The sequence below is a fragment of the Carcharhinus amblyrhynchos genome, unplaced genomic scaffold (genome assembly GCF_965287045.1).
Source record: "Carcharhinus amblyrhynchos unplaced genomic scaffold, sCarAmb.v2.hapA scaffold_40, whole genome shotgun sequence".
Lineage (NCBI taxonomy): Eukaryota > Metazoa > Chordata > Chondrichthyes > Carcharhiniformes > Carcharhinidae > Carcharhinus > Carcharhinus amblyrhynchos.
Window position 1 is genome coordinate 121,055 of NW_027649781.1, and position 57,427 is coordinate 178,481.

Below are 57,427 nucleotides of genomic sequence, written 5' to 3' on the forward strand. Positions count from 1 at the left end.
GTTTGTGTGATAGACTGGGCTTCGTTCATGACTTTTGTAGTTTCTTGTGGCCTTGGGCAGAGCAGGAGTCATACTAAGCTGTGATACAAGCAGAAAGAATGCTGTCTGTGGTACACCTGTAAAAGTTGGTGAGAGTTGTAGTGGACATATCAAATTTTCTTTGTCTTCTGAGAAAGGCTTTGGTGGGCTTTCTTAACTATAGTGTCTGCATGGGGGGACCAGGACAGGTTGTTGGTGACCTGGATGTCTAAAAACTTGAAGCTCACGACCATTTCTACTTCATCCCTGTTGATGTAGACAGGACCACTTCCTGATATAGACAGGACCACTTCCTGACAGTTGATGACTATCGCCTTCGTTTTGCTGACATTGAGGGAGAGATTATTGTCATCACACCAGTTCATCAGGTTCTCTATCTCCTTCCTGTCTGATCATTGTTTGAGATCTGACCCACTACAGCGGTGTCATCAGCAAACTTGAAAGTCGAGTTGGAGGGGAATTTAGCCACACAGTTATAGGTGTATAAGGAGCATAGTAGGGGGCTGAGAACACAGCCTTGTGCTGCACCGGTGTTGAGGATGATCGTGGAGGAGGTGTTGTTGCCTAACCTTACTGATTGTGGTCTTTGGGTTAGGAAGTTCAGGATCTGGTCGCAGAGGGAGGATCCGAGGCCCAGGCCAAGGAGTTTGGAGATGGGTTTCATGGGAATAATAGTGTTGAAGGTTGAGCTGTAGTCAATAAATAGGAGTCAGACATAGGTGACCTTGTTATCTAGGTGTTCCAGGGCTGAGTGCAAGGTCAGGGAAATGGTGTCTTTTGTGGACCTGTTGCAGCAATAGGTGAACTGTAGTGAATCCAAGCAATCTGGGGGGCTGGAGTTGATTTGTGACTTGATTGGCCTTTGGACATAGGGGGATAGATGGTGGCATCATGAACATGTTCACGTTCATGTCTCTATCAACCAGGATACATCCTTTCCATGCCCCTGGGTGTGTTTGATGGGGACAGTGTAGAGGGAGCTTTACCCTGTATCTAACCCCGTGCTGTACCTGTCCTGGGAGTGTTTGATGGGGACACTGTAGAGGGACCTTTACTTTGTATCTAACCCCGTGCTGTACCTGTCCTGCGAGTGTTTGATGGGGATAGTGTAGAGGGACCTTTACTCTGTATCTAACCCCGTGCTGTACCTGTCCTGGGAGTGTTTGATGGGGACAGTGTAGAGGGAGCTTTACTCTGTATCTAACCTCGTGCTGTACCTGTCCTGCGAGTGTTTGATGGGGATAGTGTAGAGGGACCTTTACTCTGTATCTAACCCCGTGCTGTACCTGTCCTGGGAGTGTTTGATGGGGACAGTGTAGAGGGAGCTTTACTCTGTATCTAACCCCGGGCTGCACCTGTCCTGGGAGTGTTTGATGGGGACAGTGTAGAGGGATCTTTACTCTGTATCTAACCCCGTGCTGTACCTGTCCTGGGAGTGTTTGATGGGGACAGTGTAGAGGGAGCTTTACTCTGTATCTAACCCCGGGCTGTACCTGTCCTGGGAGTGTTTGATGGGGACAGTGTAGAGGGATCTTTACTCTGTATCTAACCCCGTGCTGTACCTGTCCTGGGAGTGTTTGATGGGGACAGTGTAGAGGGAGCTTTACTCTGTATCTAACCCTGTGTTGTACCTGACCTGGGAGTGTTTGATGGGGGACAGTGTAGAGGGAGCTTTACTCTGTATCTAACCCCGTGCTGTACCTGTCCTGAGAGTTTTTGATGGGCACAGTGTAGAGGGAGCTTTACTCTGTATCTAACCCCATGCTGTACCTGTCCTGGGAGTGTTTGATGGGGACAGTGTAGAGGGAGCTTTACTCTGTATCTAATCCCATGCTGTACCTGTCCTGGGAGTGTTTGATGGGGACAGTGTAGAGGGAGCTTTACTCTGTATCTAACCCCGTGCTGTACCTGTCCTGAGAGTTTTTGATGGGCACAGTGTAGAGGGAGCTTTACTCTGTATCTAACCCCATGCTGTACCTGTCCTGGGAGTGTTTGATGGGGACAGTGTAGAGGGAGCTTTACTCTGTATCTAATCCCATGCTGTACCTGTCCTGGGAGTGTTTGATGGGGACAGTGTAGAGGGAGCTTTACTCTGTATCTAACCCCGTGCTGTACCTGTCCTGGGAGTGTTTGATGGGGACAGTGTAGAGGGAGCTTTACTCTGTATCTAACCCCGTGCTGTACCTGTCCTGGGAGTGTTTGATGGGGACAGTATAGAGGGAGCTTTACTCTGTATCTAACTCCATGCTGTACCTGTCCTGGGAGTGTTTGATGGGACAGTGTAGAGGGAGCTTTACTCTGTATCTAATCCCCGTGCTGTACCTGTCCTGGGAGTGTTTGATGGGGACAGTGTAGAGGGAGCTTTTACTCCATATCTGAAGAACATTTTACCCAGTCCCTCCCCTCTACCCTATCCCTGTATCCCTGTGCACTTACCACAGCTAATCCACCTTTGGACACTGAGGGACAGTTTAGCACGGCCAATTAATCTAACCCTTTGGACGGTGGGAGAAAACCGGAGAACCTGGAGGAAACCCACTCAGATCCGGGGGAGAAGAGGAGACTTTGCACAGACAGTGACCTGAGCTGGGAATTGAATCTGTCTCCCTGGTGCTGTGAGGCAGCATGTAAGCCTACCTGTGACACTAATAAATGAACTTAAACTTAACTAGTAATCGCAAAATCCACAAAAGAAAATGTCATATTAAAAAAAATGCATTGCTTGTACAAGCTGTTGACTTAACACTGTATTGGGTGAGTAATTGTCCTCCTTTATGCAATAACTTTGGACTGCGTGAAGGCGGTGATGTTGCTTTAAATCCAAGTCAACAAGAAGACCGGTGCTTTAAGGGTTAACCGTCTGAGTGCCCCACCCACCTTCGCTCATTGTTGCCCTCTGGTGGTGCCGCACAGCAGTGACCAAGGGGGACAATCGCTCTGCACACTGGGGGAAAATAAAGGCTGGGGGATTCGGATCGTGCCTTCGGTCTCATGTTTCACTGCTACACCACAAAGCACATCACACGCGATCCGTTCCTCTGAGACGCGCCCGCTGACAGACAGGCCGCTGGGTTGGGCAGGCAGAGAGCAGAGAATGCTCGCTCTTATCTCGAGTCTGCAAGTTGTGGGTTCCAGTCTCGCCCCCTGAGACTTGACCACATTATCCAGGCTGATACTCGGGTGCTGCACTGTTCTGGCGGGAGTGGGGGAGGGGGCGGGGCAGGGGGGGGGTGGGGGGAGGTAGGGAAGGGGTGCAGTGCTGCCCTTCGATTTAAACAGAGAACCCCCTTCTCGTTGCTCCCCCCCGCATCCCCCCGCTCCCCTCAGGAAGCTATTAGCGATCGCCTGACAGGAGGGAGGGGGAGGGGTGAGGAGGGGAGAGGAGGGGGGGAGGGGAGAGGAGAGGGGGGGTGGGGAGGGAGGGAGGGAAAGAAGGGAGAGGGAGGGGGTTGGGTTTGACCCCCCCCCCCCGGACTCCTGGTCAATGTTCATTCATCCCACAGCCAACAATCACTCAAAAAAAAAACTGGTTTGTCGTCTTTCTCTTTGTGGAATCTTGCTGTGCACAAATGGGATGCGACATCACGCTACAGTGACGACATTTCCAAGTATTCCTTCGGCTGTAAGCCTCGAATCTGTGGCACGTGGCACATGCCACAGTCCCAGACGACACAGTGGCACAGTGGGTTAGCACTGCTGCCTCACAGTGCCAGGGACCCGGGTTCGATTCCCGGCTCGGGTCGCTGTCTGTGTGGAGTCTGCACATTCTCCCCGTGTCTGCGTGGGTTTCCTCCAGGTGCTCTGGTTTCCTCCACCAGTCCAAAGATGTGCGGGTTTGGTTGGATTGACCATGCTAAGTTGCCCCTTAGTGTCAGGCGGATTAGCAGGGGAAATGCATGGGGTTGTGGGGAATAGGGACTGGGTGGGACTGTGGTCAGTGCAGGCTTGATGGGCTGAATGGCCTCCTTCTGCACTGTAGGGATTCTATTTCACAAAAGCAATGTAAATTTGTTCTTTTACTCATTGTTTTAAGCTACGGGCCCGTGTGTGGGGTGGTCTTGGGTTGAAGAGGCTCCCAGAGCCAGTCGAAACCTTGGAATACTGCAGTGAGTAACTCCTGGAATTCCCTCCCTGATGGCATTGTGGGTGAACCCACAGCACGTGGACTGCAGCGATTCAGGAAGGCGGCTCACCACCACCTTCTCGAGGGCAACTTGGGATGGGCAATAAATTCTGGCCCAGCCCTTGATGCCCCTGTCCCACAAATGGATTTTAAAAATACTGTTCCCAGTTAGCTCTCCCCCTCAAAGCCTATGGTCACCTGAGACTGTGGTGACCTTATCCTTACCAGGAGCTTGACGCAGTGAGAAGAGAGGACACGGATACGTGGACGGCACAAGATGGAGTGTGACTCGGAAGGGAGTTTGCACGTGTTGCTGATACCAAACTGTTGTCTTTTCCAGTACATGATCCTGCGGGGTCGGAGGTCAAGGCCGGAAGGTTTGCGGCAAGAGAGGTGCCGATTGGACCTTTCACCTTGCCCTCCTCCGCAGGCCCCCAGCATCACTGATGTCAGTTTTCAGCCGATTTGATTCACTCCATGTGACACCAAGAAATGGCTGGAGGCCCATAAATGTGCGGGTTAGATGGATTGGCCATGCTAAATTGTCCCTTAGTGCCAGGGGGAAATGAGCTAGGGTAAATGCATGGGGCTATGGAGATAGGGCTTGGATGGGTTGGGGTCAGTGCAGACATGATGGGCCAAATGGCCTCCTTCTGCACTATAGGGTTCTATGGATTCTAACTGCAAATGCTACGGACCGTGACAATATTTTGGCAACAGTTTTGAAGACTTGTGCCCCAGCACTTGCCGCTCCCTGAGCCAAGTTATTCCAGTACAGCTACAACACTGGCATTTATTCGTTCCACAGAAAGTAAGACCAATCAAATGGGCCAATTACCACCCCCCCCCATCAGTCAGTCGACTCTCAATCATCTGTGACGTTGATGCAGGCACCAGCAATGCGAGCAAACACACGCAAACTGCTCACGGGCACTCAGTCTGGGTTCCTCCAGTGCCCCTCAGCTCCTGATCTCATTGCAGCCTTGGTTCAAACATGGGCGAAAGAGGTCAACTGCAGCGGCGAGGTGGGAGTGACAGCCCCTGACATCGTCTGAGCGAGTGTGGCGTCAAGGAGCCCCGGCGAAACGGGAACCAATGAGAAACAGCGGGAAAACCCTCAGTGGACTGAAGTCATAGCTGGCACTGAGGAAGATGGTTGTTGGAGAAACAATCGTCTCAGCTCCAGGACATCACTGATGGAGTTCCTCAGGGTAGTGTCCTAGGCCCAACCAACCTCAGCTGCTTCAACAATGACCTCCCCTCCGGTCAGAGGTGGAGATGTTCGCCGACGATACAAAGAAAAGGATACACATTGTTCCCTTTTCTTTGCTTGTTTCTGTTTTATTTCTTTCAATCAGCACATCTTCTTGAGGCACACTTCCTTCTCTCGCTCCATCTCCATTCACTCCCACCCTCGAGGACTATCTCTTCTGCCTTCCCACCCAATTGCAGGCCTTCTCTTTATCCTTGTCTCACCCACCTCTTGGTCAAAACCCCCACTTCCCCAGCTCCCAGCTCTGAAATGTTAACTCAGTTTCTCCCTCCGCCCGACCTGCTGAGTTTATCCAGTGTTTTCTCATTCCTCAGCTATACAAAGCTGTACCCACAAGGAGCAAGACCTGAACAACATCCAGGCTTGGGCTGACACGTGGCAAATAACTTTTGTGCCACTCAAGTGCCAGGCAATGACCATTTCCGATGAGAGGGGGATCTAACCAACGCCCTTTGACATTCAAAGACACCACTTTGTTGAATCCTCCACTTATCAACATCTTTCTGGGTTATCATTGACCAGCAGCTGAACCGGACTAGCACGGTGGCACAGTGGTTAGCACTGCTGCCTCACAGCGCCAGGGACCCAAGTTCGATTCCCAGCTTGGGTCACTGCCAGGGCAGAGTCTGCACGTTCTCCCCATGTCGGCGTGGGTTTCCTCCGGGCGCTCCGGTTTCCTCTCGCAGTCCAAAAGATGCGCTGGTCAGGTGTGTTGGACATGCTAAATTCTCCCTCAGTGTGCCCGGACAGATGCTGGAGTGTGGCAACTAGGAGATTTTCACAGTAATTTCATTGCAGTGTTAACGTAAGCCTACTAAACTAAACGAATAATACTGCGGCAACCAGAGCAGGTAGAAAGTTAGGAATCCTGCAGTGAGTAACTCACCTCCTGACTCCCCAAAGTCTGTCCACTGTCTACAGGGTGAGGAGTGTGATGGAATATTCCCCGCTTACCTGGATGGGTGCGGTTCCAGCAACACTCGAGAAGCTCGACACCATCCAGGATAAAGCGGCCCCACTTGATTCACACCCCTACATCATCCAGAACTTCAATATCCTTTCCCCACACCACTGATGCACGGAGGAAGTAGTTGGGGAGGGGCGGTGGATGCGGGGTTACGGGCTTAGGGCCTGGGTAAGATGCCCAGTTGCAGACTCAATGGGCCAAATGGCCTCGTTCGGCACTGTAGAAATTCTATGATTCGAAGGAGTAATCGTGGTTGGCCTGTTCTCTTTGTAACCCAAAGCAGCTGCGGCGAGTTTGCAAAAACTTAATGGCCCACAGCGCTCAGATCAAAAGATTGACGAAAAGCCCTGCATTGGTTAGTAATTCCTCACTTAGATGGGGCGTGAGCTCTCACATTTATTTCATTGCTTTACAGATGCTAAAACACACAGGCAGGCTTGGTCACAGTTACACAGCAAGGGGAAGAGTTTCCACTTCAGAGGCTGGCAAACCATGAGACCATAAGACATAGGAGCAGAATTTGGCCGCTTGACCCATTCAGTCTGCTCCTTCATTCAATCATACGACCCCCGACTTCAGATTAATCGAATGCGTTGTTGAATCTTACCCATCAATCAGGATGTTCCAGCATCTTAGAATAATTCTTTCCAAACTTGTGCTACAAGAATAGACCACAATCTATTACCCTAGAATTGTAGAGGGAGCTTTACTCTGTATCTAACCCCATGCTGTACCTGTCCTGGGAGTGTTTGATGGGGATGGTGTAGAGGGAGCTTTACTCTGTATCTAACCCCGTGCTGTACCTGTCCTGGGAGTGTTTGATGGGAACAGTGTAGAGGGAGCTTTACTCTGTATCTAACCCCGTGCTGTACCTGTCCTGGGAGTGTTTGATGGGACAGTGTAGAGGGAGCTTTACTCTGTATCTAACCCCGTGCTGTACCTGTCCTCGGAGTGTTTGATGGGAACAGTGTAGAGAGAGCTTTACTCTGTATCTAACCCCGTGCTGTACCTGTCCTGGGAGTGTTTGATGGGGACAGTGTAGAGGGAGCTTTACTCTGTATCTAACCCCGTGCTGTACCTGTCCTGGGAGTGTTTGATGGGACAGTGTAGAGGGAGCTTTACTCTGTATCTAACCCCATGCTGTACCTGTCCTGGGAGTGTTTGATGGGACAGTGTAGAGGGAGCTTTACTCTGTATCTAACCCCGTGCTGTACCTGTCCTGGGAGTGTTTGATGGGACAGTGTAGAGGGAGCTTTACTCTGTATCTAACCCCGTGCTGTACCTGTCCTGGGAGTGTTTGATGGGGACAGTGTAGAGGGAGCTTTACTCTGTATCTAACCCCGTGCTGTACCTGTCCTGGGAGTGTTTGATGGGAAAGTGTAGAGGGAGCTTTACTCTGTATCTAACCCCGTGCTGTACCTGTCCTGGGAGTGTTTGATGGGACAGTGTAGAGGGAGCTTTACTCTGTATCTAACCCCGTGCTGTACCTGTCCTCGGAGTGTTTGATGGGGACAGTGTAGAGGGAGCTTTACTCTGTATCTAACCCCGTGCTGTACCTGTCCTGGGAGTGTTTGATGGGGACAGTGTAGACGGAGCTTTACTCTGTATCTAACCCTGTGCTGTACCTGTCCTGGGAGTGTTTGATGGGGACAGTGTAGACGGAGCTTTACTCTGTATCTAACCCTGTGCTGTACCTGTCCTGGGAGTGTTTGATGGGGACAGTGTAGAGGGAGCTTTACTCTGTATCTAACCCTGTGCTGTACCTGTCCTCGGAGTGTTTGATGCGGACAGTGTAGAGGGAGCTTTACTCTGTATCTAACCCCGTGCTGTACCTGTCCTGGGAGTGTTTGATGGGACAGTGTAGAGGGAGCTTTACTCTGTATCTAACCCCGTGCTGTACCTGTCCTCGGAGTGTTTGATGGGGACAGTGTAGAGGGAGCTTTACTCTGTATCTAACCCCGTGCTGTACCTGTCCTGGGAGTGTTTGATGGGGACAGTGTAGAGGGAGCTTTACTCTGTATCTAACCCTGTGCTGTACCTGTCCTGGGAGTGTTTGATGGGGACAGTGTAGAGGGAGCTTTACTCTGTATCTAACCCCGTGCTGTACCTGTCCTGGGAGTGTTTGATGGGGACAGTGTAGAGGGAGCTTTACTCTGTATCTAACCCCGTGCTGTACCTGTCCTGGGAGTGTTTGATGGGGACAGTGTAGAGGGAGCTTTACTCTGTATCTAACCCCGTGCTGTACCTGTCCTGGGAGTGTTTGATGGGGACAGTGTAGAGGGAGCTTTACTCTGTATCTAACCCCGTGTTGTACCTGTCCTGGGAGTGTTTGATGGGGACAGTGTAGAGGGAGCTTTACTCTGTATCTAACCCCGTGCTGTACCTGTCCTCGGAGTGTTTGATGCGGACAGTGTAGAGGGAGCTTTACTCTGTATCTAACCCCGTGCTGTACCTGTCCTGGGAGTGTTTGATGGGACAGTGTAGAGGGAGCTTTACTCTGTATCTAACCCCGTGCTGTACCTGTCCTGGGAGTGTTTGATGGGGACAGTGTAGAGGGAGCTTTACTCTGTATCTAACCCCGTGCTGTACCTGTCCTGGGAGTGTTTGATGGGGACAGTGTAGACGGAGCTTTACTCTGTATCTAACCCTGTGCTGTACCTGTCCTGGGAGTGTTTGATGGGGACAGTGTAGAGGGAGCTTTACTCTGTATCTAACCCTGTGCTGTACCTGTCCACGGAGTGTTTGATGCGGACAGTGTAGAGGGAGCTTTACTCTGTATCTAACCCCGTGCTGTACCTGTCCTGGGAGTGTTTGATGGGACAGTGTAGAGGGAGCTTTACTCTGTATCTAACCCCGTGCTGTACCTGTCCTCGGAGTGTTTGATGGGGACAGTGTAGAGGGAGCTTTACTCTGTATCTAACCCCGTGCTGTACCTGTCCTGGGAGTGTTTGATGGGGACAGTGTAGAGGGAGCTTTACTCTGTATCTAACCCGGTGCTGTACCTGTCCTGGGAGTGTTTGATGGGGACAGTGTAGAGGGAGCTTTACTCTGTATCTAACCCCGTGCTGTACCTGTCCTGGGAGTGTTTGATGGGGACAGTGTAGAGGGAGCTTTACTCTGTATCTAACCCCGTGTTGTACCTGTCCTGGGAGTGTTGGGGACAGTGTAGAGGGAGCTTTACTCTGTATCTAACCCCGTGCTGTACCTGTCCTGGGAGTGTTTGATGGGACAGTGTAGAGGGAGCTTTACTCTGTATCTAACCCCGTGCTGTACCTGTCCTGGGAGTGTTGGGGACAGTGTAGAGGGAGCTTTACTCTGTATCTAACCCCGTGCTGTACCTGTCCTGGGAGTGTTTGATGGGGACAGTGTAGAGGGAGCTTTACTCTGTATCTAACCCCATGCTTTACCTGTCCTGGGAGTGTTGGGGACACTGTAGAGGGAGCTTTACTCGGCCTGATATTTGCATGATGCGGGAGTCAGATGATAAAATGGAGGGCAGTGGGAGTGAAGAGACAATCGTGGTTTGCTGCCTTTGTGTCACTGGCCATCTGAAACGTAGTCATAGCGAAAGCAGGAAGTGCCGAGGCTAAAAATATTAGCAGTGGCTGAGTACAGAGGCTCACACAGCAGACTGAGGTCACATAGAGAAGGGAGCAATGGCCGAGAGTCTTAACCAGGGTCTGACCTGCAGCATCTGTGCCCAGGTCTACACCCAACCCGTCACCCTGGACTGCGGGCATAACTTCTGCAAGGCCTGCGTCCTGGAGCGCTGGGGCCAAGAGGCGACCACCGTTTCCTGCCCCCAGTGCGGCCAGGAGTTTCCCAGGAGGGAGCTGATGACCAACCAGCTGCTGGTGACCATCGTGGCCAGCCTGAGGCAGCTGAGCCTGGGGCTGGGCCCCGCCGCCAGCGTCAACGGCCTGAGGTGCCCGCTCCACTGCCAGCCGGCCGAGCTCTTCTGCTCCAAGGACCTCAAGCTAGTGTGTCCCTCCTGCCTGCCGTCGGGCCAGGGGGACAACCCCACCTTGATGCCCGTGGACGAGGCCTACGCATTCTGCAAGGTAGGGGCTGACACAGAGCTGGCATTTCCGTGGGCATTTCCTCTCACTGCTTTCCTTGGGACGGGGTGGAAATGGCTTTTGGGCGGCAGTGGGGGTGGTGAAGAGGTCCGGGGGGTGGTTTCAAGCTTCCCTTCCTGACGACGAGATGAGTGGATCGACCCTCCTACTGCATCCCGAGGGAATCGTGAGGGAATTCTCTTCAGGGACTTAGTGGTTCACAAGCGGAACTTGCTACCACAGAGGGTGGGTAAGGTGGTTAGCACTGATCGTAGAATGATAGGATCCCTACAGTGCAGACGGAAGCCATTCAGCCCATCGAGCCTGCACCGACCACTATCCCACCCAAACCCCATCCCCGTAACTCCATGTGTTTACCCTGCTAATCCTGCTGACACGAAGGGTAAATTTAACACGCCTAATCCACCTAACCCCTGCACACCCGGAGCTACTGCCTCACAGTACCTGGGACTCCGGTTCAATTCCAGCCTCGGGTCACTGTCTGTGCAGAGTTAGTACCTTCTCCCCGTGTCTGTGTGGGTTTCCTCCGGGTGCTCCGGTTTCCTCCCACAGTCCAAAGATGTGCAGGTTAGCTGGATTGGCCGTGCTAAATTGTCCCTTAATATCTGGGGGATTAGCGGGGTAAGTACATGGGGTTACGGGGATAGGACCAGGTGGGATTGTGGTAGGTACAGACTTGATGGGTCGAATGGCCTTCTGTAGGGATTCTCTCCTTTGGCCATTAAGAGGTAATTTAGCATGGTAAATCTACCTAACCCGCACATCTTTTGGAGTGCGGGAGGAAACCGGAGCACCCCGAGGAAACCCATGCAAACCTGGGGAGAATGTGCAGACTCCACACAGACAGTGACCCAGGCCAGGAATTGAACGCAGGTCCCTGGTGCTGTGAGGCTGCCGTGCTAACCCACTGTGCCACCGTGCTGATGTGTTTAAGAGGAACCTTGTTCAGCAGGTGAGGGAGAGGGTGATAGAAGGTGATTTTGATCGGGTTGGGAATGGTCGCAGTCTCGTGTGAATTAAAGTTTTAAATTTATTTGTTAGTGTCACAAGTAGGCTTGCATTAACACTGCAATGAATTTACTGTGCAAATCCCCTAGTCACCACAGTCAGGTGCCTGTTCGGTTACACAGAGGGACAATTTAACACGGGCAATGCACCCTAACCAGCACGTCTTTCGGACTGTGGGAGGAAACCGGAGCACCTGGAGGAAACCCACCCAGACACGGGGAGAATGTGCAGCCTCCACACAGACAGTGACCCGAGGCAGGAACCGATCCCGGGTCCCTGGCGCTGTGAGGCAGTCGTGCCACTGTGCCGCCCAATTAGCACCGCTGGCATGGATTAATTGTGCCAAATGGCCTACGGGTGAGCTGTGCGCTCGATATAACTACGCCACATTTGGCCTCTAATTTAAATAAAAATGTGAGGGCACGGTTTGTCACAGGCTGCTGCTCTGCGAACTTCACTTACTGCACCTCCCTTTTCTCACTATCAGTTGCCCCTTTTATATTCGAGGTGGAAGTCATACTAGTGCCCACAGGCACAAGAAGGCAGGCGAGCTGGTGAGCTGGTCCAGCTCTGGTTACAGGGTGTCAGCAGTTTAGCTGAGAGGGTCTCGCTGAGTAAGATGCTCGACGATTCAAGTCCTGATATGGAGACCGGAGCACATGGTCTGGCATGGCAGTGTCTGAGGGGGAGCTGCACTGTCAGAGGTGCTGTGTTCCAAACGAAACAAAGGCGCTCCTGGAGTGAGTGTAAAAGATCTATGCGATGTGGGTGGCACGGTGGTTAACACTGCTTCGCAGTGCCAGGAACCAGCCTCGGTCTCTCTCGGGAGTTTGCATGTTCTCTCCGTGTCTGCGTGGGTTTCCTCTGGGTGCTCTGGTTTCTTCCCACAGTCCAGAGATATGCAGGCTAGGTGGATTGGTCATGCTAAATTGCCCCTTCGTGTCCAAAGATGTGCAGGTTAGGTGGATTGACCATGCTAAATTGCCCCTTAGTGTCCAAAGCTATGTCAGTTAGGTGGATTGGCCATGCTAAATTGCCCCTTAGTGTCCAAAGATGTGTCGGTTAGGTAGATTGACCATGCTAAATTACCCGTTAGTGTCCAAAGATGTGCAGGTTAGGTAGATTGGTCATGGTAAATTACCCGTTAGTGTCCAAAGATGTGCAGATTAGGTGGATTGGCCATGCTAACTTGCCCTTTAGAGTCCAAAGATGTGTAGGTTAGATGGATTGGCCATGCTAAATTACCCCTTAGTGTCCAAAGATGTGTAGGTTAGATGGATTGGCCATGCTAAATTGCCCTTTAGAGTCCAAAGATGTGTAGGTTAGATGGATTGGCCATGCTAAATTGCCCTTTAGAGTCCAAAGATATGTTGGTTAGGTGGATTGGCCATGCTAAATTACCCGTTAGTGTCCAAAGATGTGTCGGTAGGTGGATTGGCCATGGTAATTACTCGTTAGTGCCCAAAGATGTGTAGGTTAGATGGATTGGCCGTGCTAAATTCCCCGTTAGTGTCCAAAGATGTGTCGGTTAGGTGGATTGGCCATGCTAAATTACCCATTAGTGTCCAAAGATGTGTAGGTTAGATAGATTGGCCATGCTAAATTACCCATTAGTGTCCAAAGATGTGCAGGTTAGGTGGATTGGCCATGCTAAATTGCCCTTTAGTATCCAAAGATGTGTAGGTCAGTTGGATTGGCCATGCTAAATTGCCCCTTAATGTCCAAAGATGTGCAGGTACGATTCTCCGAGTGGGTTACGCCAGTAGTCCCAGTGTTAAAACCAAATCGCACAGTGAGGATTTGTGGTGATTACAAATTGACCGTGAACAGGGCTGCCCACATAGACAGATATCCTATCCCTAGGATTGAAGAGCTTTACTCAAAGCTGTCAGGAGGCCTCAAGTACATGAAATTGGACTGAAGTCATGCGTATCAACAGCTTGCGCTGGAAAAAGACTTGAGGAAATTTGTCGTAATTAATATACACAAGAGCGTATTCCAATACTTGAGGCCAACCTTTGGCCACCCATCGGCAGGCACCATGGAAAGTCTTTCTACAAGGGGTCTCAAGAGTTGTCGTGTATCTTGTCCTAATAGTAGGGACAACACCCAAGGAGCATAGGACCAATTTGGAGAAAGTCCTCAAAAGATTTAAGGAAGCTGACATTGGAAAGATAAAAAAAATTACTTTTCATTCCAATGAGATTACATATTTTAGATTCATTTGATTTGATTTATTATTGTCACATGCACAGTGAGAAGTATTGTTTCTCGCGTGCTATACAGGCAAAGCATACCATTCATAGAGAAGGAAAGCGGAGGGTGTGAAGAGTCTACAGAAGGATCTAGATAGGCTGGGCGAATGGGCCAGGAACTGGCAAATGGAATTTAATGTTGGCAAGTGCGAGGTGGTCCACTTTGGTAGGAATAATGGTAGGAAGGATTATTACTTACGTGGCGAAAAACTGCAGCAGGCGATGGTGCAGAGGGACCTCGGGGTCCTTGTGCATGAGTCGCAAAAACCCAGCTTGCAGGTGCAGCAGGTGGTCAGGAAGGCTAATGGGATGCTGGCCTTCATAGCGAGGGGCATTGAATATAAAAGTAGGGAGGTCTTGCTGCGGCTATATAGGGCATTGGTGAGGCCGCAGCTGGAGTACTGTGTGCAGTTTTGGGCGCCGTACTTACGCAAGGATATTTTGGCCTTGGAGGGAGTGCAGAGGAGGTTTACTAGGCTGATGCCGGAGTTAAAGGAGAGGCTGAATAAACTAGGCTTGTACTCGTTAGAGTTTAGAAGAATGAGGGGAGACCTCATTGAGACGTATAAGATGATGAATGGGATGGATAGGATAGAGGTGGAGAGACTCTTCCCGCTCAGAAAGGACAGTAGGACTAGGGGGCACAGCCTCAAGATAAAGGGGGGGCGGTTTAGAACGGAGTTGAGGAGGAACTTCTTCACTCAAAGGGTGGTGAATCTCTGGAATTCTCTGCCCGTTGAAGTGGTGGAGGCTGCCTCGCTAAATATTTTTAAGACGCGGGTTGATGGGTTTTTGATAAGCGAGGGGATTAAGGGTTATGGGGAGAGGGCGGGAATGTGGAACTGAGCCACGACAGATCAGCCATGATCTTACTGAATGGTGGGGCAGGCTTGAAGGGCTAGATGGCCTACCCCTGCTCCTATTTCTTATGAAAGGAGCGGGTGCAGAATGTAGTGTTACAGTCTTAGCTAGGGTGTAGAGAAAGATCAACTTAATGCAAGGCAGGTCCTTTCAAAAGTCTGACAGCAGCAGGGAAGAAGCTGTCCTTCTTCCCTGACCTCAGACTTTTGTATCTTTCTCCCGATGGAAGAAGGTGGAAGAGAGAATGTCTGGGGTGCGTGGAGTCCTTAATTATGCTGGCTGCTTTTCCAAAGCAGTAGGAAGAATAGGCGGAGTCAATAGGAAACTGGTTTGCGTGATAAGAACATAAGAAATAGGAGCAGGTGTAGGCCATCTAACCCTTCGAGTCTGCCCCACCATTCAATTAGATCATGGCTGATCTGAAATGGATCAGTTTCACTTTCCCGCTCTCTCCCCATAACCTTTAATTTCCTTATCTATCTGATAGACAAGGGAATTAATGGCAATCAATGGATTGGGCTATGTTCACATTCCCTTGTAGCTTCTTGCAGTTTCAGAGTTGATGTAAAAGGATTGCACACACTGGAAGGACTGTAAAGACAATAACAGAGGTGCCTGAACTGAAGAATGTATCAGCGTTCAAGTACTTCATCGGGATGGTCAACTGCTGTGGCCACTTTTTGCCTGACCTCTCCACCATTTTGGCATCTTTACGTTGACTTCTCAAACACATCAATGTTGACAATGGGAAGATTCTCAGAGAAAAGCCTTTGGCCAAGTGAAACAGGACCTGCAATCATGGAAAGCACAGAATCCCAACAGTGCAGAAGGAGCCCATTCAGCCCACCGAGTCTGCATCGACAATAATTCCACTCGGGCCCTATCCCCGCAACCCCACATACTTACCCCGCTAATCCCTCTAACCTACACATCCCGGGACACTAAGGGGCAATGTAGCATGGCCAATGTGCCTAGCCTGCACGTCTTTCAGACTGTGGGTGGAAACCGGGGCACCCGGAGGAAACCCACGCAGAAACGGGGAGATCGTGCAGACTCCAAGCAGACTGTGGCCCAAGTCGGGAATCGAACCCCGGTCCCTGGCACTGTGGGGCAGCAGTGCTAACCACTGTGCCACCGTGCCGTCCTAGCCTTACTTGTCCATTTCAAACTAGGCAGGCAGATAATAGTGAGGTGATGCATCGCTGCATGGCCGTACTTTCCAATAAGATGCAAGATGGCATGGAGCGACCTGTCGCTTTTGCTTCCAAGATCTTGTCTGGTTGTTGAAAGGAAATGTTAATGGATCGATAGAGAGTTTGGCAGTCATATTTGCTGTAAAGAAATTCCACCAATGTGTTTTTAGTCGCCAGTCCACCATCACGTTGGACCACAGTTACTGGGGCTGTTCCTCAACGATAAACCAGTCCCGCCAATTGGATCAGCCAGAGTACAAAGATAGGCCTTAATTGTAGTCACTTAGTTACAACTCAAACTAGAATTGCAGATCTCAATTGCCGATGCTTTAAGTCAACTTCCACTTGCAAAGATGGCATCATTGCCTCCCGTTCCACAGGAGATAGTCCTTGCTTTGAACTTTCTCAACACGCAGCCCATCTTGTGGGTCTACTGCAAGACGTGGAGCCAGTTTTGTCGCAGGTTAAAAGAATGGTTTGAACAAGTCGGACCCCACTCGCAGCGCCAGGATGAAATTAGCTGTGAAGACGGGGTCCTTTATTGTAGGAGAGGAGTGATGGTACCACCCCACCCCCCCACCCCCTCGAGGTGGCAGCCATTTCTCCAGGAATTGCACAGGCGTGCATCCTGGGTAGACCGAGATGGAGATGTTGGACACGAGCTGCATTTGGTGGCCAGAAACTGATATTGAAATTGAGCGTGGACAACCATTGTGAATATTGCCAAAGGCAGCAGAACTTTCTGCCCGCATCTAAACTAACCCCCTGGGAGAGACCCGGCCACTCTCGGGCAAGGCCCCACATTGACATTGACGCTCTATGATGGGAGTGGTGTGTTTAGCTGTAGTGGATGCCCCACTCGAAGTAACATGACGCTCTGAGCATATGTCCAATTACCTTGTTAGCCACCGTAGACGAGTTCCATAGAATCGTCCACCGTTGGAATCTATCAGCCCACCAACACTGCTGTAAACCCTGGTACCTCCAGCCTGGAGAACCTAGTCACGGAGTTGAGGCACCCTGTAATGTCTGAAACTCCCCGGATCGATTGACTTGGTGAACATTGTCAAATTTCCCGCCCTTTCTGGGAATTCTGTTTTGACTGTGCATATTTATGCTTAAGAGCTATTAACTGTAAGGGACCTTAAGATGGGGAGGGAGGGGAATGTGATAGTGTGGCCCCTTTAAGGAGCGAGTGTTCACATGTCACTGACCCTCTTGGGGCCTATCAGAATGGAACATATAAATATTAACCTATTGGATGTTAGGGTATGGATCATATTTTTGATTTGATTTATTATTGTCACGTATTGGGATGCAGCAAAAAGCGCGCTACGTAGATAAGCATACCGTTCATAAAGAAGGAAAGGAGAAAGCGCAGAATGTAGTGTTACAGTCATAGCTAGGGTGTAAAGAAAGATCAACTTAGTGCGAGATAGGTCCATTCAAAAGCCTGATGGCAGCAGGGGAGAAGTTGTTCTTGAGTTGGTTGGTACGTGACCTCAGGCTTTTACATCTTTTTCCTGATGGAAGGAGGTGGAAGTGAGAATGTCCAGGGTGCATGGGGTCCTTAATTATACTTTGCCGAGGCAGCGGGAAGTGTAGACAGAGTTAACAGATGTGAGGTTGGTTTGTATGATGGACTGGGCTTCACTCACGACCCTTTGTAGTTTCTTCATAGAATCCTACAGTACAGAACAAGGCCCTTCGGCCCATCGAGTCTGCACCGAACACAATCCCACCCAGGCCTACCCCCATATCCCTACATATTATGCCCATTAATCCCTCTAACCTACGCATCCCTGGGCACTAAGGGGCAATTTCTTAGCCTGGCCAATCAACCTAACCCGCACATCTTTGGACTGTGGGAGGAAACCGGAGTACCCGGAGGAAACCCACGCAGACACGAGGAGAGCATGCAATCTCCACACAGACAGTGACTTGAGCTGGGAATCGAACTCAGGTCCCTGGAGCTGTGAAGCAGCAGTGCTAACCACTGTGCTACCGTGCTGCCCGGTTCTTGCAGTCTTGGTCAGAGCAGGAGCTGCGATACATTTGGAAAGGATGCTTTCTATGGTACATCTGTAAATGTTAGGTGGATCCTGCAGTGTGAAACCAGGGCCCAGTGGGACTACACCTGTATCTGTACTGAGCTGTTCTATACATAGATGGAAATATCGATCAATAAGTCACCGTTGCGATGGAACTTTTCCTGATCTAATTAGCTCACGTTACAATAATTTTGATTCATTTTAATTCTGTACAGTGGGAGTGAATGGGAAGGCAGCAGTGCTAACCACTGTGCCACTGTGCTGCCCCTGTAATGGGGGTGAATGGGAAGTGGGTTGGATCATTTTGATATCATTGAAGTGAAATGAATGACAATGACCATTTTAATTCTCTGGAATGGACGGCACGGTGGCACAGTGGGTAGCACTGCTGCCTCACAGCGCCAGGGATCCGGGTTCAATTCCCAGCCTTGGGTCACTGTCTGTGTGGAGACTGCACGTTCTCCCCGTGTCTGCGTGGGTTTCCTCCCAGAGTCCAAATATGTGCAGGTTAGATGGCTTGGCTATGCTAAATTGCCCTTTAATGTCCAAAGATGTGTGGGTTAAGGGGATTGACCACGTTAGATTGCCCCTTAGTGTCCAAAGATGTGCAGGTTAGGGGTATTAGCAGGGTAAATATGTGAGGTTATGGGAATAGGCGGTGGGTGGGCCTGGATAGGATGGTCTGTCTGAGAGTCAGTGCAGACTCGATGGGCTAAATGGCCTCCTTCTGTCCCGTAGGGATTCTGCGATTCTGTTCTTTGATTCTAGAAAGGCACTGTACGCAGCAGTAGATTTTCTTTCTGTGCCTGTGCAGGAAATGGGCCAAAGCGAACCATTGGATTAGTGTTGTCTTTATCTCCCATCTCATCTCAGAAAGCTGATGAAGGTTGGCTGGTTGCTGTGAGTGCGAGAATGGAAGTTCCTCATATCCTCAGATAGTGAACAGAGTGAGTCAATATTCGCTTCCTCTTCTGGTGTCTTGCAGCCCAGTTAAAGGATATTTCCAGGGTGTGAGCAGAAATGCCTCCTTCTAGCAACAAGCACCTTACCTCATTCAAGGCGGCCATTTGGCCCATCATGCCTATACCAGCTCTTTGAACAAGCTGTCTAATTTTAACCTTTTAAGCGTGAGGAAGGTTTTGGCTGGAATTCTCCGGCCGAAGTTAGAAGCAGGAGTAGGCCCTTCGAGCCTGCTCTGCCATTCGTTTTGATCGTGGGCTGATCATCAAATTCAATATCGTGATGCCCCCTTCCCCCCATATCCCTTGATCTCGTCAACCCCAAGAGCTATAACTAATTTCCTCTTTAGAATCACACACCATTTTGGCCTCAACTGCTTCCTGTGGTGTTGAATCCCACACATTCACCGCTCTCTGGGTGAAGAAATTTCTCCTTGCCTCAGCCCTAAAAGGTTTACCGCTTATCCTCAAACTATGACCCCTAATTCTGGACTCCCTGGCCATTAGAAACATTCTTTCTGAATCTACCCTGCCTAACCCTGTTAGAATTTTATAAGTTTCTACGAGATCCCCTCTCACTCTTCTGAACTCCAGTGAATATAATCCTCACCGTCTCTCCACATATGACAGACCTGCCATCCCAGGAATCAGCCTGGTAAACCCCCACTGAACTCCCTCTCTAAAAGGAACATCATTCCTCAGATGAGGGCACCATACTCCAGGTGTGGCCTCGCCAACACCCTATACAATTGCAGTAAAACACCCCTATTCCTAATACTCAAATCCTCTCGCCATGAAGGCCAACATACCTTCTTTCCTGCCTGCTGTACCTGCACACTTACTTTCAGTGTCTGATGCGCAAGGACATCAAGGTCTCACTGACTATCCACTTCCCTCAATTTATACCCCGCTAGCGATAATGGAGGATCTGGTGTACAGCCAAATCTCCGCTCACTGCGGCGGGACTGGAGAACTCCCACTGCGGGCGAGTCCGGAAAATCCCAGCCCTTTGTCTTTTTAAGGATTTGAAAATAAATCTCTGGGACGTTGCTGGGGCGAATTTGGGAGAAAGACCAAAAGAGCCAGAGGCAACATGAGGAAGAATTTTTAATTGCACATTGAGTTGTCACACTCCGGAAGGTTCCGTCTCTGACTTTCAAAAGGCAATTGGACAAATACTTGGGGGAAAGAAAAACGCAAATTCATAGAGAGATGTGGTCGGCAGGGTAGGGGAGGGGCTAGTTTTTTGAAAGCTAGCATAAGTATGATGGACTGAATGGCCTTCTGCAAGTGTACAGGTCATTGGTGAGGTCACGCCTGGAGTACTGTGCGCAGTTTTGGTCTCCTTGTCTGAGGAAGGATGTTCTTCCTGTAAAGGGATCACTGCAAAGGTTTACCAGGCCAATTCCTGGGATGGCAGGTCTGTCATATGAGGAGAGATTAAGTCGGTTAGGGTTATAGTCATAGGAATTTTGAAGAGTGAGAGGGGATTTCATAGAAGCTTATTAAATTCTAACAGGGTTAGACGGATAGATTCAGAAAGGATGCTCCTGATGGTGGGAGAGCACAGAATTATTCATTGATTCATTAGTGTCACAAGTACACTTACATTAACACTGCAATGAAGTTACTGGGAAAATGCCCTAGCCGCCACACTCTGGTGCCTGTTCGGGTACACTGAAGGAAAATTTAGTATGGCCAATGCACCTAACCCAACCCTTTCAGACAGTAGGAGGAAACCGGAGCACCCAGGGGAAACCCACACAGACACGAGGAGAACTAACAAACTCCACTCAGGGGGTCATAGTTTGAGGAGAAGAGGGTAAACTTTTTAGGACTGAGGTGAGGAGAAATTTCTTCACCCAGAGGGTGATGAGTGTATGGAATTCACCATCAAGGAAAGTAGTTGAGGCCAAAATGTTATGTGATCTCAAGAAGAAATTAAATATAGCTCTTGGGGCTAAAGGGATCAAAGGATATGCGGCGGGGTGGGGGGGGGGGGCGGAGGTGGAGGTGAGAAGGGGGGAGCAGGATTTGATGATCAGCCATGAGCAAAATGAGTGTTGGAGCAGGTTCAAAGGGCCAAATGACCTCCTCCTGCTTCTGGTTTCTATGTTTCTATGTGTTACACTATGATTGGATTATGATTTTATCAAAGTAGCGTGTTACTTTGACACTTTCCACTTCTACCAATGAATTTCTTTTAAAACTCACACACACACACACACACAAATACACTCACACGCACACACGCTCACACACATACACTCACACGCACACACACATTCACACACACAAATACACTCACACGCACACACACACACACACAAATACACTCACACGCACACACACACACACACACACACAAATACACTCACACGCACACACACATTCACACACACAAATACACTCACACGCACACACGCTCACACACACACACACAAATACACTCACACGCACACACGCTCACACACATACACTCACACGCACACACACATTCACACACACAAATACACTCACACGCACACACACACACACACAAATACACTCACACGCACACACACACACACACACACACAAATACACTCACACGCACACACACATTCACACACACAAATACACTCACACGCACACACGCTCACACACACACACACAAATACACTCACACGCACACACGCTCACACACATACACTCACACGCACACACACATTCACACACACAAATACACTCACGCGCACACACACACACGCACACACACACACACACACACACAAATACACTCACACGCACACACACACACACACACACACACAAATGCACTCACACGCACACACACATTCACACACACAAATACACTCACACGCACACACACACACACAAATACAAATACACTCACACGCACACACACACACACACACAAATACACTCACACGCACACACACATTCACACACACAAATACACTCACACGCACACACACACACACACACACACACAAATACACTCACACGCACACACACACACACACACACAAATACACTCACACGCACACACACATTCACATACAAAAATACACTCACACGCACACACATTCACACACACAAATACACTCACACGCACACACACATTCACACACACAAATACACTCACACGCACACACACACACACACACACAAATACACTCACACGCACACACACATTCACATACAAAAATACACTCACACGCACACACATTCACACACACAAATACACTCACACGCACACACACATTCACACACACAAATACACTCACACACACACACACACACACACAAATACAAATACACTCACACGCACACACACACACACACAAATACACTCACACGCACACACACATTCACATACAAAAATACACTCACACGCACACACACATTCACACACACAAATACACTCACACGCACACACACACACACACACACACACAAATACACTCACACGCACACACACACACACAAATACACTCACACGCACACAGGCTCACACACATATGCGCACATACATACATATATAAAAATACATTGGAGTCTGCAGCTCAGCCACACTCAGATGTCATCTCTGTTCTCATTAGGTTAAAGTCAGTGAGCTGCAGGATGTGACAGTCTGTGGCTGCACGCGACGAGTGCAGAGACCTGAAGATCTTCCAGCAGCAGAGACCGCTCTGTGACACTGAGGCAGGCAACTATTTCTGTTCCCTCCCAGTGTCCCGGCCCTGGTCGAATAGCTGGGACTTAAATAGATTGCCTGATATGCCCCACCGTTAAGAGGATGCTTTTGGATCACTCTCGCTCATCATTCACAATGAGAGCACAGCCAAATATACCCACTCACATTCACCAAAATACAACCAACTAAGATAAAAAATAAACCCCAGCCAGTGCAGCGATCGTGTCTTGCACGTCTCATCTGGTTAAATGCTGCATCTCCACATATAGAGGCTGCTGGTCTGTGGGTGAGAGTATTTGATGGGGACGGTGTAGACGGAGCTTTACTCTGTATCTAACCCCGTGCTGTACCTGTGCTGGGAGTGTTTGATGGGGACAGTGCAGAGGGAGCTTTACTCTGTATCTAACCCCATGCTGTACCTGTCCTGGGGGTGTTTGATGGGGACAGTGTAGAGGGAGCTTTACTCTGTATCTAAACCGTGCTGTACCTGTCCTGGGAGTGTTTGATGGGGACAGTGTAGAGGGAGCTTTACTCTGTATCTAACCCCGTGCTGTACCTGTCCTGGGAGTGTTTGATGGGGACAGTGTAGAGGGAGCTTTACTCTGTATCTAACCCCATGCTGTACCTGTCCTGGGGGTGTTTGATGGGGACAGTGTAGAGGGAGCTTTACTCTGTATCTAAACCGTGCTGTACCTGTCCTGGGAGTGTTTGATGGGGACAGTGTAGAGGGAGCTTTACTCTGTATCTAACCCCGTGCTGTACCTGTCCTGGGGGTGTTTGATGGGGACAGTGTAGAGGGAGCTTTACTTTGTATCTAACCCCGTGCTGTACCTGTCCTGGGAGTGTTTGATGGGGACAGTGTAGAGGGAGCTTTACTCTGTATCTAACCCCGTGCTGTACCTGCCCTGGGAGTTTTTGATGGGGACAGTGTAGAGGGAGCTTTACTCTGTATCTAACCCCGTGCTGTACCTGTGCTGGGAGTGTTTGATGGGGACAGTGCAGAGGGAGCTTTACTCTGTATCTAACCCCATGCTGTACCTGTCCTGGGGGTGTTTGATGGGGACAGTGTAGAGGGAGCTTTACTCTGTATCTAACCCCGTGCTGTACCTGTCCTGGGAGTGTTTGATGGGGACAGTGCAGAGGGAGCTTTACTCTGTATCTAACTCTGTGCTGTACCTGTCCTGGGAGTGTTTGATGGGGACAGTGTACAGGGAGTTTTACTCTGTATCTAACCCCGTGCTGTACCTGTGCTGGGAGTGTTTGATGGGAACAGTGTAGAAGAAGCTTTACCCTGTATCTAACCCTGTGCTGTCCCTGTGTTGAGTATAGGGCTAACGGGAGGACTTTGAATAGTGTGGAGGAGCAGAGGGATCTAGGTGTATGTGTACATAGATCCCTGAAAGTTGGGAATCAAGTAGATAAGGTTGTTAAGAAGGCATACGGTGTCTTGGCGTTTATTGGTAGGGGGATTGAATTTAGGAGTCGCAGCGTCATGTTGCAAATGTACACAACTCTGGTGCAGCCGCACTTGGAGTACTGTGTGCAGTTCTGGTCCCCACATTACAGGAAGGATGTAGAGGCTTTGGAGAGGGTGCAGAGGAGGTTTACCAGGATGTTGCCTGGTATGGAGGGGAGGTCCTATGAGGAGAGACTGAGAGATTTGGGGTTGTTTTCGCTGGAAAGAAGGCGGCTAAGAGGGGACCTTATTGAAACATATAAGATGATTAGAGGTTTAGACAGGGTGGATAGTGATAGCCTTTTTCCTAGGATGGAGAAAGCTAGCACGAGGGGGCACGGCTTTAAATTAAGGGGGGGTAGATATAGGACTGATGTCAGGGGTAGGTTCTTTACCCAGAGGGTGGTGAGGGACTGGAATGCCCTGCCGGCTGCAGTTGTAAATGCGCCTAGTTTGGGGGCGTTTAAGAGATCTGTGGATAGGTTTATGGACGAAATGGGATTGGTTTAGATTAGTGGGTTAGTGTTGTTTTTTTAAAAGCTGGTCGGCGCAACATCGTGGGCCAAAGGGCCTGTTCTGTGCTGTAATGTTCTATGTTCTATGTTCTATGTTCTATGTCCTGGGAGTGTTTGATGGGGACAGTGTAGAGGGGGCTTTACTCTGTATCTAACTCCGTGCTGTACCTGTCCTGGGAGTGTTTGATGGGGACAGTGTAGAGGGAGCTTTACTCTGTATCTAACTCCGTGCTGTACCTGTCCTGGGAGTGTTTGATGGGGACAGTGTAGAGGAAGCTTTACTCTGTATCCAACCCTGTGCTGTACCTGTCCTGGGAATGTTTGATGGGGACAGTGTAGAGGGAGCTTTACTGTGTATGTAATTCATAGAATCATAGAATCCATACAATGCAGAAGGAGACCATTTGGCCCATCTAGTCTTCACTAACTCGCTGACAGAGCCCATGCCCCATCCTTTCCCCACAACCCCACACGTATAATTGCACTGACCTACACATCTTGGACTGGAACTAAGGGGCAATTTAGTGTCGCCAATCCATGTGACCAGCACGCTTTTCAGACTGTGGGAGGAAACCCAGAGGAAACCCACACAGACACAGGGAGAGAGTCTGTGAGCTGACTCCACACAGACAGTGAGCTGAGACTGGAACTGATCCTGGGTCCCTGGCACTGTGAAGCAGCAGCGCTAGCCACTGTGCCACTGTCTCATGGATTCAGGAATGTAATATATAGGAAAGAAATGGAGCTGAACAGAATGAAAGGTTGGAAGATAATAACAGAGACAGTCACAGGAAGAGAAACCTTTCTATTTTTGTATTCTGTATAAAACCACAGCCCGATAACATTGCATCGATGCTGCACATCTAGCAATCTTCAAATGTCCAAAGTGCTTTCCATCAGAGTATCCGGTTTTGAATTTTAGTGTCTGTGGAAAATGCAACAGCCAATGTTTCACACAGTAGGCATCCAGAGGCAGCGATTTGGCACTGTTCAGCTGTGGGAGATTTGAACTGTGGGACAACTTACACCTGGTACATGTTGGGGAACCCTCCTACTGTGCTTTGACATTATGTCTTGGGAACCTGCGCATTTTTATTTGCGGGGGGGGGACATGTTTGCATCACAGTGGGAAAATACTGCTTTATTGCCAGTACGGTTCTCCTGCAGTGTTGCACAGGGAATGGCCGTCCCCACTGTACACTCAGTGACTACATGTGGGAGCTGATCTCACTGCCTTGTGACCCATTGACAGCACATGCTGCTGAGTCAATGATTCATAGAATCCCTACAGTGCAGAAGGAGGCCATTCAGCCCATCGAGTCTGCACCACCCACAATCCCACCCAGGCTCTATCCCCATGTCCTAGCCCATTCCCCCTGGCACAAAGATGCAATTTAGCGCAGCCAGTCCACCGATACTGCACATTTTTGGGTTGTGTGAGGAAACTGGAGCACCTGGAGGAAACCCACGCTGGTATGGGGAGAACATGCAGACTCTACACAGGCAGTGACCTGAGGCCAGAATTGAACCTGGGTGCCTGGCACTGTGAGGCAGCAGCGTTAACTACTGCCACCGTGCCACCCCTATGTGGTCCATATCCCTCTATTCACTGCCTAGTTGGGCATCTTTCCAGATGCCTTTACTGTAGAATCTGCTTCCATCACCTCCTCTGGCAGCGGCATCCACCACCCTCTGTGTGAAAAACTTACCCCTTATATCTCTTTTAAACTTTCCCCTCTCACTTTCATCCGATGCCCCTGAGAAATTGGTCCTGGAAAAAGGACTCTGACGATCCACTCTATCCAAGCCTCTTGTGACCTTGTAAACCTCTATCCGGTTCCCCCCTCACCCTCCGAAACTCCAATGAAAACAATCTAAGTTCAATCTTTCTTCACAGTCAATATCCTCCAAGCCAGGCGACATCCTGGTAAATCTCTTCTGCCCCCTTTCCAACGCATCAATATCCTTCCAGTAGTGCAATGACCAGAATTGTACACAATCCTCCAAACGCAGTGTAACCAAAGTCTGATGCAACTGCAAGATGATTTTCCAATTCCTATACTCAGTGCCCCGACCGATGAAGGCTAGCATGACATATGCCTCCTTGGCCAACTGAGTCTCTACCTTCAGGGAACTGTGTTCGTTGAATTAGCCATGGTCAATGTGAGTGGTTATGGGAGGTGGGGTGGGGATGGTGGGTGGAGGTGGAGGTGAGGAGCTGGCCTGGGTTAGATCCTCTTTCAGTCATACTCGATGGGCTGCATGGCCACTTTCTGCACTGTAGGGATTCTATGGTTCAAAGTGTTGAGAATGTTAGAACGGGTCAACGGATCGGTGCAGAGAAACTCATTCCTCAGGTGGGATATTGAAATCGAGAGGGTAAAATCTTCGATTCATGGGTCGGCTGTGCAATCACGCTCTAACTTAATGGTCCCACAAATTTTCCAATGATTCCTGCCAAGAATGTGCTTGGAAAGTGGGAAGTCGAAACTGGAGCATCTTAGAATGTAGGGGACCAACTGAAACCCTCGAGGCTGAGTTGGATCAATGTCATTGGGTGTAGGTGCGATGGCCACCTACTACAGGATCCCTACAATGCCGAAAGAGACCGTTCAGCCCATTGAGTCTGTGACGGCTCTCTGAAAGAGCATCTTGCTCAGTCCCACCCCTGCCCGATCTCCATAACCTTGTGCATTTCCCACGGCCAATCCACCCAACCAACACATCTTTGGATACTGAGGGCAGGATTTTCCAGCTGCAATCGCCCCCAAGGCTGGAAAATCTGGCCTGAGGCTGTTGGAATATAACTGGTGATGACATTGGTTCTGCTGTAGTGTGACCAAAGGTAACAAGCTGTAAACCATGTAATCAATGACAGAATGACGTGATGGTCAGCTGACCAGCGGTCTCAGTATAAATGGGAACATGTTGGGAATTGTGGGGAACTTGGAGTGGCCCAGGGTGAGGCCTCAAGTTTGGAGTAACGAAGCTTCTTTATTAAATCTTCTCTTGGATTTATAAATTGGTGTAAGCTTTCATATATTTTTATTGTCCACACTGAACAGAGGTCAACAGATCTTTGCAGCTTGCATCAACAGATCTTTGCATGGTCCGCCCCTCCCCTCTCACCCGTTATGATTCCTGTGGCGGACGCGATGGTAAAATTCTGCCCTCTGTGTCCAAGCGTGCACTGAACGTGAGCCACCATGATCCAATTGAATGGGGAAATAGCACTCCCCTCACCGTAGGGCCAAATGGCCTTCTTCCTCTTCCTTTCGTTATCTTGCAGGTTTGCTCAGACCAATGGTTTAGCGATGACCCTCCCTGCTGTTTTCCCATAGGGCAAATTGGAGGACTCGGTTGGCTCCCTGGAAAAGAAGTTAGAGGAGTATCGCAATGCCCAGGCTGCCCGAGGAACCAAGATCAGTGAGACGCTGGTGAGCCTTCTCCTTGGTAACACTGGTGGAGAAAGTGGGCAAGATATTACTGGATGGGACATAACGCGGGAAAACATGGTGCTGAATTTCACCAGGGACATGCACGCTTAGCAGGTGGAACTGGAATTGGTCGCAGTTCCCAGTCCTGCCTCAGATCAATTTGGAATCACTCAAGCAGCAGACAGCAGTAAACACGGGCACGTGGGGTTAGCAGGGTCAGTGAGGGGGGTGTCGTGACAATGGTGGCCCACCACAAAGTTGAAAGGTGGCATGCAGAAGCCACAGGGGCATCATGCCTTGCGGTGTTCAAAGCGGAAAAGTGTGAGGTGATTCACTTTGGAAGGAGTAATAGGAATATACTTCACTTTGGAAGAAATAATGGTAAGATACTTGGTAGTGTGGATGAGCAGAGAGATCTTGGTGTCTGTACGTGTAGACCCCTGAAAGTTGGCACCCAGGTTGGTAGGGTTGTTAAGAAGGCGTACGGTGTGTTAGCTTTTATTGGTAGAGGTATTGAATTTCAGAGCCATGAGATCATGTTGCAGCTTTACAAAACTCTGATGCCGCCGCAGTTGGAGTATTGCATACAGTTCCGGTCTCCGCATTATGGGAAGGATGTGGAATCATTGGAAGGGGTGCAGAGGAGATATACCAGGATGTTGTCTGGTATGGTGGGAAGGTCTTATGAGGAAAGGCTGCGGCTGTTTTCGTTAGAGAGAAGGAGGTTAATAGTGGCATACAAGATGATCAGAGGTTAGACAGGGTGGACAGTGAGATCCTCTTTCCTCGGATGGTGATGGCTAACACGAGGGAACATAGCTTTAAATTGAGGGGTGATAGATATAGGACAGATGTCAGAGGTAGGTTCTTTACTCAGAGAGTAGTAAGGGCTTGGAATGCCCTGCTGGCGATAGTAGTGGACTCACCAACATTAAGGGCATTTAGATGGTCATTGGATAAACATATGGATGATATTGGAATCGTGTGGATTAGACTGGCTCTAGATTGGTTTCACAGGTCGGCACAACATTGGGGGCCGAAGGGCCTGTAGTGCGCTGTAATGTTCTGTGATCTATAACGCTGTTCAACACAGGAAGGAATATCAAAGTAGGGATGCCTTGCTACAACTGTATTGGGCTGACTGGGATGGCGAGGTTGCTTTATCAGGAAAGTTGGGAACCGGTTAAGCCCAGATTCATTGGAATTTAGGGGAAGGAGAATTGATTACACTGAAGCTAAGATTCAGAGGGGCTTTATAGGATAGACTCTGAGAGGATTATTCTCCCCCTGAGGGTATCTAGAACTGGGGATGGGGGGAATGAACGGTTAAAGGGTCTGCCATTTAAGTGGCGGAGGAATTTCCTCTCCCTGAAAGTTTTTTATCTTTGGAATTCTTTTCCGCAAAGCACAACTCTGAGTCATTGAATACATTCAAGGTGGAGTTAGACAAATTTTTGATTTTCAAGAGAATGGTGGGCGGTGGGGGGGGGGGGGGTGGAGGTAGTGGGGGGGGGGTGGGGAGTGGACACGGGAAAATGGGATTAAGGCCAGATCAGAAAAGTTTTTATTGAATAGTGAAGCAGACTGGATGGGCTGAATGGTCCACCAGTATTTCTTATGATATTATCTAATTTATAGGTTTTTAAAAATATTCATTCTTGGGTGAAAATCCCATTGTCCCCACACTCTGGTGCCTGTTCGGGTACACTGAGGGAGAACTTAGTGTGGCCAATGCACCCTAACCAGCACGTCTTTGGACTGTGGGAGGAAACCGGAGCATCTGGAGGAAACCCACGCAGACACGGGGAGAATGTGCAGACTCCGCCCAGACAGTGACTCAACCTGGGAATTGAACCTGGGCCCCTGGCGCTGTGAGGCAGCAGTGCCATCCACAATGCCATGTTAATCCGAAGATGTGCGGATTAGTTGGCTTGGCCATGCTAAATTTCCCTTTAGCGTCCAGAGATGTGCGGGTTAGCCATGCTAAATTGTCCTTTAGTGTCAGGGGGATTAGCAGGTTAAATACGTGGGGGCATGGGGATAGGACCTGGGTGGGATTGTTGTTAGGGTGAATAGCCTCCTTCTGCATTGTAGGGATCCTATGGTTCAATGCAGAGCTAATGTACCACCTGGTGGTAGGAATTAGCAGTACATCGATCGACAAACAGCAGAACGAGCCTTTAGTGAACAATGTGGGATGTGTCAGAGCGACAGAAACTTCCTTGATGGGAGGATGGAGGAGGAGGAGCAATGAAGAAGGAATCGACGCTGTCTAACTCATTATTGTACACCCACGTTTCTGGCAGGCTTCTTCCATTGAGTATGACATAGTCTGAAAGGATCTAATTAGCACACTTCAGGGCAACACTCAAAACAAACATCAGATTGGGGTTGTAAAACATTGTCTGCTGACTTGGGAAATGAGTTCCTGGTGAACTTCCGCCTACAATACAAAGCTCCAGTGTCCATGTAGAGCAATCGATCAATGCTATACCTAAAGTCACAGAGGTTTACAGCATGGAAACAGGCCCTTCAGCCCAACTTGTCCATGCTACCCTTTTATTTTAAACCCCTAAGCTAGTCCCAATTGCCCACATTTGGCCCATATCCCTCTACACCCATCTTACCCATGTAAATGTCTAAATGCTTTTTAAAAGACAAAATTGTACCCACCTTTATTACTACCTCTGACAGCTCGTTCCAGGCATTCACCACCCCCTGTGTGAAAAAATTGCCCCTCTGGACCCTTTTGTATTTCCCCCCTCTCACCTTAAACCTATGCCCTCTAGTTTTAAACTCCCCTACCTTTGGGAAAAGATATTGACTTTCTAGCTGATCTGTGCCCCTCATTATTTTATAGACCTCTATAAGATCACCCCTCAGCCTCCTACTCTCCGGAGAAAAAAGACCCAGTCTATCCAGCCTCTCCTTATAACCCAAACCATCAAGTCCCGGTAGCATCCTAGTAAATCTTTTCTGCACAGTTTACAGTTTAATAATACACATTCTATAATAGGGCGACCAGAACTGTACACAGTATTCCAAGTGTCCCAGGTTTTTTCTCTGCTGCTCTTTTTAAACAAAGGCACAACATCTGCCACCCTCCAATATTCAGGCACCTCACCTGTGATTATCGATGATTCAAATATCTCTGCTCGGGACCCTGCAATTTCCTTCCTAGCTTCCTACAATGTCTTGGTATACACTTCATCAGGTCCCAGCGATTTATCTACCTTGATGTGCTTTAAGACTTCCAGTATCTCCTTCTCTGTAATATATACACTCCTCAAGTCATCATTATTGCCCCAAGTTCCCTAACATCCATGTTTTTCTCAACAGTAAATGCTGATGAGAAATAATCATTTAGGATCTCACCCATCTCTTGTGGATCTGCACATAAATGACCTTGTTGATCCTTAAGAGGCCCAACTCTCTCCCTTGTTACTCTTTTGCTTGTTCAGGGAGTGTTTGATGGAGACAGTGTAGAGGGAGCTTTTCTCTGCATCTAACTCCGTGCTGTACCTGCCCTGGGAGTGTTTGATGGGGACAGTGTAGAGGGAGCTTTACTCTGTATCTAACCCCGTGCTGTACCTGTCCTGGGAGTGTTTGATATGGACAGTGTAGAGGGAGATTTACTCTGTATCTAACCCTGTGCTGTACCTGTCCTGGGAGTGTTTGATATGGACAGTGTAGAGGGAGATTTACTCTGTATCTAACCCCATACTGTACCTGTCCTGGGAATGTTTGATGGGGACAGTGTAGAACATACAACATAGAACATAGAACGTAGAACATTACAGCGCAGAACAGGCCCTTCAGCCCACGATGTTGCGCCGACCAATTAAAAAAGCAATGACCCTCTAACCTAAACCAATCCCTTTCCATCCATAAACCTATCCATGGATCTCTTAAACGCCCCCAAACTAGGTGCATCTACAACTGCAGCAGGCAGGGCATTCCAATCCCTCACCACCCTCTGGGTAAAGAACCTACCTCTGACATCCGTCCTATAACTACCCCCCCCTAATTTAAAGCCATGCCCCCTCGTGCTAGCTTTCTCCATCCGAGGAAAAAGGCTATCACTATCCACCCTATCTAAACTTCTAATCATCTTATATGTTTCAATAAGGTCCCCTCTTAGCCGCCTTCTTTCTAACGAAAACAACCTCAAATCCCTCAGTCTCTCCTCATAGGGCCTCCCCTCCATACCAGGCAACATCCTGGTAAACCTCCTCTGCACCCTCTCCAAAGCCTCCACATCCTTCCTATAATGTGGGGACCAGAACTGCACACAATACTCCAAGTGCGGCCGCACCAGAGTTGTGTACAGTTGCAACATGACGTTGCGGCTCCTAAATTCAATCCCCCTACCAATAAACGCCAAGACACTGTATGCCTCCCTAACTACCTTATCTACTTGATTCCCAACTTTCAGGGATCTATGTACACATACACCTAGATCCCTCTGTTCATCAACACTATTCAGAGTCCTACTGTTAGCCCTATACTCTACACATCTGTTATTCCTGCCAAAGTGAATTACCTCACACTTTTCCGCATTAAACTCCATCTGCCACCTCTCGGCCCAGCTCTGCAACTTGTCCAAGTCTCTCTGGAAACTATGACACCCCTTTTCACTATCTACCACTCCTCCGACTTTGGTGTCGTCAGCAAATTTACTGATCCACCCAACTATACCCTCATCCAGATCATTTATAAAAATTACAAACAGCAGTGGCCCCAAAACAGATCCCTGAGGCACACCACTTGTAACCGAACTCCATGACGAATACTTTCCATCAACCACCGCCCTCTGTCTCCTATCTGCTAGCCAATTCCTGATCCAATTAACTAAATCACCCTCAATCCCATACATCTGCATTTTCTGCAGAAGCCTTCCATGGTGAACCTTATCAAACGTGTAGAGGGAGCTTTACTCTGTATCTAACCCTGTGCTGTACCTCTCCTGGGAGTGTTTGATGGGACAGTGTAGAGGGAGCTTTACCCTGTATCTAACCCCGTGCTGTACCTCTCCTGGGAGTGTTTGATGGGGTCAGTGTAGAGGGAGCTTTACTCTGTATCTAACCCCGTGCTGTACCTATAATAGGAGTGTTTGATGGGACAGCGTAGGGGGAGCTTCATTCAGTATCTAATCCACATCCTGAACCTACCGCTGAACCAAAGACCCTTCCTGACATGACAATAGGAAGATTATTATGTCAGGAATCATAGAATCGTACAGTGCATTTGGCGCGTCAAATATGCACCAACCACAATCCCCATAACTACATTAATTTACCCCAGCCTGTCCCCCTGATACTAAGGGGAAATTTAGCATGGTCAAACCACCTAAGCCGCACATCGTTTGGGAGGAAAACAGAGTACCTGGAGGAAACGCACACAGACAGTGGGAGACGTGCAAACTCCACACAGACAGTGACCTGAGCCGGGAATCGAACCAGGGCACCTGGTGCTGTGAGGCAGCGATGCTAATCACTGTGCCACTTTGAGGAAGACTGAGTTTAAAGGGGCTGAAAGGCCTTTATTGATTGGCACCTTGTGACTTTGAGCTGTTCATTTTACCCCTCCGTCACGTGCAGGAGTTGGTGAAGGGTCTACAGGAAAACATTGAGGTGGAATTCTCCACCCTGTACGAGTTCCTGCGGCTACAGGAGAGCACACTGAGAGACAAACTGAACAGAGAGTCAGAGGAGCTGGTTCAGTCCCTGGAGGCCAACGTCAAACACATCTCCAGAAAGAGCGGCTCCATTGAGAAGTTCATCGCCGAGATCCGCTCGCTAATCGAGACGGAAGATCAAAACCAGCTACTGACGGTGAGATTGTCACTCAGCAACCCGACAGGCCCAGAATCATATCGGGAACGTGGGCCGCACTGGGAGAGGCCAATGTCCGTCCAAGTTTCCCTTCAGAAGGAGGTCGTGAACCACCACCTTTAAACATCTGTAGGGGGAAAGGTCATCCCACAGTGCTGTTAGGGGGGTAATCCCACAGTGCTGTTAGGGGGGTAATCCCACAGTGCTGTTAGGGGGGTAACCCCACAGTGCTGTTAGGGGGGTAATCCCACAGTGCTGTTAGGGGGGGTAATCCCACAGTGCTGTTAGGGGGGGGTAATCCCACAGTGCTGTTAGGGGGGGTAATCCCACAGTGCTGTTAGGGGGGGTAATCCCACAGTGCTGTTAGGGGGGGGTAATCCCACAGTGCTGTTAGGGGGGTAATCCCACAGTGCTGTTAGGGGGGTAATCCCACAGTGCTGTTAGGGGGGTAATCCCACAGTGCTGTTAGGGGGTAATCCCACAGTGCTGTTAGGGGGGTAATCCCACAGTGCTGTTAGGGGGGTAATCCCACAGTGCTGTTAGGGGGGTAATCCCACAGTGCTGTTAGGAGGTAATCCCGCAGTGCTGTTAGGGGGTAATCCCACAGTGCTGTTAGGGGGGTAATCCCGCAGTGCTGTTAGGGGGTAATCCCACAGTGCTGTTAGGGGGGTAATCCCACAGTGCTGTTAGGGGGTAATCCCACAGTGCTGTTAGGGGGGTAATCCCACAGTGCTGTTAGGGGGTAATCCCACAGTGCTGTTAGGGGGGGTAATCCCACAGTGCTGTTAGGGGGGGTAATCCCACAGTGCTGTTAGGGGGGGGTAATCCCACAGTGCTGTTAGGGGGTAATCCCACAGTGCTGTTAGGGGGGGTAATCCCACAGTGCTGTTAGGGGGGGTAATCCCACAGTGCTGTTAGGGGGGGTAATCCCACAGTGCTGTTAGGGGGGGGTAATCCCACAGTGCTGTTAGGGGGTAATCCCACAGTGCTGTTAGGGGGGGTAATCCCACAGTGCTGTTAGGGGGGGTAATCCCACAGCGCTGTTCGGGATGGGGGGGGAAGGGGTGGTAATTGCCCAGTGCTGTTAGAGGGTGATTGAGGTGAGAAGCCAAATGTCCCACTATTAAGAGGAATATTGAATTTCTGACCTAGCTCTTCGTGCTGGCAATATCCATTTGTTTGAGTTTTGGGGAAAAGAATATATTTGGTGTGATTAACTGTTTGTAATTTCATTTCTGCAGAATATCAAGAGTATCCTGCAGAGGTAGGTAATCCTCTGCATGTGCCCTCCAATCTGTATAAGTATATGTGAGTGTGAGTGTTTGTGTGTGTATGGGCACAAGTTTGTTCATGTATGTATGAGTGTATCACTGAGTCTATGTATGCATGTGAGTGTGTGTGTGTGTGTGTGTGTGTGTGTGTGCGCGTGTGTGTGTGTGTGCGCGTGCGTGTGTGTGTATGTGAGTGTGTGTGCGTGATTGTATGTGAATGTGTGTTTGTGTATGTAAATGTATGTGTTTGAGTATATGTGTGTGATCGTATGTATGTTTGTGCTTTGTACATAAATGTATATGTGTTTGTATATGTGCACGAGTGTTCTGTGAATGTGTGTGTGTGATTCTATGTAAGTGTATATGTCTGAGAGTGTGTGATTGTACATGAGTGTATAAGTGTGATTACACGTGTGTATGTGTGTTTGAGTGTGTAAATAAGTGCACATGTGTGCACAATTCATTACATACTTGGATAAGAACATGTTTGGTGCTGCTGGCATACCCTTAGAGTTGAATAACTTGGTGAAACACTGTCTGAACTGGCACAATAATACAGGGTGAGGACAGTGAATGAACCAGAGTCATAGCCCAGGAAGCGGCCAAGGAGAGGATAGGAGAAAGTGAGATATCTACAGCCAGGATAGGCTTTCATACTCTGAATACAAGCATGTTGTGATGCACTGTGCAATATTGGTTACAATATTGGTGCATTCACATTATTGTCCTTGTCCTTATTCTAACAAACACACAGGAACTTGGTCACTTCTTTATCTGATGGCAAAGTGTTTGTTACCAATGCAGCCATCCAATCCCATGGAATTTCCACACAGTGAATTAGGTTAATATAACACCCTTAACTCACGCACAGATTTACAAATACACACGCATGCACTTATACACACGCACACATACACACACACATATTTAACACAAGCACGCACTCATACACACGTACACACTTATACACACGTGCACACTTGTACACATGCATGCAATTATCCACACGCACACACTTATACACATGCACACACTTATACACACACACACTTATACATATGCACACACTTATCAACATGCACACACTTATACACACACATACACTCGCACGCACTTATACACACACACACTTATACACACACACACTTATACGCTCGCACACACTTATACACATGCACACACTTATACACACACACACACTTATACACATGCACGCACTTGTACACACACATGCAATTATCCACACGCACACACATATACATATGCACACATTTATACACATGCACACACTTATACACACGCATACACTTATACATACGCACACACTTATACGTATGCATGCACTTATACACACACACACTTAACACAAACATGCACAGATACACATACATACATATTTATTGATTTGAGTTATTATTGTCACATGTATTAACATACAGTGGAAAGTATTCTTTCTTGCACACTATACAGACAAAGCATACTGTTCATAGAGAAGGAAAGGAGAGAGTGCAGAATGTAGTGTTCGAAAAATCTGTAAGAGATTGAATTAAAGTATTGTTAGAGTTAGAATGTTTATACATTTTATATATATGTGTGTGTGTACATAAAAGAGTTAGAAGAGTTTTAAAAGCCTAGAACAAGAGTAAAAGATAGAATTAGAAGGAGTGCTGGGTGCAGTTTGCAAGTCACCATGCACTGGCGCCACCTTGAGGAGCAACAATATATTGTTGAGGACCAACCAATACAGACACACAGGTATACATAAAGATATATGTATATATACAGACTTACATCTATACACACACACATGCATACATACACACACATACATATACACATACATACATACATATATATATATAAGGCATACAGACATACATTTATATGCACATACGTACATACAAACACACATACATACACACATATATACACATATATATACACACATACATACATATATATAGACATACATATGTATGCACAACACATATACACATACATGCATACAAATACACACATATATACACACACATGCACACACATATGCACGCATACACACACACATATATACATGCACACATATAGATGTGCACACACACACACACACATATATATACTATACATACACACACGCACACATATATATATATAAATGTATATACGCACACACACATATATATATACATACACACAGAAAGTGGTTAAGGTGGGTTCAATAGCAACATTTAAAAAGCATTTGGATAAATACATGGATAGGAAAGAATTAGAGGGGGTCTGGGACAAACATGGGCAATTGGGACTATCTTAGAGATTAAAAAAATAGGGGTGGTATGGACAAGTTGGGATGAAGGGCCTATTTCCATGCTGGAAATCTCTATAAACAGCAACATTTAAAAAACATTTGCATGAGAACATGGATGGGAAAAGATTAGAGGGATTTGGGTCAAATGTGGGCAGTTGGGCCTAGCTGGAGGGCACAATGGTCAGCATGGACCGGTTGGGCTGAAGGGCCTGATTCCGTGTTGCATTGCGATATGACTTGTACGTGGATAAACACATCCATACATATATAAACACACCCCCATTTGAACACAGAGGCTACATACATCAACACATTAACTCACACACTACTTGTCCTACATACTCTCACACACATGAGGCGGGATTTTCTGTCTGCGCTCACCCCGAAACTGTAAAATCCCACCTGAGACCTGTGGACCTTTCCATGGTCCATCCCTCACCCGCTCTGGTTCTCCTGGCAGGCGGGGCGGTAAAATTCCATCCTCAGGCGACTGTACGCACTGAGTTAGAGCTGCACTCACACTCAAAACCTCAAACGGCACGCAGTTACATTCTTTCCCCACACGTTTGCAAAACCCTGCACTCATGTATGCACATGCATACCCCTCCCCCTACCCCCCCCCCCACACACACACATACATACATACATATATTTATATATAAGACATACGGACATATATTTATACGCACACACATACATACATACACACATATATACGCAGTAGGCCCGCTGGCACATGCACACACTGCGTATTTGCACACTCGCGTGCACAATATAAGTGTAAAGGTTGAGAGGGGGTGCCCCAATGTCCGCTTGATAACCATGTCCTTGACTTTGCAGAGGTGACTTACACAATGAACCTATTCTCCAGCCGCCTGACATGAATTTGGGGGAGTTTAACGGCCCTCTGCAGTATGCAGCCTGGAAACAAATGCTGACCGTCATCAGCCCAGGTAACTATTCCCTGTCATGGATTTACAGACACACAACAACCCAGCTAACACCCCCATGCCTCACTGAGCTACATCAAAAGTAAGCTTGACTCCCCCAGCTACAGGCTTAAATAGCGTCATTCAGGTTTATTTTCCCCTGCTGAAGTTTATAAAGAGAGTTTACGATAAACAGTGATCCAGCGCACAGGCGGTTTTCAATTTAATACCGAATACTGTAAGTAACTTCTCTGGTCTGTTACATCAAGTCAGGCCTTAGGCCCAATCAAGGCCTAACTCCGAAAGATACAGGAAAGTCTACAAAATTCCCAACTTTGTTCATGATATGAACAGAGAACAAAAGATCAATGAAAAGTACAGCACAAGAACAGGCCCTTTGGCCTTCCAATCCCTACAGATCATGATGTTGTAACTAAACTAAAAACAAACCTTCTGCCCTTACTCAGACTGAATCCTTCTATTCTCTTGCTATCCACGTCCTCATCCAGATGACTCCTACCTACCCATATTCCCACCGTATTCCAAAATCCTTTTAACTTGCTAAGAAGAAGCAATGCATCTGACCCTTGAACCTACTTTAATTGTCTTCTGCACACACCTTCCCTGCTCAGTACAATTCACTGGGGAGCATACTGACCTCTCAGTCAGGAGATTGTGGGTTTGGGTCACACTTTGAGTCTACAATCCAGACTGACGCTCCCATTGCATTTCTGGGAGAGTGCTGCACTGTCAGAAGTGCTGTCCTTCAGTCGGAAGATCAAACTGAGAGATGGTGTGTGCCCGCCCAATGGAGGCCACTGTTTTGAAGAGCGGTGCATTTGATTAAGTCTATGCCAACTCTCTGTAAGTTAATCCCCACTCCCCAGTTCTCCTCCTGTGGCCCCGTATCTTAAAGCTTAAAGCTTACTTTATTAATGTCATAAGTAGGTCTTACGTTAACACTGCAATGAAGGTACTGTAAAAATCCCCTAGTCGTCAACTCCGGCGCCTGTTCGGGTACACTGAGAGAGAATTTAGCATGGCCAATGCACCCTAACTGCACATCTTTCAGACTGTGGGAGGAAACCGGAGGAAACCCACACCGACATGGGGAGAACATGCAGACTCCACACAGAGAGTGACCCAAATCGGGAATCGAACCCGATCCCTGGCACTGTGAGGCAGCAGTGCTAACCACTGTGCCACTGTTTGGCCGCCCACGCTCCTGCCTCCATTTATTTACAAGCCCAAGATCCCATGTGTTTTGCCATTGAAAATGTCCTGACACCTTCAAAGATCGAATGTCTTGGCCAACGTTCGTCCCTCTAACGACATCATGGAAACAGATGACCTGGTCAAATGCTGTGTGTGGAACCTTCCTGTGCCCAAAATTAGCTTCCACATTTGCTACATTATAGCAGTGGCTACAAAAGCATTGTGAGCTGTGTTGGTTGGTTCAATCCCCCCCACTGCCCTGTGAGCTTCCCATGACTGATCCACCCAATTATTCAAGGTTCCCCATCAATGCAAATCCTTCTTCCCAAACTTCAATCCCAGTCGGGCGAAGAAAACTCACCTGATTCATCGTAGACTATGAGGCGTAGGAGCAGAATTGGGCCATTCAGCCCATCGAGTCTACTCCAACATTCCCTGAGATCATGACTGATCTGATGTGATAATTCTCAACTCCACTTTCCCGCTTTATCCCCATAACCCTCGATTCCCATACTGATTAAAAATCTGTCTGTCTCAGCTTTGATCAAGGGCCCAGCCTCTACAGCTCACTGCGGTAAAGAATTTCACAGATCCACTACTGTCTCAGAAAAAAAATTCCTCCTCATCTCTGTCATCAACGCGGACTCCCTTACTCTGAGATTCTGTCCTCTGGTCCTAGACTCTCTCAAGAAGAGAAACAACCTCTCGGCATCTACCCTCTCAAGCCCCCTGAGACTCCCATATGTCTCAATAAGGTCGCCTCTCGTTCCATACAACTGCAGAACCCATACAGATCAGCAGGGGGCCAGCTGGCCCATCAAGTCTGCACTGAGCCTCCAAAGGTTCATTTTACCCAGTCCCTACCCCCAGCACCGCCCTAACCCCAGAGTCCCGGGCATTTAACATGGTTAATGCACCTAACTTACACATCTTTGGACATTAAGGTACAATTCAGCATGGCTAATCCACCTAACCTGCATTCTGCTAAACTCCGATGAGTACAGACCCAGCCTGCTCAACCTCTCACAAGGAAGTCCCTACATATCCAGGATCAATCCAATGAACCTTCTCTGGATTGCCTCCAATGCCAGTATACTTTTCCTTAGATAAGGGGATCAAAGCTGTCCACAGAATTCCAGGCATGGTCTAACTGGTGCCTTCTATTTTTAGTAAGACTTCCCAATTTTTATGCTCCATTCCCTTTGAAATACAGGCCAACTTCACCTCATTGGTAGTACAGTGGTTAGTATCACCACTTGTCCTGCAGGAAAATGGGGTTCACTTCCTCGACGGGTAGCTTAATCACAATTAGGGATGGCACGGTGACGCAGTGGTTAGCACTGCTGCCTCGCAGTGCCAGAGACCTGAGTTCAATTCCTGGTTTGAGTCACTGTCTATGTGGAGTCGGCACATTCTCCCCATGTCTGTGTGGGTTTCCTCTGGTTTCCTCCCACAGTCCGAAAAGACATGCTGGTTAGGGTGCATTGGCCATGCTAAATTCTCCTTCGGTGTACCCAGACAGGCACCAGAGTGTGGCAACTAGGGGATTGCCACAGCAACTTCATTGCAGTGTTAATGTAAGCCTACTTGTGACACTAATAAATAAACTTAGTTTTAGTTATTAATAAATAAAAATAAAATAAACATGGGTGTTATGGTGGCACAGTGTTGGCACTGCTGCCTCACAGTGCCAGGGACCCGGGTTCGATTCCCATCTTGGGTCACTGTCTGTGTGGAGTTTGCACATTCTTACCGTGTCTGTGTGGGTTTCCTCCGGGTGCCCCGGTTTCCTCCAAAGATGTGCGGGTTAGGTTGATTGGCCGTACCAAATTGCCCTCAGTGTCAGGAGGACTAGCAGGGTAAATGCGTAGGGATATGGGGGTAAGGCCTGGGTGGGATTGTGATTGGTGCAGACTCGATGGGCCGAGTGGCCTCCTTCTGCAGTGCAGGGATTCTATTCCTGGCCTAAGCTTGCTCCTCTTTAACCTGCGCCCTCTGACCTTTGAACTCTTGCTCCCCAGTGAATGCCTTGACTAACCGATGTCTGCATTCCAGTTCCAGCTCCCTTGACCCTGGACTCGGAGACAGCGAACCCTTGCCTGATCCTGTCCAAGGACCACACCATGGTCAAACGCCGCACCAAGTTCAAGCAGCTGCCGGAGACCCCCAAGAGGTTCACCTTCTGCGTCTCGGTGCTGGCGACGGAAGGTTTCGCCTCCGGCAAGCACTACTGGGAGGTGGACGTGGAGAGCATGTCGGGCTGGATCCTCGGCGCCGCCGGGGAGACGGTCAACCGGAGCGACGACGTGCCGCTGACGCCCGCCAACGGCTTCTGGACCGTCCGGCTGTGGAACGGGAAGGTGCACGTGTGCCAGGATGGTTCCGGCTCCCTGTGCTGTGCCGACACCAAGCCCGACAGGGTCGGTGTCTACCTGGACTACGAAGGGGGCCAGCTCTCCTTTTACAACGGGGGCGACATGACCCATCTCTACACCTTCTGTCACCACTTTGAGGAGAAACTCTATCCCTTCATTTTCCCTCTGCCTAACCTGGAGATGGCCGAGACAGAAATCCTCAAGCTTTTCCATCTGTATTTATGACATTTGAAAATGGGTGAGGGGGCAAGAGGGCGGAGGGGGATTGAACGAGAGAAGGAAGAACTGACCGTCTTATAGAGTAAAGATTATCAGCATCCTCTGAAAACAAAACTCGGAGGACACAAGCCAAATGACTCAGCTTCTTCCCTGCTGCCATCAGACTTTTGAATGGACCTGCCTTATATTATCATAGAACCCATACAGTGCAGAAAGAGGCCCTTCGGCCCATCGAGTCTGCACCGAACACAATCCCACCCAGGCCCTACTGCCATACCCCTCAATATTATACCCACTAATCCCTATAACTTACACATCCCTGGACACTAAGGGACAATTTAGTGTGGCCAATCAACCTAACCCGCACATCTTTGGACTGTGGGAGGAAACCGGAGCACCCTGAGGAAACCCACGCAGACACAAGGAGAATGTGCAAACTCCGCACAGACAGTGACCCGAGCCGGGAATTGAACCCAGGACCCGTGGAGCAGCAGCGCTAACCACTGTGCCACCGTGCCACCCATCATCCTCATCACGATGATCTTTCTCTTCAACCGATCTGTAACCACATTGTTCTCATCCGTTGGACAATGGAGTTGGATCTACACCTCCCGCTGCCTTGGAAAAGCAGCCAGCGTAATCGAGGACCCCATGTACCCTGGATGTACTCTCTTTCACCTTCCTCTTTTGGGAAAAAGGTATAAAGAACAAAGAGAAACACAAGACAGGAACAGGCTCTTCTCTCCACCAAATGTGTGCTGACACAGATGCCGCTCTAATTTAATATGTTCTTGCCTCTATGTGGTCCATGTCCCCCCATTCATGTATCTATCCAGATGTCTCCTGAATGTTATTATAGAATCTGCTTCCACCGCCTCCTCCAGCAGCTCGGATCAGACACCCATCACACTCTGAACACAAAACTCTGAGCTCACGTACCACCCGACTCAAGAACAGCTCCTTCTCTGCTGCCATCAGACTTTTGAATGGATCTACCTGATATCAAGATGATTTTTCTCTTCAGTCTATCTGTAAACACAACACTACATTCTCCACCCTTCCTTTCATTCTCCCCTGCGTACGGTGGGGCACAGTGGTTAGCATTGCTGCCTCACAGCGCCAAGGACCCGGGTTCATATTCTGGTCTCTCGGGTCACTGTGTGCACTGTGCACATTCTCCCCATGTCTGCGTGGGTTTTCTCCGGGTGCTCTGGTTTCCTCCCCACAGTCCAATGATGTGCAGATTAGGTTGGTTGGCCATGATAAATTGCCCCTTAGCGTCAGGACATTATCAGGGTAAATACATGGGGTTATGGTGATAGGGCCTGGGTGGGATTGTTGTCGGTGCAGGCTCGATGGGCTGATTAGCCTCCTTCTGCACTGTAGGGATTCTGTGAATGATGTGCTTTGTCTGCATCGCGTGCAAGAAACAATACTTTTCACTGTATCCCAATACATGGGACAATAATGAATCAGGCTTGGTGGCACAGTGGTTAGCACTGCTGCCTCACAGCGCAAAGGATCCAGGTTCAATTCCAACTTCAGGTCACTGTCTGTGCAGAATCTGCACATTCTCCCCGTGTCTGTTTGGGTTTTCTCTGGGAGCCCCAGTTTCTTCCCACAGTACAAAGGTTGAGTAGCCATGCTAAATTGCCTTAGTGTCAGGGCGACTAGCTAAGGTCAATATGGGGGAATAGGACCAGGGGCAGATTCAAAGGGCTGAATGGCCCCCTTTTACACTTTAGGGCATCTATGAACGGTATGCTTTGCCTGTGTATTGCGCAAGAAACAATACATTTCACTATATCCCAATACATGTGACAATAATAAATCAACTCACACATTCCATCACCGATGTTGATGAGGCAATGCAGTTGTTTTATTATTTTGAGGTGGTTTTCGCTGGGAGGTGGATTGGCCAATTGACCCAGTCATATTTCCTGGTCACTAGATTCAAAGGCCTCTGGCTCCTTGGATGTCCTTTTTGGTCGTACTTCAGGGCAGCACTCTCCCCCAAGAAACATCTCTCCCAGAAGTTTGCAGGTTGAAGCCCAGGGCTCCAGAGACTCGAACCCAGAATGCAGGCTGATGCTTTTTAGTGCAGTACTGAGGGGAAGGCTAGGGAGGGGAGAGGGGGGGCGAAGGGTGGGCGGGGGTTGGTGATGGAGTTGGGGGACTGAAGTGGGGGGACTTGGGCGGACCAGCGCAGTTGGAGGTTCCGCCATTCAGATGTGACTGTAATCTGAGATTCCCCATTCTCTCTCTCAGTACGGTGTAAAGAATTTCATAGCCTCTATCTTGCGTCGTGTAGTTTACCAGCCTCACCCCCCCCCATACACCTCCCCACCACCTGGGGTCACGGGCCACGGCCAATCTCTCAGCCAACATGGGTGGCACGGTGAGGTGACACAGTGGTTAGCCTCGCAGTGTCAGGGACCCGGGTTTGATTCCCGGCCTCGGGTCACTGTCTGTGTAGAATTTGCACATTCTTCCCGTGTCTTCGTGGGTTTCCTCCGGGTGCTCCGGTTTACACCCACCGTCTGAAAGGTGTGCTGGTTAGGTGGATTGGCCGTGCTAAGTTGCCCCTCAGTGTCAGGGGGATTAGCTAGGGTAAATGTGTGGGGTTATGGGGATAGGGCCTGGGTGAGATTGTGATTAGTGCGGACTCAATGGGCCGAATGGCCTCCTTCTGCACTGTAGGAACTCTATCTCCACATGAAGATAGGCTGGTTGTTATTCTGTTGTTGATCATGGGAGCTAGCTTGGCACAAATTGGTTCCCACATTTCCTGCATTGCAGCAAGTGGTTGGAAAGGGAGTTGGAACCTCCTCAGACTGGGAGCATGGTTTTCCAAAGGCAATTCCTTCTCCGGGATGCCAACCCTGAATTCAGGCTACCACGTCTGTGCCCTCATCTTAGCACCATGTTGACCACGCTCCCCGGTAAACAGATGTAACACCACCCACATAACATTAGTATCAGGTCACTGATACCCCTGGAATTGTCACCAATCCTCCATTCTGGGGACCAGGCCTCCAGCAGCCTCAGCCCTATCCTTGGTACTCCCTCCCTACGCCCCTCTGCCTTTCTCCGCTCCTTCAGATTCCTCCTTTGGACCGACCTCTTTGACCAACTTCTGGGTGACCTGTCCTCGTAAACCTTCCTCGCTGTGACAGATTTTGCCTCTCAACACTCCTGCCAGATGTCTTGGGGGGACGCTGTGCCCTGGGGGACCCCTGGGTTAAGACCAATGCCCATGGCTTGCCTGCCACTGGTGCAGTCAGGAAATCCTGCCCCCTATTTCACGCCAGTGCGGCCCATGGTGGACGCTTGGTGAGTTGGCATGATAAACACCACTCACCCGATGAACGGGCAGTGCTCTGAAAGCTCGTGGTTCCAAATAAACCTGTTGGACTATCAAATGATAACAGAGCTTGGAGAGACATTGCACTAAGTAGAACCTTGTGCTGAGTCTACGTCGTGAATAATTTTAAAGTTTATTTATTAATGTCACAAGTAGGCTCACATGAACACTGCAATGGAGTTACCATGAAAATCCCCTAATCGCCACAATCCAGTGCCTGTTTGGGTACACTGAGGGAGAATTTAGCACGGCCAATACACCTAACCAGCATGTCTTTCAGACTGCGGGAGGGAACCGGAGCACCCGGAGGAAACCCACGCAGGGAGAATGATAGTTAGCATCACATTTGATAAAGGAGCTTGTTACCAACATTGCCTTAACTGAAGGCTCAGAGCCATAACTTACCACATCTATGACCCACATAAACAGCAAGACAGATGAGCAAAGGTGTTAGGCAGAATCGCCACATAATCGGAAGGATGTAATTGTCTTGAGGAGATTCACCAGGACACTGCCTGGGGTGAAACATTTAAGTTATGAAGAGAGGTTGGGTAGGCTTGGGTTGTTTTCGTTGGAGCAGAGAAGACTGAGGGGGGGGGGCGACCTGATTGAGGTGTACAAGATTATTAGGGACAGGGACAGAATGGATAAGGAGCAGCTGTTCTTGGGATGTGGGCATCAGTGGCTGGGCCAACATTTGTTGCCCATTCTCAGGCAAGAGCAGCCAATTGAGGGGTCAGTCACCAGGGGACATGTGAGGGACAGGCGGTGTAGGGGGAATGTTTGGTAAAGCCTTTTTACCCAGAGGGTGGTGATCGTCTGCCTGGGAGGGTGGTGGAGGTGGGATGTCTCACATCCTTTAAAGAGTATCTGGATGAGCACTTGACACGTCATCACATTCAGGGCTCTGGGCCAAGAGCTGGCAAGTGGGAGGTCAGGTGTTTTTAATGTGTTGCTGCAGACTCGATGGGCTGAAGGGCTTTTTCTGCACTGCTTGATTTTACAATTCTATGATTTTTTTTCCGGCCTTTCATACTGGTGGGATTCTCCAGTCCTGCTGCAGTGAATGGAGATTTGGCTGCGATCCAAATTCGCCAGCCTCGCTTGCAGAGGGGGCGCGGAGGGCCGGTAAGATCACGCCCACTGTGTGGGATGTGATACAGGTTACTGAGGGAGGCACTCAGGAGGGTGACTGGAGGGGACCCAGGTGCAGGGAAGTGTGAATAAGGGTTCCAGCTGTGTTGGGTTTGGGTGAATGGGAGGGTGATGGAGATGTGGGAGTGGAAGTGGTCAAACCAATCCTCCTGCCCACAGTGTGAGGTTCATCCAAAAGAAACCCCTCTTTCATCAAATAGCCCCATCTGGATGTCTGCTCAGAGATTAGGGATCTGTCAATCAACCTGTAACTTTTGATCGATGGGTTGGCATTGAAAATAGTTTGGTAAGTCAAGCGAGAGTTAGATTTGCTGGATAGTTGTAGAATTATAGAATCCATATAGTACAGAAGGAGACCATTCATCGAGCCTGCATTGACAACAATCCCATCCAGGCCCTATCCCCATAACCCCAAATCTTTGCCCTGTTAATCCCCCCGACGCTAAGACGCATTTTTACATGGCCAATCCACCTAACTTTTACATCTTTGGACTGTGGGAGGAAACCAGAGCACCCGGAGGAAACCCATGCAGATATGGGGAGAATGTGCAAACTCCACATAGACAGCGACCCAAGGCTGGAATTGAACCCGGGTCCCTGAGGCAGCGGTGCTAACCACCGTGCCACTGTGTCAACCCAGACAATCCTAGGCAAGCTGCAATCTATGCTGCTGAGCATGGTCTGATAATTTTTCCAATGTGTCTCCGTCCAAAATATAAACCCGTCCAGAGTTTAACCGGAGAATGGCGTCTGAAAGCAATTTCAGTGTCTCCCCGTTATCAACCTGATCTTCGAATCCATCGTAAACAGAAAGAATGATGGTCTGTGGGCTGATGGAGAGACACTCATCAGTTCCTGTTTCCTGATTGCGTGGGCTAAAGGACACAAATGAGAAGAAATATAACCTGATTTGCATTAAATCACCAATCATAATAAAGCACAAATTTCCCATGAGAAGAGACACTGGGTGGCGCTGTTCCAAATTTAGCCTCAAATATGTATCTAAAATGATCACAGAGTGCTATACTCTGTATCTAACCCCGAGCTGTACCTGTCCTGGGAGTGTTTGATGTGGACAGTGTAGAGGGAGCTATACTCTGTATCTAACCCCGAGCTGTACCTGTCCTGGGAGTGTTTGATGGGGACAGTGTAGAGGGAGCTTTACTCTGTATCTAACCCCGAGCTGTACCTGTCCTGGGAGTGTTTGATGGGACAGTGTAGAGGGAGCTTTACTCTGTATCTAACCCCGTGCTGTACCTGTCCTGGGAGTGTTTGATGGGAACAGTGTAGAGGGAGATTTACTCTGTATCTAATCCCGTGCTGTACCTGTCCTGGGAGTGTTTGATGGGGATAGTGTAGAGGGACCTTTACTCTGTATCTAACCCCGTGCTGTACCTGTCCTGGGAGTGTTTGATGGGGGACAGTGCAGAGGGAGCTTTACTCTGTATCTAACCCTGTGCTGTATCTGTCCTGGGAGTGTTTGATGGGGACAGTGTAGAGGGAGTTTTACTCTGTATCTAACCCCGTGCTGTACCTGCCCTGGGAGTGTTTGATGGGGGACAGTGTAGAGGGAGCTTTACTCTGTACCTAACCCCGTGCTGTACCTGTCCTGGGAGTGTTTGATGGGAAACACAGTAAAAAGTCTGACAACACCTGGTTTTAGTCCCACCGATTTACTTGATAGTAAATGCACAAGCTTTCGGGGTTTGGCCCTTCGTCAGGTGAATGGAGAGTTCTGGCCTCAGACAGAGCATATAAAGCACAGACAGTTTAGAGATTACTGAATAGAATGCGAATCTTTACATCTAACCTGCTGTTCAAGTCTTGAAGTGGCCGACAATGTGAGTGGAAGGAGCACTGATCACAGGTTAAAGAGATGTGTGTTGTCTCCAGACAGTACAGTAAGTGAGGTTTTGCAAACCCAGGCAAGTCACGGGGGTTACAGATAGTGTGACATGAACCCAAGATCCCTGTTGAGACCGTCCTCATGTGTGTGGAACTTGGCTATCAGTCTCTGCTCAGCGACTCTGCGCTGTCGTGTGTCATGAAGGCCGCCTTGGAGAATGCTTACCCGAAGGTCAGAGGCTGAAGGTCAGAGGCCTCTGACCTTCGGGTAAGCGTTCTCCAAGGCGGCCTTCACGACACACGACAGCGCAGAGTCGCTGAGCAGAGACTGATAGCCAAGTTCCACACATGAGGACGGTCTCAACAGGGATCTTGGGTTCATGTCGCACTATCTGTAACCCCCGTGACTTGCCTGGGTTTGCAAAACTTCACTTACTGTACTGTCTGGAGACAATACACATCTCTGTAACCTGTGATCAGTGCTCCTTCCACTCACATTGTCGGCCACTTCAAGACTTGAACAACAGATTAGGTGTAAAGATTCGCATTCTAATCAGTAATCTCTAAACTGTCTGTGCTTTATATGCTCTGTCTGAGGCCAGAACTCTCCATTCACCTGACAAAGGGACTAACCCGAAAGCTTGTGCGTTTACTATCAAATAAATCGGTTGGACTAAAACCAGGTGTTGTCACGCTTTTTACTGTGTTTACCCCAGTCCAACGCCGGCACATCCACATCATGACAGTGTTTGATGGGGACAGTGTAGAGGGAGCTTTTACTCTGTGTCTAACCTCGTGTTGTACCTGTCCTGGGAGTGTTTGATGGGGACAGTGTAGAGGGAGCTTTACTCTGTGTCTAACCCCGTGTTGTACCTGTCCTGGGAGTGTTTGATGGGGACGGTGTAGAGGGTGCTTAACGCTATCAAATTTTGCTGTTGCTATTGAGATGAACAGAAATTGAAAAATAAGAATATGTTTGAAGGATTTTGCATTGACCCAGTTTTATTTTCCCGATTCAGTGCTTGAAATGTGTTACTGAATGTTCTCGTTTGGTAAAGGCTCTGCAGGAAGGAATCTTCTTGTAAACATGTTATCTGATCAGATGTGGTTTCTTCACCTCAGTCTTCCGATGTTCTAGAAACATGTTGTTCTGATCAGTCGATATTCACAGTGCTCCTTTACTACTCGTTCAGCTTGCATGTGCATCGTTGGTTAGGCCAGCATTTATTACCCATCCCTAATCCATCTTCAGGGCTGCCTTCTTGAATCACTCCAGGAGAGTTCTGATCACAAACAGGGCACATTTGTGACCAGAACTTCCCACTCACCTGACAAAGGAACAGCGCTCCGAAAGCTCGTGGCATTTACTACCAAATAAACCTGTTGGACTTTAACCTGGTGTTGTGAGGCTTCTTACTGTGTTTACCCCCGTCCAACGCCGGCATCTCCACATCATGAGTAGGTAAACCCACAGTGCTGTTAGGGAGGGAGTTCCAGGGTTTTGACCCAGCGACCATGATGGAATGGCAATACATTTCCAAGTCAGGATGGTGAGTGACTTGGAAGGCAACTCTAAAGTGGCGCCGTTCCCAGTTTTTCCCTTGTGCTTTTACCTTGGAGCAGATGGGTGTTTGGAAGGTGCTGCCTAAGGAGTCTTTGTCTGCAATGTGTCTTGTAGATGGTACACATCGCTGCCACCATGTGTCAATGGTGGAGGGAGAGAATGCTGACCCCCAAAATACACCCACCTGACCTCCACACTACCATCCACCCTCCCCACTGCCACCCCGGCAACCCAACTACACCCCGAACCCCCAGCAACTGCTTCCCAAATCCTCTCGGGCCACCCCTCCCCTCCCAAACCCAAATCAGGTGTTTTCCTCCCGCCCACCCCCTGGCTAACCCCCTGACCCAACTGCACCCACTGTCGCCAACCAGCACCCCCTCCTTTGACCTACACCCCCTCTCCCAATCAACCTACCACCTCTGATGAGCCATTTAACTCCAACCAGCTGGCTATGCCCATGCCCCGAGTACCATCCTCAAACTCCCACTGCTCCCAATCGCCCCAAATACTTCCCAACCTCCCTGATGCACCCACTTACATGCCACCCCACCCCTCACACGCCCACCTGTAATTCCACCCCTTTATCCGCTCACCTGTCACCCTACCTCTTCCCCACCCATGTGCCACCTTTCCCCATTCCCCCTTACATGTCACCCTACCGCTCACCTAATCACCTGTCATCCTACCCCTTTACCCACCCACCTGCCACCTTACCTCCTCACCCAGCCACCTGTCACCCCACCATCCACCCACTCTCCATATTCATTCCTTGCCCACTCTCTCTCTGTCAGTCTGCTTGTCTATCTGTTTCACTCTCTGTCTTTCACTTTCTCTTTCTCACTTTCTCTTCATAGAACATAGTACAGAGGAATTAGGAGCAGAAGTCGGCAAATTTAGCCCTTTGAGCCTGCTCATGATCAGCCAGATCATGGCTGATCTCTTCCTGGTCCCAAATCCACCTCCTCACCTGTTCCCCATATCCTCTTATCCCCTTTTTAGAAATATATCCATCTCTTCCTTGAAACCATTCAATGATTCAGATTCCACCGCGCCATGGGGCAGCGAGTTCCACAAATTCACCACCCTCTGTGAGAAGTAGTTCCTCCTCATCTCAGTGTTAAATCTACCACCTCTCAACCTATACCTGTGGCCTCTTGTTCCAGATTGCCCCATGAGGGGAAACATTTGTCTGCATTATCCCTTTTAAAATTTTATATCCCTTGATCAGGTCCACACTCATCCTTCTAAACTCCAGCGAATATAAGACCAAACTGTTTAATCTCTCCTCGTTAGTTAACCCTTTCATCCCTGGAATCAATCTGGTGAACCTCCTCTGAACTGCCTCCAATGCCACCACACCCTTCCTCAAATATAGAGACCTAAACTGAGACAATACTCCAGACGTGGTCTCACCAACACCCTGTACAATCACAACAACACTTCTCTACTTTTATACTCCGGTATAAATGTCAACAACCCATTTGCCTTCTTTGCTACATGCAGCACCCGCATAATGATTTTCATTAACACAGACGCCCAGATCCCTCTGCCTGGTAACATTTTGTATCTTCTCTGTCTCTGTCTCTTTCTGTGACTCACCATCTGTCTCCTATCCTGATCGACCACTCACATTTCTTCTATGATGATTTCCCTTCTCTCTTACAAAACCACCTGTATTATTGCCAACTCAGTGAGGCGGAACTCAGTTCCACAAAGCTTGTTAGCTGGCATTGAGAAACAATGAAAGGTGCAAGACACGGCAATGCTTTGGCTGAATCTGCTTACCGAACTTAGCTGACTCAACCAGGCTTCATTGCACTTTGAGTCAAGCAGAAAGCTGCTATTACACATCTGCTCATCTGTACAGACTGTATCACTGTTTTCTACATGAATAAACTGCTTCGTTTTCACCCAACTGTGTCCGAAATTCTTCCTGAACACTTATTGCAAAAGATTACCAGCGCATCCCACCACGTTTTCCTTCGTTTCTGTTGATACAACCGCATCGTTGCAAAAGAGAAAACACTAAGAAAGTTTTTTGCATTGGAATCACAGAATTGTAGAACCCCTGCAGCACAGAAGGAGGCTGTTCAGCCCATCGAGCCTGCATTGACATCAATCCCATCCAGGCCCTATCCCCGTAACCCCACATATTTACCATGCTAATCCCTCTCACACTAAGGGGCAATTTAGCATGGCCAATCCACCTAACCTACACATCCTGGGACATTAAGGGACAATTTAGCATGGCCAGTTCACCCAACCTACACGTCTTGGGACATTAAGGGACAATTTAGCATGGCCAATCCACCTAACCTACACATCCTGGGACATTAAGGAACAATTTAGCATGGCCAGTTCACCTAACCTACACATCTTAGGACAATAAGGGAGAATTTAGCATGGCTAATTCACCTAACGTGCACATCTTTGGACACAAAGAGACAACTTACCATGGCCAATCCACTTAACCTGCACATCTTTTGGACTGTGGCGGGAAACTGGAACACCTGTGGGAAACCCATTCAGACACGGGGAGAACATGCAAAGTCCACACAGTCACCTGAATCTGGAATTGAACCTGAGTCCCTGGCACTGTGAGGCAGCAGTGCTAACCGCTGTGCCATTGTGCATTAAGAAATAAGAACACCAAAGTGTTGGGGTGGTGTTAATTGCAGAATGTGTCTGTTAAGGATGTCTTCTGTCTGTTATTAGCAAGTTTTTATGAATGACATGTAACCACATACAACTATACAATGATTGTACAACTAGGGAACTATCTCTGCATCTTGGCCTTAACACATCTATGCTCAAGATCACACTGACCCTTGGTCTAGTTCATGTGCCTATGTGGGCAGTACAGGTTCGAGGTGCCAAATGGCCTACTTTTCTCTTAACTTGTACAATTGTTTGTGTGTTCCAGGAGAGTGGACTCATCCAGAATTCAGTAGGCTGTACTTTTGCCAAGGAATCTGATTAAGGATTATATTTGCTTTCCTATAAATAAGAGGTTAAAGAATTAGAAAAGTTTCATTGAAAAGGACTTATTACATGTCCTGGCAAGCATAGCCTTGTAAGCTCTTCTTAGGCAACTTGAGAATCGCAGATAAGGAAGGCATGCACAACATTGGCAATGCAGGAAGGTCTTTAGTTTGATGTACTCTGTTCGGAAGTGGGGGGGGCACACTGTGTAGGGTTTGATAAGGTGAGTTTGTACTGATAATCTGGATCAAACTCCACTGAAACCTTTATAATCTTTATAATACCATGTTATAATCTTAAAATGCAGTCTCTTGAACGAATGTAAAATTGATCGCAATGAGTCCCAGCAAGTTTCACATTCCTAGAATTAACAAGGCCTTTATCTTGCGTGTAATTAGACAGTTCTGTAAACTTCCATGGAAATAAGAAGGCCTGTCCTTAAATAGAACTTAGCAGAGGCCAAAACCAAATTTGGAATATAAAGGGGAGGCTATGACTGAGTGGTATTATTGCCAGACTATTAACCAAGACTCTCAGCTAATATTCTGGGGACCCGGGTTCAATTTGAATTTGAATTCAATAAAAAAATCTGTAATTAAGACTCTACTGATGATTGTGAAATCATTACCAATTGTTGGAAAAAAAACATTTGGTTCATTAATGGGTTTAGTTAAGATAAATTGCCCTCACAGTGTCCATAGATGTGTATGTTTGGTGGATTAGCCATACTAAATTGCCCCTTAGTGTCCAAAAGTATACGGGTTAGGTGGATTGGTCATGCAAAATCGCCCCTCAGTGTCCTAAAGTGTGCAGGTTAGATGGATTGGCCATGCTAAATTGTCCTTTAGTGTCCAAAGATATGTAGGTTAGGTGGATTGGCCATGCAAAATTGCCCCTTAGTGTCCCATGATGTGCAGGTTAGGTGGATTGGCCATGCTAAGTTGTCCTTTAGTGTCCAAAGATGTGCAGGTTAGGTGGATTGGCCATGCTAAATTGCCCCTCAGTGTCCAAAGATGTAGGTTAGCTGGATTGGCCATGCCCCTTAGTATCCCAAGATATGTAGGTTTGGTGGATTAGTGGGATAAGTATATTGGATTGTAGGGATGAAGTCCTGGGTGGGTGTTCAGTCAGAGAGTCAGTGCAGACTTGATGGGCCAATTGTCTTCCTGCTTTGCAGGGATTCAATGAATAAAAGCCAGTGGTGTTGGTGGTAACCGTGAGGGCATTAAGAGGTCAGGATAAGGGCAAGCGGTCATTCCAAAATCAATCTGGAGCCCCACAGTCACAAGATGAAACACTGGGTGAGGAAGTGGTTTTGTATTGAATCAGTGGCTTGGAAAAATAGACCTACAGTTCCTCAATCGCTGGTTCCCACTCGCTCTCAAGTACGAGAACAATGTGACTTAGTTCTGAAACATCCCATCGGGAGAAACGCTCTCAAGGAAGGCAATTCCTGCAGGATGGAGCTGAGGGGTGGATTTGGGAGTGGGAATGGGGGCAAGGAGAGATGGTATGGAGGTGGTTGGGGATGGGTTTTGCTTGCCTTGGAGTTAGATGATGAAGTTGTTTAGAACATAGAACATTGAACAGCACAACACAGGCCCTTCGGCCCATAATGTTGTGCCCAACATGATGCCAAATTAAACTAATCCCTCTTGCCCACCCTTACTCCATATCCCTCTATCCTACAGGTTCATGTACTTATCTAAAATACCCTTAAATGCCCTTATCACATCGATCTCCACCACCACCCCTGGCAGCACGTTCCAGACACCTACCACTCACTGTGTAAAAAACTTACCCCTCACATCTCCTTGAACTTTTCCCCTCTTACCTTAAGTGCATCCTTCCCTGGCACTTTGTCTCTGGGGAAAAGATTCTGACCATCAACCCCATCTCTGCCTCTCCTAATTTTATAGACTTCAATCAGGTCTCCCCTCAGCCTCTGCTGCTCCACAGAAAACCACCTTTCTCTTTGGGGTTTGTCTCAAATTATCTAACCCACATTGAGAATGAAGATCTGCAGGAGTTCCCGGCAACGGACGAGAGAATGTGAAAAGTGGATCGGGCACAAAACATTGTGGAAAGTTCTGGAAGCTTTCCCTTCTTTTTTTTTATGCAGGTACTGAGAGACACTCAGTCTGAGTTGAATGGCAATGGGCAACTGGTTGCCAGGACAACTATATCTCCTCTGAGAAGTGCTTTGTTGGCCCTCACTAGGCACAGAGACCTCCCATCCATTGACTCTCTCTACATTTCCGCTGCCTTGGAAAAGCAGCCAGCATAATTAAGGACCTCATGTGCCCCGGACATTCACTCTTCCACCTTCTTCTGTCTGGAAAAAGATACAAAAGTCTGAGGTCACGTACCGACCGACTCAAGAACATCTTCTTCCCTGCTGCTATCAGACTTTCGAATGGACCTACTTTGCATTAAGCTGATCTTTCTCTACACCCGAGCTATGACTGTAACACTACATTCTGCACTCTCTCCTTTCCTTCTCGATGAACGGTATGCTTTGTCTGTGTCGCGCGCAAGGAACAATACTTTTCACTGTAGGCCAATACATGTGACAATAAGTAAGGAATTCTAACATTGTACAATGCAGGAGGCAGGCCATTTGGCCCATTGTGTCTGTCCTAGTTCCAGTGAGAAAAACGTTAATCCCACATCTAACCCTGCAATCACCCACCCCTCCACCTTCCCATAATCTTCCAAAGGAGTTAGCACTGCTGCCTCACAGCGCCAGGGAGCTGGGTTCGATTCTCGGCTTGGGTCACTGTCTGTGCTGATTCTGCACGTTCTCCCCATGTCTGCCTAGGTTTGGTCAGGGTGCTCTGGCTTTCTCCCACAATCCGAAAGAGGTGCTGGTTAGGGTGCATTGGCCGTGCTAAATTTTCTCTTAGTGTACCCAAACAGGTGCCAGAGTGGGACGACTAGGGGATTTTCACAGTAACTTCATTGCAGCGTTAATGTAATTTTACTTGTGACGCTAATAAATAAACTTTAACTTTATCATGCTAAAAAGCACCTCCTTGATGTAATGGTATTGGAATGCAGTCGGTGTTAGTCACTTCTTACAACTGAGTTAACCACATACAGTGAACCTGAGTTTGACCTCTCTCTCTCTCTCTCTCTCTCTTTCTCTCTGTCTCCCTCTGTGTGGACAGATAACCACTTGCCTGCTGATGCAGAGGCAACTGAGCAGAGCGACCACTGTCTCACTGGAGGGAGGCGATGGCCTACTGGTTTATCACTAGACTATTAATCCAGAAATTCAGCTAGTATTCTGGGGACGTGGGTTTGAATCCCACCACAGCAACTGATGGAATTTGAATTCAATGAAAAAAAATCTAGAACTAATAATCTACTGATGACCATGAAACCATTGTTGGAAAACCCCATCTGATTCACTAATGTCCTTTAAGGAAGGAAATCTGCCATCCTTACCTGGTCTTTAAAGTAAGAAAGTTTATTTATTAGTGTCACAAGTAGGTTTACATCAACACTGCAATGAAGCTACTGTGAAAATCCCCTAGTCGCCACACTCTGGCACCTGTTTGGGTACACTGAGGGAGAATTTAGCATGGCCAATGCTCCTAACCCCTACATCTTTTGGACTGTCGGAGGAACTGGGTCACCAGGAGGAAACCCACACAGACACAGGGAGAATGTGCAAACTCCTCACAGACAGTGACCCAAGCCGTGAGTGGAACCCAGGTCCCTGGTGCTGGGACGCAGCAGTGCTAACCACTGTGCCACTTGTATGTAACTTTGGCCTATATGTGACTCCAGATCCAAAGCAGTATGGTTGACTCGCAACTGCCCTTGGGCGACTAGGGTTGGGGCAATAAATGCTGGCCAACTAGCAATGCCCGTGCCCCATGAATGAACAAATAAAAAGTCGGAGTGGGCAATAAATGATACCTAGAGACACCCACATCCTGTAAAATGAATAAACGAAAACAGTAGGGACAGCTCCAATGCACAGCCGTAACAGGGCGATGTGCGTTCACTGACTGCCTCACTCTGTTTATTGTGCCTCTTACTCATTCAGACATGGGATGTGGGGGCTTCACCAGTGTTTACTGCACCCCCCACCCCCCCCGACCCCACCTGAGAAGGTTCACCCCCTTGAACTTGCACAGTCCACATGGTTCAGGAACACCTACCGTGTTGTTAGGGAGGGAGTTACACAGAAATGTAGCAGGAGTAAGCCATTAGGCCCTTCAAACATGCTCCACCGTTCATTGGTGGGTGGCACTGGCGGCACAGTAGTTGGCGCTGCTGCCTCACAGCGCCAGGAACCCGGGTTCGATTCCTGGCTTGGGTCGCAGCCTGTGCGCATCTGCATGTTCTCCCCGTGTCTGCGTGGGTTTCCTCTGGGTGTTCCAGTTTCCTCCCACAGTCCAAAAGACGTACTAGTTACATAAGAACATAAGAACATAAGAAA

The 57,427-nt window shown here is 48.6% G+C and overlaps 1 protein-coding gene across 1 annotated transcript; it reads left to right on the plus strand.

Moving 5' to 3' along the window:
* The first annotated feature begins 10,058 nt into the window (after window positions 1–10,058).
* LOC145335755 (zinc-binding protein A33-like) lies at window positions 10,059–42,067 on the plus strand. The gene is made up of 6 exons (XM_080181480.1): window positions 10,059–10,463; window positions 27,821–27,916; window positions 33,517–33,750; window positions 34,992–35,014; window positions 38,164–38,276; window positions 41,523–42,067. The coding sequence occupies exons 1-6, from the start codon at window positions 10,059–10,061 to the stop codon at window positions 42,065–42,067; spliced, it is 1,416 nt and encodes a 471-aa protein (XP_080037606.1).
* Window positions 42,068–57,427: the final 15,360 nt, after the last annotated feature.

What these genes read in the sequence shown, in the direction of transcription:
- LOC145335755 (XM_080181480.1), top strand. Translation starts at nt 10,059, where the DNA reads ATGGCCGAGAGTCTTAACCAGGGTCTGACCTGCAGCATCTGTGCCCAG. An exon ending in ATCAAGAGTATCCTGCAGAG is followed by an intron (nt 35,015 to 38,163) that starts GTAGGTAATCCT and finishes TTGACTTTGCAG; the next exon opens with AGGTGACTTACACAATGAAC. An exon ending in GCTGACCGTCATCAGCCCAG is followed by an intron (nt 38,277 to 41,522) that starts GTAACTATTCCC and finishes TCTGCATTCCAG; the next exon opens with TTCCAGCTCCCTTGACCCTG.